Raw genomic sequence first — 72,089 nt, 5'->3', positions numbered from 1 at the left:
GCCACTATGCTTGTATGGACGGTGGGCAGGAGGTGTATAGGAAATCTTTGTACCTTCCACTTAATTTTGCTGTGAACCTAAAACTGCTCTAAAAATAAAGTCTACTTTAAAAAAAGAAAAGAAGTCTGGACTTAAGAATGTGGACTTTTCGCCAAGGAAATAACGGAAATTCTTGCCCCGAAAAGTGCTGGTATATATGAAAGAGGAGCATGATTAGGTTGAGAGAAATGAAACAGGAAAGTAATGTTTGCAATTGACCAGGAAAATTTAGAAATCATTGGCTAAACTCTTTAGGTATCAAAGTTGAGTTCATTAACTTACTAGGTTTTCTCTCATTTATACTGAAATCAGTTTTGCCTCCTGAACCAGATTGCTAAAGACTAATGGCCACTCAGAAAAGAAACAGAGAGGAGTAGGGGAGAGGGAGAGAGAGAGAGAAGTGTGTGCACATAGACAGGCACACACACTGTGGACCTGCTCTTGGTTGACTGCCTAGCCTCCCCCATACCTGTCAGCCAAGGGTGGTTAGAAAACCACTGCTTCTTTTATGGCGACAGAATACTCTCTTCCTACTGGCTGCTTTGTTGGGAGGTTTGCCAGCTTCACTGCAGAGGACAGACTGTTGTTGTTGGTAAAGAAAGGTGGAAAGAAACAAATTGATTCCTTGGCTTTGTTAAAAATAGGCTACTTAAGCTTGGAGGTCAGAGAGGTTTGAGAATGAGGGGCATGTCAGGGTCAGACCCTTGCTCTCAGCTGTGCAGTGTTTACTGAATAAAATTCAACAGGTAACAGACAGAGCAAACACAGATAATCTTCAGAAGCTTAAAAATCTTTAAAAGTAAAATAAGTTAGTCTTTGACCCTAGGATAATATCAGGAGTCAGATCCCAATGTGATCTGTGTATTCAGATCAACTTTCTGAAACTATGAAGGGACAATGAAGGCCAGATATGCGCAGGTACGTATGTACATACACACATATGATATATGTTCCAGGGTTAAGGGTTTACAGTAAATACTAATTAAAATGACAAATACACAGCTATTTTTGGTTTAATTTCTTTTAGATTCCCATTAGTTGACATAGTGAAATGAGGCACCTTTCCAGTAAGTTCCCTCTTACTTGTTGTTGTTCTGTTGTTCAGTCGTGTCTGGCTCTTTGGGACCACATGGGTTGCATGTGGTCACATGGCTTCCCTGACCTTCACCATCTTCCAGAACTTGTTCAAACCCATGTCCATTGAGTCGGTGATGCCATCCAACCATCTCGTCCTCTGTTGTCTGCTTCTCCTTCTGCCTTCAATCCTTCCCAGAATCATAGTCTTTTCCAAGGAGCTTCAGCTTCAGCATCAGTCCTTCAAATGAACATTCAGGATGGATTTCCTTTAGGATTGACCAGTTTGATCTCTTTGCTGTCCAAGGAACTCTTAACAGTCTTCTCCAACACCACAGTTCAAAAACATCAGTTCTTCGGTACACAGCCTTCTTTGTGGTCCAACTCTCACATCCATAATGACTACTGGCAAAATCATAGCTTTGACTATATGGACCTTTGCTGGCAAAGTAAAGTGTCTGCTTTTTAATACACTGTCTAGGTTTGTCATAGTTTTAATCCTTTTTAGTACTTCAGTATAATAATAGTTTATTTATTAAGAATAATTTCACATATTTTGTAGCTCTACTCTACACAGGAAATTTATGTTAGCATGTTTAATCTGCCGTCTTGGACTATTCAGAATTTAAAAAATAATAGCTATCTTAGAAGCCATTATGAGTCTCCCTGGTAGCTCAGTGGTAAAGAATCTGCCAGCAATGCAAGAGCAACAGGAGAGGCACGTTTGATACCTGGGTTGAGACGATCCCCTGCAGAAGGGTTATGGCAACCCACTCCAAAGTTCTTGCCTGGAGAATCCCATGGACAGATGAGCCTGGCGGGCTACAGTCCATAGGGTCACAAAGAGTCAGACAAGACTGAATGACCTAGCATGCAGCACGTACGGGGGCCATTCTTTATGCATCAGCTTATTGTTCTTATGGAATTCACCTTAATATTCAACTCACACTAAAGCAACTTATTAAGACTATTTAATCTGCTTGAGAAGACTGAGACACAGTAGAGGTTTTGGTCTTGATGTCTTGCCACAAAGCATCCATAGTTATTACTACTGCACAATGAGTCGTATTTCCAGAAATGTGCTGGGCTGTGTTCAGTCATGTCTGACTGTTTGCCACCCCATGGACTGTGGCCCACCAGGCTCCTCTGTCCATGGGGATTCTCCAGGCAAGAATACTGGAGTGGGTTGCCTTGCCCTCCTCCAGGGGATCTTCCCAACCCAAGGATCGAACCCAGGTCTCCTGTACTGCAGGCAGATTCTTTACTCTCTGAGCCACCAGGGAGTGTATAAATTGGGATAATCACAAAATTATGCATTTGGAGAGGATTTCAGAGAATAAAAATCAATTTTCCCCTCTAACACCAGTTATCTAGTGTTCTTGCACTCAGAATAGATAACTAAAATAGTCATCCCTAACCTTGAATTAATTTGGAGAACTCTCATTTTTAATTTGGAGAGCTCTCACCTGGCTTTCATGTTTGTCTTTTAATGAATTTGTGCATCTTTGCTGAGAAAAGATATTTGAATCTAATAAGCAATTTGTCAAAATTCATTCCCCTGCACTGACATAGGATTTTTGTTGCTATTTAATTTTGTTTTTTAATCAGCAGTTTTGTCATGGGTTGGTTAGGATCAGAGATTTGACCTCAAGCCCGCACAGTCTTATAATTATGATGCCCATATCTCTGCAGAGGCAAGGAGCTCGTTATTATATTTATTTTTATAATATATATGTAACAATCAGGTTTGTGAAGCGTGCAATGATTCATTGCCTACTGATGGTTAAATGGAATTAGGAAGTTTTGTTTCCCTAGTTGATAAAAGCACAGTAAAGAAAGAAAAACAAGATAAATGTAAAATAAACTTAATAAACACCAGTTATGCAAACAGCACTTAAAATATAATGTCATGTGGAGTTTAAAACTGCAAAATACTTCATTATTTATACTTTTGCAGAAATTTTTTTCCCCAAAAGTACAAAGTAAATTAGTTATTTTTGTGATATTGTAAGTATTACTGAGACTGTTTAGTATTTGGTAAGCATTCGATACATAAATCAGTCCTCAGCTTTAAATAAAGCTAAGCAAAATGAGCTTGTGAACAGATGGCTTAACAAAAGAACAAATAAATTTTACATTTTTCTCAGGGCTTTTGCCCATAACACAGTTTTTACTTAAAATTCACCCTAGTTTCTTATCTCAGTCAATTGTGCATTTAACAAATGCTAAGTCTTTTTCACCTGCAGAAGGAAATGGCAATCCACTCCCATATTCTTGCCTAAGAAATAGAAGAGGCTGGTAGGCTACAGTTCATGGGGTCGCAAGAGTCAGACATGACTTAGCAACTACACAACAGCAGCAGTCTTCCAAACATTTCCTATGTATTTCTGCTTCATGTCATTTCCTTCTTTGAACCTCTTTGAACCTTTGAACCTCTGTTGGTTATCTAGTTGGTTATCTGGTTGGTTATCTGGAGGTTATTTAATAATACCTTTATCAATTCTTTATCCATTACAAAAGCTTTCAATGTTGAACAACAGAGATTCTGGTAGTAGCTTAAAAATATCGGATTTTATTTTTCGCACATGACACAAAATCTGGGAGGATGTGGCTGAGGGAAATATGTCAGCATCTTAGTGATGTCAGCACCAGCATCACTGATTATCTTGTTTGTTCCCATTTGATTCCAATATGGCTGCTACAGCTCCAGGCATCACTTCAGCTCTCAGTGTAGGAAGCAGGGGAAGGGGTAGCTGCTAGCCATAAATGGCTTTCCTTATAGCAAGAAAAGGAAGAATTTCCTAAACACAGTCTACAGACTGCTTATATTTCATTGGCCAGAACTGTGTCACATGGCTACATCTACTTGTAAGACTTTGGGAAAGGGAGTTTTTAGCTTTTCTTGCCTTTGTTGTGAAGGACAAGTGGACTGGGAACCAAGAATAACTGACATGGATGGAAATCTGTGTTTAGTCATTCTTATTATCTCTGTATTGCTGCTCTATCTCCAAGCTATAGACATCACCCCACTGTTACTTACTGATATAAATTATTTTTGTATAAGAACTATGTAAGAATTAAAGATTTTAAAATTTAAAAAAAAATAAAAAATAAAAAAAATTAAAAAATAAAAGAACTATGTACTTTTCAAAAACACTTTAAAGTTTATTGACTTATTTGAGATCAGTTACCAAAATTTAGGAAAAAATTACATTACATTGATGGAAGGTATTTAATCACTATTAATTGAATATCTATTTAAAAAATAGTTCTGGCAATGTTCTAAGGAGTCACAAGAAAGACATAGCTTCCTATGAAAAGTGAAAGTGAAGCTGCTCAGTGGTGTCCAACTCATCGTGAACCCATGGACTGTAGCCTACCAGGCTCCTCAGTCCGCGGAATTTTCCAGGCAAGAGTACTGGAGTGGGTTGCCATTTCCTTCTCCAGGGGATCTTCCCAACCCAGGGATTGGATCCAGGTCTCGAATCCAGGTCTTCTGCACTGTAGGCAGACGCTTTACCATCTGAGCCACCATTCACATAAATATTTATACATGTGATATCGATAGATGATTTTGATGAAGTACAGAATAGTTTTGCCTTTGATCTTGCTAAATTTCATACTTTATTTTTCCCTCCTTTGGAAAGCCAAGAAAGAAGTAATTGTTAGAATGGATATAGCATCCATCTCTTTTTTTCACTAAATTAATGTATGTGTAACAAAATAAAACTTTAAGTCAGCAAAGTGCATGTTAATAAACGAACAATGAGCAACATAACAACACATGTATTTTATTTGTAAATAAAAATTTACAAACAGTCTGTATTTTGGAATAATTTTCACTTTGGGGGGGAATTTACTAATTTTGATGTATGAGGCAAAGAGAAGGAAAAGAAAGAGAAGTTGACTTTTGTTTTTGTCAAACATAAAATTTTAATCTTTTTTACAACTATTTTGACATGAAGATCTCTATTTAGTCATTTTCAAAATTCCAACAAAATTTCCTTTCAACTTTTCCTTTTCCAACCATTGTCCTCATGTTATATGTGTTAAATATTAAAGGTGTTTAGCTTTCAGAATGATCATTGTTTTATGTTAAATACAAGCCTGGGAAGACAATGCTAATAGACTTACTAATAAAGGGCCTTGTTTGACATAACCATATCTTGAATCAATTATTGGTTCCTGCTTTTTAAAAATTTCTCTTAGCATTTTCCCTCTTTCAGCAATGAAGACAACTAAATTTGTACCATGTGTGAAACTGAACCTCAGTGTGCTATCGCCACACATGACCCTTAGTGGGATGCCTGTAAATGGCTGAAGTCCCAGTAGTCAGACTGGCCTGGATTTGCAGAGCAGAAGTACACGGGGACCATGAATATGTCCTGTTGATAGCTCCCGCTGCACACACACCCCCACACCCGGCTTCTCATGTGTGAGAAGAACTAATTGAGTCCAGCGATTCCCAAGGACTCAAGTTTCTTTTATTGAGTGTGGATGTCCCCTGGTGTTCCTGGACCACCTAAGTATTAGAACTGACCTATGTCCCCAGGGACAGTAATGGTCCCCAGAGATTGAGAGTCTGGAAAATGGCCAATGATTTCTTCAGATTTATTTGAATCTGGCTACAATGAACAGATGCTCCCTGGAAGGAAAGTTATGACCAACCTAGATAGCATATTAAAAAGCAGAGATATTACTTTGTCAACAAAGGTCCATCTAGTCAAGGCTATGGTTTTTCCAGTGGTGATGTATGGATGTGAGAGTTGGACTATAAAGAAGGCTGAGCGCCAAACAATTGATGCTTTTGAGCTGTGGTGTTGAAGACTCTTGAGAGTCCCTTGGGCTGCAAGGAGATTCAACTAGTCCATCCTAAAGGAGATCAGTCCTGGGTGTTCATTGGAGGGACTGATGTCGAAGCTGAAACTCCAATACTTTGGCCACCTGATGCGAAGAGCTGACTCATTAGAAAAGACCCTGTGCTGGGAAAGATTGAGGGCAGGAGGAGAAGGGGATGACAGAGGATGAGATGGCTGGATGGCATCATCGACTTGATGGACATGGGTTTGGGTGAACTCTGGGAGTTGGTGATGGACAGGGAGGCCTGGCATGCTGCGGTTCATGGAGTCGCAAAGAGTCGAACACGACTGAGCGACTGAATTGAACTGAACAATGAACAGAGTTAAAGTCTTTTTGCCATTGAACTTAACAGTGAGAGTAAGGGCCTCTACATTATTCTTTTTTATCTAGTACCCCTTCTGATATAAATACTTTATTAATCCTGAAAAAAGTAAGAGACAAGAGAAAGGCTTTAAAATTATTACAGTGAGGCTACATAAAACTGAATAAGAACGATAATTACAAATGAGAGCTGTAGATATATTTTTAGTTCTTAGAATGTGTCAAGGTTTTAGAAAAATATTAGATTAGGAGTAATTTGCCATGGACTTTCCTGGTGGCTCAGATGGTAATGCGTCTGCCTACAATGCGGGAGACCCGGGTTCGATCCCTGGGTCGGGAAGATCCCTTGGAGGAAATGGCAACAAGGAAATTTGCCACAATTGGAAGTGCTTTCATGATGAAAGGCACTTTTGGTAAAAAGAAAGAATGGGTTTTTTAGTTCAGTTCAGTTCAGTTCAGTTGCTCAGTCGTGTCCGACTCTTTGCGACCCCATGAAGCACAGCACTCTAGGCCCTCCCTGTCCATCACCAACTCCCGGAGTTCACTCAGACTCACGTCCATCGAGTCAGCGATGCCATCCAGCCATCTCATCTTCTGTCGTCCCCTTCTCCTCCTGCCCCCAAGCCCTCCCAGCATCAGAGTCTTTTCCAGTGAGTCAGCTCTTCGCATGAGGTGGCCAAAGTACTGGAGTTTCAGCTTTAGCATCATTCCTTCCAAAGAACATCCAGGGCTGATCTCCTTCAGAATGGACTGGTTGGATCTCCTTGCAGTCCAAGGAACTCTCAAGAGTCTTCACCCACACCACACTTCAAAAGCATCAATTCTTCGGTGCTCAGACTTCTTCACAGTCCAATTCTCACATCCATACATGACTACTGGAAAAACCATACTCTTGACTAGACAGACCTTAGTCAGCAAAGTAATGTCTCTGCTTTTGAATATGCTATCTATGTTGGTCATAACTTTTCTTCCAAGGAATAAATGTCTTTTAATTTCATGGCTGCAGTCACCATCTGCAGTGATTTTGGAGCCCAGAAAAAGAGTCTGACACTGTTTCCACTGTTTCCCCATCTATTTCCCATGAAGTGGTGGGACCAGATGCCATGATCTTCGTTTTTTGAATGTTGAGCTTTAATCCAACTTTTCATTCTCTTTCATCAAGAGGCTTCTTAGCTCGTCTTCACTTTCTGCCACAAGGGTGGTGTCATCTGCATATCTGAGGTTATTGATATTTCTCCCGGCAATCTTGATTCCAGCTTGTGTTTCTTCCAGCCCAGCGTTTCTCATGATGTACTCTGCATAGAAGTTAAATAAGCAGGGTGACAATATACAGCCTTGACGTACTCCTTTTCCTATTTGGAACCAGTCTGTTGTTCCATGTCCAGTTCCAACTGTTGTTTCCTGACCTGCATACAGATTTCTCAAGAGGCAGGTCAGGTGCTCTGGTATTCCCATCTCTTCCATAATTTTCCACAGTTTATTGTGATCCACACAGTCAAAGGCTTTGAAATATTCAATAAAGCAGAAATAGATGTTTTTCTGGAACTCTCTTGCTTTTTCCATGATCCAGCGGATGTTGGCAATTTGATTTCTGGTTCCTCTGCCTTTTCTAAAACGAGCTTGGACATCAGGAAGTTCACGGTTCATGTATTGCTGAAGCCTGGCTTGGAGAATTTTGAGCATTACTTTACTAGCATGTGAGATGAGTTTTTAGTTAATAATAAAAGTAATTTAGTACTTTTATATGGAGACTTCAGTGCATGTTAGATACAGAATTAAACTTTCCAACAGGCAGCCTTTTTCCTAGATGACTGAACGGACAGGAACTGATTTATGAAAGTTCACAGAACAAGTTACCAACATAACTTGAATTTCAATCTATGACTTATTCCCAATCCAGGTAGCTACCTATGATTGTACACCCATAAGGTGTATGTTTATTAATCAACGTTGATCCAGTAGTGACTGTGTATCAAGCATTATAGTAGGTGCAGAGTTTCCAAAAATGAATAATATCTAGTTCTGCCTACAAGAAGCTCATAGCCATTCTGTGTTCACCTAATCACCCTGCACTGCCCACATGGTTATCCTGGAAGAGGCAGTAGCTTCTTCAGTTTCACTCTGCCTTCAGCCTGGGAATTTGTCGTGAAATATACCTGAGAAATATGTTTAGAGCTAGACTTGCTTAGGCTATTTGTGTAGCATACACTAGAAATACAATTGTGCATGGATATTTGGGTGGGACCAGGACTTTTTTTTAAATGTGAATATGCAGAAATGCCCTTTCATAAGTTTTCAAATATTAAATTATTGTCAAACCAAATATACTATCATCTTTCTTTTAAAATTTCTTTTCTTATTTTCCCTGAAATATTTTCCTCTGCTCTTGAGCCAGTTGGTTCTGAGCCAGCTGGTTCTTGCCACCAAAACACTCCCTATGGTTGGCTTCCTATCATAAATTTATTTAATGTTTATTTCTGACTTTGAAGATCAAAGGTTCTTAGAAAACTTCTTTTCCCTTTTCTGTGTAATAGGTAATCCAGCGACTGCTTGTTAACTTCTTTGTCTTCCAGACACAGATCCCTAAATGTTAGCATGGAAGAAACCCTAGAAATGGAAACGTCTCAACTTTCATGTTCCCTCAGACCCTAATTTATTCCCAGGGATGCAGTATGTCTCTTCAGTTTCCAACTATAGTGAGCCTATACTTCTCAAAAGAATATACTTCTCAAACCTTGGGTTTGTTGCAGTTACAAGCAACAAACCCAAGGTGGTAATTCTTACTGCTCATCAACTTTTTATATTATATTGATATTCTACTATATTCATAGCTCAATTTAAATGGTTTTTTAAAAAATATTTGGAAAAGATGGGTAGTTGCTAAAGGAAGGGGTGAAGGGAGCCAAAATATATAAACTTCTAATTATAAAATAATCATCATAATATACAGCACATTGGCTATAGATAATAATACTCTATTGCATATTTAAAAGTTCTGAAGGGAGTGGATAGAAGTTCTCACCTCAAGGAAAAGTTCTGTAATTATACATGGTGATGGATGTCAAACAGATTTATTGTGGTGATCACTTCACTATATGTACGAATATCAAGTTGCTTTGAAACTAGTATAATATATGCAATTATATCTCAAACTCCATCAAATCCACAGAAAAGCAGTGTTCAAATAAAGATATTTGGAGTGGTCTTTACCACTATGTTCCCTATTAACAGGGATAATTAAGAGAGATGATTATATGGTTACACATGTCTCTGGAATGTGTTTTGAACTTTATTTTATTGTATGTCATGATGAAAATCTACAAAAATTCAGATAAAATGAAGCTTTACCATGAAGTGGAGACTCCTAAAATACAGAAATTGCCAACTTTTCATGACATCGGCTTTTGCTTATTTCCTCACTCTCTACCAGTCCATTCCAGTATTCTTGCCTGGAGAATTCAATGGACAGAGAAGCCTGGCAGGCTACAGTCCATGGGGTCACAAAGAGTCGGACATAACTGAGCAACTGTCGCTCGCTCACTGCCTTATGTTTGGGATGGCCAGCACCTTCGCTTGGTCTAAAGAAACATCAGCCTAAGCCTAGGCAGAGATGACTTCCTCCACTCCTACCCAGAGGACCTGCTGTTGGTCCCTCTTCCATGTTTGTTAGGAAGGTTAACTAAAATTTTTACTCTAAATAGTGGTAATTAAAATCTTTTCCCCTTAGTTTTTGGTAGGCTGTAAGAAAACTATTGAGGAAGCAGTTAAACAGGAAAGTAGTATTATGGACCTGTGCAACGGAAAACATGGGTACTGCTGTCGATAATAGGAGCAGTTAATATTTATTCATTTTCTTTAATCACAGATTTTTACTATATTTGAGGATTTTTCATGTGTGATAGAAAAATTTGCAATTATATTTCTTTTTCTCAGTATTGGATTTCTTCCACTGAAATTATCTAGCCTGTCAACAAACTTTTGTCTGTACTGTGCCTGTCTGGACATGGTTCACTTATTCCAGTGAGAAGGCAAATACACTGGACAGTTTCATTTGTTTTTATGAAGTAAATGAAATTCTTCCTCTTTTCTTCTCTTCAAAGTGTGTATCCTTTGAGGTCAGAAAGGAGAGCTATCCCCTTTGTTTATGTCTTAGATTCTCAGCATCATTCATTTTGAAGATAAGCGACAGAATCTGGAATCTCTGCTGTGATAACTGGTGCTGCTCAGGTGAAGGACCCCTTGTGACTTCACATTGTTTGTTTGTAAGGAATTCTCATGGATATAAGAAACTAGAGTTGTATGTCCTTTCGAGCTTGCTGAAGATAGCCCCTCAGCCTACCTTAAATTTTCTTTATTTAGGGAATATCCAGGTATTGTTCCCTTTAAGAGAGAAAGACAAACACTTTTATACAGTGTCAGATCCCTTCCTATAATACAATGAATAGTAAATAATGATGCTGAGTACTTGACAGTTTGAAAAAGGATGATTAATCATGCCTTCATTCTAAAAGTGTTTACTGAGTGTCTTCTATGTGCTCAGACTGCCTCAATTTGAAGATTCCAGGTATTTCTATGACTGTTATTTTCAGAGACTACTGATTATAGTCCATAGTGTAGTCTTGTCTACTTAGGATCCAGAACAGGCAGGAGATCAGGATTTATCAGTTGCTATCAAAGTTTTGTCCGTTAGTCTCACAAGTCAGTTGGATGGAGAACGGTGCAGTCTAGAGCCTTATACATAGTGCGTGCACAGCAGATGTTAGTTCTCAGTCTGTATCCACTCCTCCATACTTTGCTACTCCGGTTGTTATTTAGTCACTCAGTCACATCCGACTCTTTGCAGCCCCATGGACTACAGCACATCAGGCTTCCCTGTCCTTCACCATCTCCTGGAGCTTGCTCAAACTCATGTCCATTGAGCCAGTGAAGCCATCCCACCATCTCATCCTCTGTTGTCCCCTTCTCCTCCTTTCTTCGACCTTTCCCAGGATCAGGGTCTTTTCTAATGATCTGGCTCTTTGCCTCAGGTGGCCAAAGTACTGGAGCTTCAGCTTCAGCTGCTTCAGGTATAAGGGATCAATATCCCAAGCCCTGAGTTGTCATAGTGGATGTAAGCCTGATAGGGGTAGAGATCTTGTCTGTTATACTCACTTCTGTATTTCACTACCTGGATTAATGTCTGCTACCAAGTAGGTGGCTGCCTAAATGAGTGTCCCAAAGAAAGGTAATGCCAAAGAATGTTCAAATTACTGAGCAATTGCACTTATCTCACACACTAGCAAAGTACTGCTCAAAATTTTCCAAGTGAGGCTTTAAAAGTATGTGGACCAAGAACTTCCAGATGTTCAAGCTGGATTTAGAAAAGGCAGAGAAATCAGAGATCAAATTGCCAACATCTGTTGGATCATCGGAAAAGCAAGAAAGTTCCAGAAAAACATCTGCTTTATTGACTATGCCAAAGCCTTTGCCTGTGTGGATCACAACAAACTGTGGAAAAATCTTCAAGAGATGGGAATACCAGACCAGCTGACCTGCCTCCTGAGAAATCTGTATGCAGGTCAAGAAGCAATAGTCAGAATTGGACATGGAACAACAGACTTGTTCCAAGTTGGGAAAGGAATACGTCAAGACTGTATGTTATCACCCTGTTTATTTAACTTCTATGCAGAGTATATCATGCAAAATGCCAGGTTGGATGAAGCACAAGCTGGAATTAAGACAGTGGGGAGAAATATCAATAACCTCAGATATGCAGATAACACCACCATTACGGCAGAAAATGAAGGGGAACTAAAGAGCCTCCTGATGAAAGTGAAAGAGGAGAGTGAAAAAGCTGGCTTGAAACTCAACATTCAACAAACTAAAACCATGGCATCCAGTCCCTTCATTTCATGGCAAATAGATGGGGAAAAAATGGAAACACTGACAGACTTTATTTTCTTGGGCTCCAAAATCATTGCAGATGGTGACTGCAGCCATGAAATTAAAAGACACTTGCTCCTTGGAAGAAAGCTATGACAAACCTAGACAGCATATTAAAAAGCAGAGACATGATTTTACCAACAAAGGTCCATCTAGTCAAAGCTATAGTTTTTCTAGTAGTCATGTATGGATGTGAGAGTTGGACCATAAAGAAAGCTGAGTGCCAAAGAATTCATGCTTTTAAACTGTGGTGTAGGAGAAGATTCTTATTGGACTGCAAGGAGATCAAGCTAGTCAATTCTGAAGGAAATCAGTCCTGAATATTCATTGGAAGGACTAGTGCTGAGGCTGAAACTCCAATACTTTGGCCACCTGATGCGAAGAACTGGTTCATTAGAAAAGATCCTGATGCTGGGAAAGATTGAAGGCAGGAGGAGATGGCTGAATGGTATCACCGACTTGATGGAAGTGAGTTTGAGTGAATTCTGGGAGTTGGTGATGGACAGGGAGGCCTGGCGTGCTGCTATTCATGGAGTCGCAAAAAGTCAGACACGACTGAGCAACTGAGCTGAACTGAACTGAAAGGATTTTTTGAGTCAGTGTGGCAAAGCCAAATGAGTCTCCTGTCTACTATTATGATCTTTCTTGGGCTACTTGCCAGGCAGTTCCCTTTTCTTTGGATGGTACTGACAATCAATTTCTCTTTCTCTTCCTTCCTTCTTTTCATCTCTCTCTCTCTCTCTCTCCTGAGTAGGGACAGCTCCTTTCCATGGAGAGTTTAATCTCTCTAGAGAGACTTTCCACCCCTAGGATAGCCTCAGATATTTCTAATTAATTGTGACTATTTATTGTATTAGTTTGCTAAGGCTGCTGTAGCAAAGTACCACAAATTGGGGGGTCAGAACAGCAGAAGTGTATTGTCTCACAGTTCTGGAGGTTAGCAGTCTGAAATTACCATGTCTACAGGGTTGATCCCTTCTGAAGGCTGAGAGGGAGAATCTGTTCTCTGCCCCTGCCCCCGCTTCTGGTGGTTTGCTAGTAAGCTGTGGTAGTCCTGGCTTGTGGAGCTCTGCCCTCACCTTCAAATGGCGTTCTCTTTATTTGTGTGTCTGTGTCCAAATTTACCTGTTTATAAAAGGATACCTGTTATATTAGATTAAGAGCCTATTCTACTCCAGTATGACCTCCTCTTGACTGCATCTGCAATGACACTATTCCAAATAAGGTCACATTTTGAGGTACTGGGGCTAGGATTTTAACATAGGAGTGGGGGGAGACACACAATTCCACCCAGAGCAATTATGATCCCCAGATTCCATTTTTCAAAGCTCACATGCATGGAGACCTGTCCTTTGGGTTTGTACCCTACCTGAAAAATATATACACACAAAGTCACCAGCCAAACACACATAGATGAATCTATTGATCAGCTAAACAACACATTGCCAGTAATTGATTTTAAAGCTCAGTTGACAAGTTGATTGAGAGAGGCTTCCTCTCATAAGCACAGATTCAGAAATGACATTCTCTTACATTCTTACAAGGATCTAACACCCAGAAAGTTGCAGTGTAAAAGGTAAGTTCTAAAAAAAGAATGAGTGAGCAGATAAAAAAAAACCAAGTTTGAACATTTTCAGATTTTATATAATCTACTGACTAGGAAACTCTAAGGGTGCCACCTGTCCTGTATTCTGTGGAATTGTTCCAATTTTACCAGGAAAATCTTACATTCTATAAACAACTTTCATATCTGAATAAATGCTTAATATGGACTAGAGTGGCAAAACAAGTTAATGGTTGATGACAATTTATTATATTATCACCTCTTTTTTCCTGGCACATAGTATAAAGTGTGGAAAGTCTACCAACAAATAACTGAAGATATTTTTAGTAGTTACCTTTTATAGCATATAACATTTAAAAATAAGTGACCTTTAATTGTGACTATTGGCTATTTTTTAAAAGGTAGAGGTGAGTGTTTAGGTTTAATAGCCAGGTTTACCCTGATACGTCTGTTTTTAATAAATTCTAGATACAGATACACTTGGGGCTGCCCTGGTGTCTCAAGAATCTGCCTGTAATGGAGACCCGGGTTTGATCCCTGGGTTGGGAAGACCCCCTGGAGAAGGAAATGGCTACCCACTCCAGTATTCTTGCCTGAAGAATCCCATGGACAGAGGAACCTGGAGGGCTACAGGTCAAAAGAGTCGGACATGATTGAAGTGACTAAGGATGGACATTTGGGAGCACAGTTATAATGAACAATTAACAAATTGAGTTTTTATCCTTTTATCAAATTTATAATCCTCAATACTTATTAAAAATTACTGGAAACAGGTGATTTTTTTTTTTCCTGAGGAGACATCTTACTCTGAGGCATCTTTACTATGACACAGGAAATTTTATCACCTAAAACTGACTCAATGACATCACCACTGACTCAGTGGACATGAGTTTGAGCAAACTCTGGGAGATGGTAAAGGACATGGAAGCCTGGTGTGCTGCAGTCCATGGGGTCTCAAAGAGTCTGACATGACTGAGCACTGAACAATAGCAATCACCTAAAACAGTATATCTGAAAACTAAGCAACGTTTTTCTTACTAGTAATAACAATCTGGAGCCCCTCACAAAGCAGTAAAACCCTATTAGATCATAGATACTGCATAGACTACTAATTTTTAAAACCTTGTACTTTCTGGTTTAATTTGAGAATGATATTTTGAGACCGAGCTTGTCTTTTCATAAACAGTTTCAGTTCAGTTTAGTTCAGTTCAGTCGCTCAGTCCTGTCCGACTCTTTGTGACCCCACGGACTGCAGCCTGCCAGGCTCCTCTGTCCTTGGGATTTTCCAGGCAACAATACTGGAGTGGGCTGCCATTTCCTTCTCCAGGGGATCTTCCCAACCCAGGGATCGAACCAGGTCTCCCAAATTGTAGGCAGATGCTTTTACCGTCTGAGCCACCAAGGAAGTCCAATTGTGCGGTAGTTTGAGCATGTTTTGCCATTGCCTTTCTTTGGGATTGGAATGAAAACTGACCTTTTCCAATTTTCCCTTTGACCTTTTGCCGAGTTTTCCAAATTTGCTGACATATTGAGCACAGCACTTTCAAAGCATCATCTTTTAGGACTTGAAATATAGTTTAACTAAGTTAAATTTCGAAAGGTTGGATTCCACTTTTTTGATGGCTTGTATGATACTCTATTGGAGAAGGAAATGGCAACTCACTCCAGTGTTCTTGCCTGGAGAATCCCAGGGATGGGGGAGCCTGGTGGGCTGGTCTATGGGGTCGCACAGAGTCGGACACGACTGAAGCGACTTAGCAGCAGCAGCATGATACTCTATACTAGATATAATGTCTAAGACATCTATGACACTAGAAAGCTGTTTGAATTTTTCACTTTATGATTCATGATTTTATTCTTGTGGCCACTGATTAGTAGGGCAAACACAAATCAATATTCTTATGCTCACAAGAAAAGATAAGTTTCCAGAATCAGTCCAGATCTTAATTTATTTCTATTTGTTGAAATAGATCTTATTTCCTTTATGAAGACAAAAAGCCATTCAGATGCACATCTTCAGGAATGGTAGCAACATCACAGACACTGACAAAAAATCTGAGGGATTATTAGTTGTTTTCCTTGAAGTATACACAAAATTTTATTTAAATTATTTAACATTAACAAATTAATTACCATTGCCTTAGTTTTGCATTCACTTCTAGCAGTAGTAACTAAAAGCATTAATTTTATGTCTAGCTATAGCCGAGGAAAATGAACAGTACACCGAGTTTTAACAGGTCCTCCAGAGTAGGTTTGAGGATGGCAAAGCCATTCTCCTATTTCCTCTTCCTTGCTCACAGATATTAGCTGGAGATCCAATGATCTCAGGGGAAGTGGTCCTAGTTTCTGGGCCTCGGAGTGAGAATGAAACCCAATTCTGACCAATGAAGTATAAAGGGCAATTCCCTAGAGGTCTCCTATGAAATATTTTCCTCTCTGATAAGAGGCAAGGAAGCTCTCTGCTCTGTACCACTAGCTACATCTATTCTTGCACATGGTCCTTGGAAGACATGATGCCTGGTACTTCAACAATCTTGCCAGTCAGAAAAGTTCAAGGACTCTCAGAGGCTCTAAACCTGACTTCATAGGGCTACTGGGCCCACATAGCTGGAATATCCTTTCTCCAAACTGTAAGGGGGAGAAACTCTCATTTATTTAAGCCACTGTTGGATAGGCATTCTGACTTGCAGTTGAAAGCATTATTAACAGGTATAACCAGGTATAACATATAGCATATTACCAAAGCAAACACATGGGTAGATTTCTTTTTTTAAAACTTTTTATGTTGTATTGGGTTATAGCCAATTTTCAATGTAGTTTCAAGTGATTAGTGAAGGGACTCAGCCATACTTATATATGTATCCATTCTCCCCTGAACTGCCCTCCCATCAGCCAGGCTGCCACATAGCACTGAGCAGAGTACACATAGGTCCATTCTTAATGGCATCTATTTGCCCATGCCTTGATTCAGTCAACAAACATTTTTTAAGCAGCTGCCATGTGGTAATCACTATGCTGCTGCTGCTGCTGCTAAGTTGCTTCAGTCGTGTCCAACTCTGTGCAACCCCACAGACGGCAGCCCACCAGGCTCCCCCGTCCCTGGGATTCTCCAGGCAAGAACACTGGAGTGGGTTGCCATTTCCTTCTCCAATGTAAGAAAGTGAAAAGTGAAAGTGAAGTCGCTCAGTCGTGTCTGACTCTTAGCGACCCCATGGACTGCAGCCCACCAGGCTCCTCCGTCCACAGGATTTTCCAGGCAAGAGTACTGGAGTGGGGTGCCATCGTCTTCTCCGAATCACTGTGCTAGACACTGGAAACACAAACATGTTTTCCCGCAATTCAAGTGAAATGGGGTGAGTTATTCAACTCAGTGGCTAATGAATAACCCCCGCTTTGCATCCCTGCTTTTAGGCCCGGTTGTGCACACCCATTTTACACCCCACTTCCTGTTTGTAAAACTATCTAGGAGGTTTGGCCAGTCAGTACTACCCAACTACTTAATAAGATCAGAAGGAAGATTGATTGATAATTATTCAATGAGTTCTAACCCCTAACTTTAATTTGTAAATGGGAAGATTTAAAGGAGGAATGATTGAAGACAATAAAATTATAGAAGGCAGAACAAGTGAGCATGAACTTTAAGAAGTCTAATCAGGGTTCTTTTCTGACAGTTTGAAAATGAGCTTTCAAGGTAAATAAAATAATGAATGTAAACAAATGGACTATTTTTTCCAGATAGGAAGTGATAATAAATTTATGTTACAAAATCAAAACACAGATTGAGGAAATGTGGAGATCAGTGAAAAGATAACTCTTAACAGGTTTCTAAGGTGTCTGTCTTTAAGTTCTGATGAAGAAATTGACATTTGCGGTTCACCATGTACCAATGACATTTCATTTATGCCTTACATTGACTATGCAAAGAGACACCACTATCTCCATTTTATTCAAAAAGGAAGCTGAAGTCCAGAGAGTTTGTAATCTCATCACATAGTTAATAGGAAGTAGATTGATTGAACTCAGATTTGTCTCGTGAATGTCCCACCCTATGTCTTACTATTAATACTTCCTTAAAGACAAAGAAGCAAGCCACTGTCATCTTCTTACAAATTATCCCTTTATTCCAAAGTTGGAGACTAAATCTTGGATCCAGGTTAGTTCCTTCTGACATTTAGAGTCCTGTTCTTGGGAATAGTTTAAACAACAGTGTCTGACTTCTTAACAGCAGAGCCAGCAAATAAAATTTAAGTTCAGAGAATCTGGATTAAGTATCAGAAGGATCTTCTTTCCTCTTTTAATTTCAAAATAAATGGATTTCAGCAGAGATGTTTCCTTTCCCTTGAAGAAGTAATAGTTACACAGGGATAATTTGAACAAAATTTATACCCAGAGTTGGCCTGAACATATATAGATAAAGAGAAATTTATCAGAGAGATATTTTGACCAGTAATCCTTATAAACACCCCAGACATGGTTACTCATTCTTTTGTTGGTTGAGCCATTAGTTTATATATTTGGCTGGAGTTTTAGGTTTAGTATGGAGAAGGCAATGGCAACCCACTCCAGTACTCTTGCCTGGAAAATCCCATGGACAGAGGAGCCTGGTGGGCTGCAGTCCATGGGGTCGCTAAGAGTCGGACACAACTGAGCGATTTCACTTTCACTTTTCACTTTCCTGCATTGGAGAAGGAAATGGCAGCCCACTCCAGTGTTCTTGCCTGGAGAATCCCAGGGATGGAGGAGCCTGGTGGGCTGCCATCTATGCGGTCGCACAGAGTCGGACACGACTGAAGCGACTTAGCAGCAGCAGCAGCAGCAGCAGCAGTGTAAGCCAAACTGTCTTTTTACAAACATGAAAGTATTTTGAACTGGAAGTATCAAAACAACTATTTTGATCTTTTTCTACAAGAAGATAGCTACTTAATTTGACCAAAAGGCATGGTTAGGGCACTTCTGGGACTTTTGTCCCTTGGGGTCTTTATATACTGTTATGGTTTGCAAAACAATTTGGAACAAATGGCATTGATGAGCCAAGCAGCCTTTGAAATAGGAAACAGAATAAACCAGGAGAATTGTCACATACTTTTACTTTGAAAAAGTGTCAACAGTTGAAAGAGAAAATATGCCAGATTTCCCTTGGCACCATATAGCAGAATCAAATAAAGATAAATACTAATTTAATATAATTCATGAGATTTTAGTGAGGAATTACTTCCTAAATATTTATCCACCAACTCAGTACAAGCTCACAATAGGTGAGTGAATACAGTTAATTTCCTAAAGAGCTGGTCAACTGTAATGAGACTTTTTTTTTTCAGTAGACGGAAGAGATTTCTATGATGCAAATATGAACCTTCCCTCAACCATTTTATCCTTAGCACTCAACTTTAGCTTAGACGGTCCACCCTGTGAACAGCTGACACACAGTTAATCATCACTATAGGTCAGTCCACTTTACCTTAAAGGGCAATCGATTGCTCACATGAGGAAAAACAAATTAGGCATGTCTAAGTAATTGGTACTAAGAAGAAACAAGCAAACTCATTTAATGATACCCTATATCCTCATAAACTGATAATTGTAGCCCAGGTGTTTTTCATTTATAGTTTTAAATTAGTCAAAACATTAATGTTTTCTAGTGTGACTTCTTAAGGATGCATCTTAATGCTAGGAGCACAAAGTAGATTACAAAACGTACATGCCTCGTGACCACAAGAAATGGGATGCTGAGCTTGCCGCAGCACAGTAACTGGCCATTAATGTCTATCAGAGAGAAAGGGTGGGGATGGAAAAGGGGAGACTCATGGGCAGTGTTGATGGAGGGTCAGATGAACCTAAGAAAACAACTCTTGAAGAAGCTGAAGCTGGCTTAAGCTGGACTTCCAAAATAAAAGGAAACCCCAAAGTTCGAGAACACATTCTTTGAGAGTGATAACCTTGAAAATATTTTTGTCCATCAATTCTAGCAGCATATTTTTTTTTATATTTTTGGCAACTATAGGTATGTATGGAAAACCAGTCTTCATATGTAAACACAGTTTTTCAGGAAGCAAACATCTATTGTTAATTTCAGATGGCTGATGGACTAAACAATTAAAAAAAATTAAAGTACAGAAGCATCAAAAGAGTTACCACACAAAGGTCTCTTACTTGGTGATATTACTTTCTATCTTATAAATATTTGGACCCAGTAGATAAGTAAACTAGTCTAAAAATAAGGGATCATATGTTACTTTAATGACTAGCTCAAAATTCCCCAGAGATGTAATAATGCGATCAGTTTGAGTATAATATCAAAACTAGACAGCTATCATCCATTTTCCTCTTGAATAAAATAATACCATATATTGTGGCAGAAACATTTGAGAGTTACTTCAAACGCATTATTGCAACTCAGTTAAAAAAAAACACCTTAATTAATTTAGTTAGTGTTTTATGGATCATTGTCCTTGAAGATAATTTGCACTTCGTCCTGTTCAAAGGCTGAAGTGGCATAAACTGATACAAGAAAGCCTTTCTGTGGTTGAAGGAATTAGACCACAGAAAGTTTAATCTTTTTGTTTCTGGATATATAGGTAATACATGCTCATCATAAAGGTATGTAAGTAATACATGCTCATTATGTGGGAAATTATTGAGAGGAAAATAAAAATCACTGAGGCTAACTACTGTTATTGAATCACAGACAGTTTTGATAAATTTGACCCCAGAGTTCAACTAAAGCCTTCATTTACAAACAAGGAAACAGACCTTGAATAGAGGTAAAGCAAGTTGCCCAAGGACACAAAGCACAAACCCGCCAATTAGCAAAGATGGAACTTTGTCTCCCGATTTCTAATCTGAAGCTTGTTTCTGATGTACCATACTGCCCACTCTCTTTCTCCCTGCTCTTTTGTTCACTTCTATCTTCAGCCCCTTAAATTCTGTTTAACCCAGTCCCCTTTCCAAACCCATAATATCCTACATTACAAGCTTCCATCACTCAAAACCTTTCCTGCTTCTAGAGGGACACGTACTGTGTGTGTGTGTGTGTGTGTGCGTGTGTGTGAGCATAGGCAATGGACTTCTGGGATTAACTTGATGTATGATGGCCATGATCAAAATGTACAATTATTAGGGGATTAAGTAAGAAAACATCAAAGCACATTCTAGACTAAAGAGACCCATGCAGATATTTTGTAATAAGGAGATGATGATCTGAGCCACAGTCAGCTCCAGGTCTTGTCTTTGCTAACTGTATAGAGCTTCTCACCTTTGGCTGCAAAGAATACAATCAATCTGATTTTGGTATTGACCATCTGGTGATGTCCACGTGTAAAGTCATCTCTTGTGTTGTTGGAAGAGGGTGTTTGCCATAACCGGTGCATTCTCTTGACAAAACTCTGTTAAATTTTGTTTCATTTTGTACTCCACGGTCAAACTTGCCTGTTACTCTAGGTATCTCTTGACTTCCTACTTTTTCATTCCAATCCCCTATGATGAAAAGGACATCTTTTTTGATATTAGCTCCAGAAGGTCTTATAGGTCTTCACAGAACCCATCAACTTCAGCTTCTTTGGCATCAGTGACTGGGGCATGGACTTGGATTACTATGAGGCTAAATGGTTTGCCTTGGAAATGAACAAAGATCTTTCTGCCATTTTTGAGACTGCACCCAAATACTGCATTTTGGATTCTTTCGTTGACTATCCTTATTGCAAAATTTAGGTTTAAATTGAAAAAAGTAAGGAAAATCACTTGCCTATTCAGTCGTGACCTAAATCAAATCTCTTATTATTATACAGTAGAAGTGACGAACAGATTTAAGGGATTAAACCTGGTAGACAGAGTCCTGGAAGAATTATGGACAGAGGTTCATAACATTGTATGGGAGGTGGTGACCAAAACCATCCCCAAGAAAAAGAAATGCAAGAAGGCCAAGCGGTTGTCTGAGGAGGCCTTGTAAATAGCTGAGAATATAAGAGAAGTGAAAGGCAAATAAGAAAGGGAAAGATATACCTGGTGCAGAGTTTCAGAGTATAGCAAGGAGAGATAAGAAAGCTTTCTTAAGTGAACAATGCAAAGAAATAGAGGAAAACAATAGAATGGGAAAGACTAGAGATCTCTTCAAGAAAACTGGAGCTATCAAGGGAACATTTCATGCAAAGATGGGCACAATAAAGGACAGAAATGGCAAGGATCTAACAGAAGCAGAAGAGATTGAGAAGAGGTGGCAAGAATACACAGAAGAACTGTACAAAGAGGTCTTAATGATCCAAATAACCATGACAGTGTGGCTACTCACCTAGACCCAGACATCCTGGAGTGTGAAGTCAAGTGGGCCTTAGGGAGCAACACTATGAACAAAGCTAGTGGAGGTGATGGGATTTCAGCTGAGCTATTTCAAATCCTAAAAGATGATGCTGTGTAAGTGCTGCAGTCAATACGCCAGCAAATTTGGAAAACTCAGCAGAGGCCACAGGACTGGAAAATGTCAGTTTTCATTCCAATCGCAAAGAAAGGCAAAGAATATTCAAACTACCATACAATTGTGCTCATTTCACATGCTAGCAAGGTAATGCTCAAAATCCTTCAAGTGAGGCATCAATAGTACATAAACCAAGAACTTCCAGATGTACAAGATGGATTTAGAAAAGGCAGAGGAACCAAAGATCAAATTGCTAACATCTGCTGGATCATAGAAAAAGCAAGGGAATTAAAAAAAAAAAATCTACTTCTGCTTCACTGACTTTGCTAAAGCCTTTGACTGTGTGAGTGAAAGTCACTCAGTCGTATCCAACTCTTTGGGACCCCATGGACTAAGCCATGGAATTCTCCAGGTCAGAACACTGGAGTGGGTAGTTGTTCCCTTGTCCAGGGGATCTTCCCAACCAAGGAATCAAACCCAGGTCTGCCGCATTGCATGCAGATTCTGCATTGCAGGGGGATTTGACTATGTGGATCACAACAAATTGTGGAAAATTCTTAGAGATGGGAATACCAGATCACCTTACCTGTCTCCTGAGAAATCTGTATGCAGGACAAGAAGCAATAGTTAGAACCGAACATGGAACAATGGACTGGTTCCAAATTGGGAAAGGAGGACTTCAAGGCTGTGTATTGTCACCCTGCTTATCTCACTTATATGCAGAGTACATCATGAGAAATGCCAGGCTGGATGACTTACAAGCTGCAATCAAGATTTCTGGGAGAAATATCAGCAACCTCAGATATGCAGATGACACCACTTTAATGGCAGAAAGTGAAGAGGAACTAAAGAGCCTCTGGATGAGGGTGAAAGGCAAGCATTAAAAAGCTGGCTTAAAACTCAACATTGAACAAATGAAAATCATGGCATCCAATTTCATGGCAAATGGATGGGTGAAAAGTGGAAACAGTGACAGATTTTATTTTCTAGGGCACCAAAGTCATTGCACATGGTGACTGCAGCTATGAAATTAAAAGATGCTTGCTCCTTGGAAGAAAAGCTATGACAGACCTAGACGGTGTATTAAAAAGCAGAGACATCACTTTGCTGACAAAGGTCTGTATAGTTAAAGCTATGGTTTTTCCAGTAGTCATTATGGATGTGAGAGCTGGACCATAAAGAAGACTTAGCACCAAAGAATTGATGGTTTCAAATTGTGGTGCTGGAGAAGACTCTTCAGAGTCTCTTGGACAGCAAAGGGATCCAAGCAGTTAGTACTGAAAGAAATCAACCCTGAATATTCATTGGAAGGACTGATGCTGAAGCTGAAGCTCCAGTACTTTGGCCACCTGATGTGAAGATCTGGCTTATTGGAAAAGACTCTGATGCTGGGAAAGATTGAGGGCAGGAGAAGAGCGTGACAGAGGGAAAGATTGTTGGATGGCATCACTGACTCAATGGACATGAGTTTGAGCCAACTCCAGGAGATAGTGAAGGACAGGGAAGCCTTGCATGCTGCAGTCCATGGCTTGCGAAGAGTGGCACACAACTTAGCAACTTAGCAGTAACCCCATGAAAGAGATGGTATTACTCCTGATACATTCTGCCCATCCAGTTTTACATTGGCCTCCATTGTCAATGCTAAGTTCCAGCTCCCTACTGGTGCCCGAGTCCCCATCATCTCTAAGGGAGCCAACAGGAAAAAGCCCTATTTATGCTTACTGGCATCACCTGTGTTGTCCCAAGCTTATTAGGTGGTGACAGACAGACTAACAAAGCAGAAAGAGCAAGGGCTTTGCAACTAGACAAGTCTAGGCTTGAATCCTTTCTGAGTGACCTTAGATGAGTTATTTAACCTTGCTGAGTCTCTAATTTCTTTATGTGTACGATGGGGATAATAATAGTATACTTCATAGGAGTGTCGTAAAGATGAGACAAGATAATATCCGATAAGCCCCTCGTTTAATATCTGCCACGGTGCTCCACATGTGATACCTTTGGTTATTTATGTAGCTCAATGCAGATAACATCGCAGTAAAACACTTCTGGCAGACACCTTTGGAAGACCTTCTTACTGTATTTTTAATTATCCTTAAATGATTAAACAATCACTCTTGTTAATATTTTCTAATCGCATTAAACCGGAGGTTTGTGTCTAGGGCACATGATAAGGGTCTTATTTATCATATGTGTGCAAATTCAAGGACCCACGATGAGGCATGCCATTAATCAAAATTTTATGGCTGTGAGACACCATTATCTTTTGCTATGCTGCATTCATGATTGACATGCTGTCACAGCTGGGCATCTCATGAAACTGCTAAGGAACAAATTAACACTATGGAAGCGGTACTTACTGAAATGAAAACAAACAGAAGGACAGGCACAATGATCACATCAGTAAGAGACTGGGGTGGGGAAGGAGCTGGAAAACAGAGACTCTTACACTGGACATGTGGACTATGTTCCAACGGGACATAGTGAGGAACTCTGAAATTTTTGTGAAGAGCCAAGAGTGCAAACTTCATGCGTAAGTGTATGGCCAGCTTAGTGAGAATCAGCTTCAGGGTGATGCTCAGAAATAGGGATGCAGTGTGGAGTGTCTGAGGCAGATGACTGAGAATATGAGCCTATATGACATGGGAATTCTACTCAAATGAGTTAGGCCCTGTGTGCTGTCTCCTGGGAAGGCCTTGCAAGCAAATGGTGCAATTGAAAAGGGTTACCAAGAAGATCAGTTAAAATGACTGAATACCAGAGAAGTCCATCCCTGTTTTTTTTAACCCGAGGACGGCAAGTCTGGGTGAAGCCAAGCAAGGTCTGGAGAATATGAAGGGACTATTGTGGTGGCGCTAGGTGTTTTCTGTCTCTAAAGACAGCATACAGGAAAATGGGCACTAATGCTAACATGAGAGAAATCGATTTGACAGCAAATGAAACGACCTATGGCAAAACTTGAGAAACTGAAACGTTCATTAAATGAAATCTGTGTGTATTTTCTGGCTGCACATAGAGAACCTACACAGTAAATTCAGTGCCATGTTTTTTTGGGTTTCCAGTGAGTGTGATGGACAGAAAGTCTCTTCTTCTCCTTCAAATTCTCTTTCTTTTTAAGATTTTCTAAGACCACGTTTGGTTTACTTTTATCCCGATGAATACTATTATTGAAGAACGGCAAACTTTCCATAAATGAATACATTTCTTAAAAAAAAAAATTGGGTACACCTGACATAACACCAAGTGCATGCTTGTCAGTAAGTTTTAGTACATGCAAATGTGCACCCATTGCCACTGTCTACTTCCAGAACCTTTTCACCACTGCAGAAAGAAACCTCACACCCATTAAGCAGGTACTACCCATGCTCCTCTCCCTCAAACACCTTCTCTCTCTATGGATTTGTCTTAGGAATGTATTTCTTTCGGAATCTTATGAATTTTGCATTTAATTTTACAACTAGAGGTACTAGACTACTGAGTGTATGTGTAGTGTGTGTGGGTATGAGAGAGAGAGAGAGATGAGAGGTGAGCATTCATGAGAAACTTTGCAAGGTAAAATCTTGAGAAATAGCACAACAAAATGGAAATGTGGGAGGATACTTATTTTTTAATTAGCTGTTCATAACTTAGGCATCTGATGGTAAACTCCTCAAGGGTCCAGTCAATTACAGGTTCAAGAAATGGCCAACAGGTCTTGAGATATACCTGAAACACTGAGAAAGGCAGGGTGGCTTTATCACTCCTATGGTAGGCTAAACAGTTTCACACCCGACAGAAGCTCTGTCCTAGATCCAAGCTCTTCCTGTAATTGCTGATGATAACCCTATTACTTTTCTTTAGAGCAGTGTTGCAGCGACCATTGCTTATTCTGCATTTATTTGTCCTGGTGAGCACATCAGATACAGCAGAGGAAACTTAGGATGCCTGACGGGTAAGTTAAACACAACTTAAAATAATAAAACTTCTTTTGTAGCCATAACTACTTAAATTAAAATACACATTTTATTTCATCTGGAATTTTTAAAAAGTTAGGTAACCTATTTAATTTAAAAACTTGGAGAATGAACTAGAAAATGTTTTATAGGGCATTTTTTGGTAAACTGATTTAAAACTTGCATGACTTTCTTCGTTATGATTATATTGACAGGAAACTTGTGTTGCCTAAATTCTGGAAAAGATACATACAACTTGAAAGAAATCTTAATTTTCAACCAGTCAAGTAATTCCTCAGGAGGAGGAATAGCCTGTTGGGTCTTGTGACTTCAGTGGTGCTTTGTAATCTGGACTGTCAAGGCCAGGAGATATCTGTCATTTTGCATTTTGTGTATTTTGAGGAAATTTATTCCATTTTCATTCTCAATTCCTTTCCATTTCATAAGCCCCAACTAATTATCTTAACCATTTCCACTAATAAGGACTGGTTGTGGTTGTGGTATTATGGATCTTGCCTGTTTTCTTTACAAATTTCTTATCCACATGCTTCACGGTAATCTCCCGCCTCTTCTTTTTGCCCCCCATTCTCTCATTTTGACTTCTGAGAACTCCTTGATGATGATGGAAAACAGTCTCCACATCACATTGTGAAATGTGCATGACTTAGCTACTATTCCAACAAACATTTCTCAGACAGTGTGGGCCGGAAGTAATTTTTTTTTCAAACCAACTGAATCTCCTTTAAGATACCTGGAAGTTGAGGGCAGCACACCACTTGTCTTGTGGCAAGTACAAATTAATGTAAAGCACTTGGGGGTCCTCATTGCTGAGAGACAATGCTGTGAATCTTTGGGGCCTTTCTTGAGGACCTATCAACAAAATTCACTGGAAGAGACTGCCATAATGTGGAAGGTGTTTGATTCCTCAGTTCCCTTCTTCTGCATGTGCCTCATATGAGGGTGCCTTGGTTTACTTCTCAAGGATGTGTGGGTACATTACCCTATTTTCCAACTTTTAGAAGACAAACCAAAACCTCTCTAGGAGTGAAGAGAAAGGACTTGAAAGTGTTGTGAAAGAAACGGGGAAAAAGAGGGCTTGAAAAGGACAAAGGCAGTTAAGAGCAGTAGCTAAACCGTAAGTCACCTATCTCTGACCTCCAGACCACATCCCAACGCAGTCCGGCTGCACCCCGCCCCTCCGACCTCTGGGGCTCCAGACTGAGAGTCTAGATACAGGGCACATACTCACTTGTGTCTCCTTCCACTACTGGGTGGCAGTCTGGCCTTTTCAGGGAGTGGAATCTGGCTGGAGTTTCAATGTGTAGGGTCCAGTCCCCAGGTTTCGGCGAGACTGAGAAGGGTAAGTTTAACCTGGGGGTTTAGAGGCTCCAGGGATTTGGGCAGAGAGGTGGTGGGATGGGGTGGAAAAGTCAAGGGAGGCTCAAGTCTGGTGTTCTTTCGAGTTTTTCACTAGCCCCTCCAGGAGGCCACCGAATGGCTTTATCTGGACAGGGACACAACTGGGATAACCGGTATTCCTGGTAACTGCCTGTCCCGTCCTGGGCCACTTGGAGGAGAGGTGGGGACTGGCCATGTGGGTGCGGGCAGGGCTCAGAGGGCGCTGAGGGAGAAGCAAGCTTGTTGGTAAAGGAAGTGCTTGGGTGCTTCCTCCTGGTTGCCTCTCCAGGAAGGACATGGAGCCCCTAGCTCTGGGCTGGGGCTGGGTCCCTACGTCGTTTTGGGATTTCACCTTTCCAAAGGCCCCGTTTACTCCTCTGAAGAGGGCTGGACTCTGATGCCGGCGCCCCTTCCTGCCCTTTGATTCTGGTTCTTTGAGGGAAGCCCCGCCATGAGATCCTGGGAAGGAAAGACATTCTCTGCCTGCAGGCGGGCCGGAACGGCAAGGCCAGGAAAACGGCCTCTGTGACACGGATTCTATTTATATATCTATATTAAAAATGATTTTCGTTTAAAAAAAAAAAAAGGATGTTTCCCCAACTCTTCCAAGCCGACTGGCGCTTTGCACGACGTCCGTCGACCGTCGGCGGCAGCCCGCTCCCCGACCGACCAGGCCGCCGGTGCGAAGCGGGCCTTGGCTCTCGCCTCCCCCAGCACCGCCCAGCCGGCTGGCTGCCCCGGCTCCCCGACCTCCTCTCGCGGCCTCCCGGAGGGCGGGTAACCCGGCGAGCACAGCTCGTCCGGCGAAGGCGCCGCCAGGCCCGCGGGTCGTTTGCAGCCAGACGGACCCTAGGGCCGCGGGTAGGCGGCGACTCCACGAAGGGCGTGGAAGGCTGCGGGGCGCCTGGCCTCGCGCCGCGGCGGCCGCCGGAGCTCCGCCCCCGTCCCCGTATAAGTGGCGGCCCGGCCCGGCCCGCGGCGGCGGCGGCGGCGGCGCAGGGCTCTCCCAACTCGGCTCGGACGGCCTGTTGAGCCTCCCACCCGCTTCCATAAGGCTTTGCCTTTCCAACTTCAGCTACAGTGTTAGCTAAGTTTGGAAAGAAGACTAAAAGAAGACCCCCGGCCGTTTTCATTTTCTGTTTTTATCATAGTCGTCGTCAGAGGCTTTTTGCACAGAGTTGTATTTTCGGCGGTGCTTTCTTCAGTTTCTTGCACTCCTGTTGACAAACACCTCAGCAGGAGCAGCAGGAACCGCAGAAGAACAAGCGGGGGGCGTCTGGTGTCATGACCAGGACAAGAGAGCAGAGCCGTCAGGGAGGATGCTGTGGTGAGTTGAGCCCACGCTTGGGGTGGAAACAGGTTGGTTCGTTGGAGACCGGCAGCTCCGTGCAGGTTTTGGAGGAATGTGGCTCAGCTGTTAACCAGCGTGCTTAGGAGCTCGTTTGACTCATGTTTTGGTGGAGGTTAAGGAAGAAAGGAATTTCAAGGTTTGGGAAAGGAGTTTGCACACAAACGAGGATGGAATCTACTGGACAGTTGGGATTGCCTTGTGAAAAACAGAATGGCGTTTAAGACTGTTGAAACAAGAGTTTTCTTCACTGTATGTGAAGTTTTGCAGATACTGACCAATAATAGGTCATGCTGAATTTCTCATCTACCCATCAGTTTCTAGGTGACTTGATGAAATCTGCGTGGTTTGCCCCACAAAGCAGTTTTTAATAATTGTATTTAATAAGAGCAAATGAATGAGCATTCCAACCCCAGTTCACTCAAGTGACTAAATACGCTTTTTATCTCCCCACTGTGTATCTTTGCAGGATCCTTAGCAAACTACCTGACCTCTGCAAAATTCCTTCTCTACCTTGGTCATTCTCTGTCTACTTGGGTAAGTGATGATCTACAGTAATTCTTACAGCATAGTTGCACAATTTCTTGCTTCCTTTCATTTGGGTCAGTTATATTAAGCCATCTTCCAGTTTTGTCATGCATCTGAAGAAGTCAATTGAACACACATGCTCTAAGTTATTTTCACCAAAGATGTTTTCCCATAGGTGTTAGTGAATGCTACTTAATTGTTAGGTTATCATACTTTATGTAGACCAACAGCTATCCAAAGACAGGATTAAAAAGGGCAGGATTATCTTCATTACTTGTATTTTGCCTTACAAGGCTTAATAAATGGTAATATCTGCTACTAAGACTGGATGAATGTCTCATTGATATTACTTTCTGTTTTTACATATTTTAAGGTATTTGTCTATTTGTTTTTGTTAAGATAAGTTCCAGCATACCACACTATGAAAATACAGTAGAATAATGGTGTGACTAACAGGCTAAAAATAGCAGTTCTAAGATTAATGTAGATATGGACCCCAAGAACAAATATCTGAGTGATGAAAATTCTGGTCTCTTAAGATGTTATCTGCTAGATATGTGTGAGACATCTCAGTCTATCTTAAAAGCCATCATCCAATGAAAATCAGCAGCTGATTGATAAGTCACCCTCTGACTTCTTACGTGGTCTTGGAAGAGTCCCAGTGTTTCTATGGGCCTGGGTTCCTTCACCAACACCCCCTGACCCCAAAGAATAATCCCCAAAGGATGATGGATGTGTTTTTGATTATTAAATCATTTTGATTATTAAAATCTTTTAAACAGTTGGTCTTATTGTTTAAAGCAATAAATCTGAGTATATTCTATTCATGTGTCATGCGTGATAGTTACAGAACCATAAGTTTCTGTTTTACAGAACTGTAAGTAAGGAGAATGAATTTTGAGAGTAAATTTTGGGAATGTTATTTTCTTTTTAAATTGGAAACTTCTATTGGACCATCCTTAAGACATGAATGCAAACTATAGTATGAGGAAATCTGTACCCATGCCCTTGGGAAATTATGAAGCTAGGTTATCAGCTCTTTAAGAAAGAGCAGTTCAAAGATGGCTTTTTAGAAAGGCCAGCGTCTATCTCCCCAGAGGCTTAGACAGGGATGACTCTGCAAATACATGTAAACAAAGTAGACTTGGCCTGAGTTTCATTTCCGGTAACTGATGATTCTAAGTAGAAATCGAGTGAAACTGCCCTTAATTAATTTAAAGCCAATTAAATTATTCTTCTAATTTAATTCAGTAGTATTTTTATTTTAAAGTGGTACGTGACGGACGTAAGTGTCTGAAATTCTTATCTTGTGATCTGGACCTCTCTCTTAGGGGAAGAAGGTGACTAACTTCCAAATACTGATCAAGTTTTAGATTTATATGACCTTTCGTTTGTAGGTTGACAGGTCAGATTTGCCGAAAGAGGGGAACTGTGATTGTTCCAGGAGGATTTGTTTTTTGTCATACAAAACACAAGAAAAATGACAGACGCTTACTCCAGTCTTAAAGATAATTGAGCAAAAGGAGTTCTTGTGGGAAACTTGGATTAAAACAAAACACAGCAATTACAGCCATGTAAGGTTTAGTGAATTTTCACTTCTTGGTGCAGAAGAGTGCAAAAAATGAATGCTCTCTAACGCTAGATAATTCTGCCTTTTGAGTGTTATCTCCTGTTTGACGCTTTGCCTGGTTTTATTCCAACAAAATATATGTGCTTATTTATTATATATGCATATGTATACAAATCTATCTATTCATTGCCCATGGTTTCCTGTACACTGAGTATATAGGTGTTAAGGTAGAAGGTTATATTGGGTTAGATTTGTGTGAGATTGAATGCTTTTCTTTCTGACTTCATTTCTTTCTGCCAGTGGATCAATATATTTCACTCTATGCTATCAGAGTACAAAATATGGTAAGAAGCGAATCCTGTTTTCAAGGAATCTATGATATAATTTGGTATGGGTTTTAAACAATGTATCTAATTACAAAAAGATAACTAACAGTATAAGGCAGTGAAAAAGGGTGGCCAGTGTTACTATCTTATGCATCGTGCTATGGACTGTCTCCATTTATGTGCCAGATGTCTGCATGGCGCCAGCTCTTACTTCCTTGGGTTTCTACTCATAGGTCTGCTTCATGCAAAATGCCACCTTCCTGCCCACCCTACGTTATTTTTCCATGTAGCATTTATACCACCTGGCCTACTCTGGGTTTACTTTAGGTCTCTGTTCGCTGGGATGCAAGCAGAATGAACATATAGATCTTGATTTCTGTGTACTGCTGAATTTCTAGTGCCTTCAGTATGGTTCAGAGAAGGCAATGGCACCCCACTCCGGCACTCTTGCCTGGAAAATCCCATGGATGGAGGAGCCTGGTGGGCTGCAGTCCCTGGGGTCACTAAGAGTCAGACACGACTGAGCAACCTCACTTTCACTTTTCACTTTCATGCATTGGAGAAGGAAATGGCAGCCCACTCCAGTGTTCTTGCCTGGAGAATCCCACGGATGGGGGAGCCTGGTGGGCTGCCATCTATGAGATTGCACAGAGTCGGACACGACTGAAGCGACTTAGCAGCAGCAGCAGTATGGTTGGGTACATAGTAGCCTCTCGAAAACTATTCAGTGCAGTAATGACATTCATTTGGCCTTCGGCTCAGGGCACTGGAAGTAGATGAACATGTAAACAAACCCTCAAAGTATGATGAGTGCTTGTGGGAGGGCAGGAAATGGAGGTTAGGAAAGAATGGGTGGGTGGGCCTGAGAGCTCACTTGGTCAATATTTACAGAGACTTTACCTGATTCTTGGGCTTTGTGAATGTTGAGCCTGTTACTTCTTAAAGCCTAAGCCTTTGGAAATTGGAGCAAGTGGAGTAGTTTTATTCTTCTTTATCAAGGAGGTGGCAAGAGAGAAAATTTTGTGGCACTTGTTTCAAAGTCCTGCTTTAAAGAAACCTAAACAAATTCTTTTGGAAAAAAAACACAGGAGTAAAACAACAAACAAAGAAAGAAGCACCTACTGAGTAGTGCAGGGAACTATATTCAATATCGTGTGATAAACCATAATGGAAAAGAATGTGAAAAATGTGTGACTGAATCAGTTTGCTGTATACCAGAAGCTAGCACAGCATAGTAAGTCAGCTGGTCTTCAGTAGAGTAACTGCAAGAAAGGGAAGAAAGAAGCAATAGGAATAATATTTCTTATTCTTTATGATAAGGAAGAGGAAATTCTCACGGAGGCAGGCTATCATTTGAGGCATTTGTGTGTTTTTGTCTTTTTCGAGGATGGAGATTAGGATAAAGCACCTCCACTCTCCTCATCCCATTTTATTCTTATCAAATCGAAACTTACTTCTCATGTTAAAGCTTAAGAAAATAGGTTAATTTGTTACTCTTACTGCCATTTTTATCTTAATGTAAAATTGTCTTTTTCTTGTTTTCAAACAAGCTGTATCATATATTTTTAGTCATTTAGTACAATGGTATTTGAAATGTTATTCCTACTTAAGTGGAAGAAATTTTCCATTATCAAAGCAAACTTTAAAACGCTGTATGAGAAATATGAATTATGGTACTAATTAAACCTCAAACTTCTTGAACATTCATGTAACAAATCTAATGTACCAGAACATTATAGTTAATGAATTAGTCTTACTCTATACTCATTTACAGCCAGGATCCACCACGTATCCACATCTTTGCTGATCCCACGGTTATTTACTGTGCTTCTAGTCTGGGCTTTTGCCCTGTGCTGAGGCTTGTCCTCAAGCTCACATCCCAGACCATCAAGTGAGAATCAGTCTTTCCAACACGGTGCTTCCACTGGTTTCCAGACGTTTACTCGTCCTGGTTCACGCCATCCCTCAAGGCCCTACTCTTATGTTAACTTTGAGCTGTGGTTCTAAATAATGTTCATAATCCTCTTCACCAAAGTTTCTGTACCTTGGCACTGTTGACGTCGTGGCCTGATTAATTCTTTGTTGTAGGGACTGTAGATGCCAGTAGTAAACCCACCCTCACAGTTGTGACAACCCAAAATAGATCCAGACGTTGCTAAGTGATCCCTGGAGATCACCCCCATTTGAGAAATACTGGTCTGCATGAAGTTTATTGTAAATGTTGGCTACAATGTGCGCATCCATTTAACTTTGGATGCATCAGATTGTTGTCTTGGCTTTATTAAATGTTTAAAATCATAGGACATAGCAGGATAATACATTGCTCCTTATACACTAAATTTGTCAAGAGGATGTTAAGACGTTGGAAAGAATTAGGAGTGTAGTACTACTTCCACTCCATAACTATGGAGGCTAGGCTGGGAATTTAGTTTCCTGTAGTGATTCCTCATAGCGATAGGTTATGATAGAACATTATTGTCCTGGTTTAGGTTAACCTCACAAGTCAGCAATGGGGCCTAAAAACTCACAATAAAGTCCATTTTAGACTTCTTACACATTAATTTGCTCAACTCATTTAAAAGTTTCTGTTACTCGTTTTGCAGCAGTGAATTCCAGAATTTCCTGTATACTCTGGAGAGAAGAAATAGGTTTTTTTTTTTTTTTCCCCTTTTAAAACTCATCTATGTCAAAATGTTAAAATAATTTATGTATTTATTTTTGACATCTTCATATGGTGCCAGAATTTGAACATATTAACTTCATCTTTTTGATTGTCCTGATGTTTTATGTCTTTGAAATTTATTTCTGAAGTAGAACATAGATTTTAGAATGTTATAGGTAAAATATGAAACTTGAAAGGTAATGTAGTGCATTCTTACCATTTACAAGTTGGGAAACTAGCTCTTACTTGACATTCAAGGCATTCTGATGTTTGTAAACTACGATACTGTAGATTCATTCCGGTTCAGTAGCAAACTCCTTTATGCCTCTCAATCTCAGGCCTGGCTAGAAACCTCATTAAAAAAAGGGAACAGGTTTTATCTCAAAAAAACCTTCTTGAACTTGGAAACTGTGTGCTTTTCTGGAATGATAAGTATGTTTGTTTCATTAATATGCTTTTTCTCTCAGGTTTACTTAGTAATTGGGCAGGATATTTTCCACTGTGCCAGGATGAACAGTTTTAACACCTGACTGCATTCAATCCATAGAGGAACTGTTGACTTTGAAAATCTCCTGATATAGTCGGAAAGTGCTCTTTTGTTAGGAAGCAATTTTTTGAGTATAGTTGACTAGAAAGTCTACCCCCCCCCCCCGCCCAAATCTGTCAGAACCTTTTCTCTTGTCCCCTTATTCTAGGGGGACCGAATGTGGCACTTTGCAGTGTCTGTGTTTCTGGTGGAGCTCTATGGGAACAGCCTTCTCTTGACGGCGGTCTACGGGCTGGTGGTGGCAGGCTCGGTGCTGGTCCTAGGAGCTATCATTGGCGACTGGGTGGATAAGAATGCCAGACTGAAAGGTGAGTGGTGTCATAGGAGCCTCTGTGTTCACGGGACCAGTGCCTGCGCTAGAGAGAAGCCACTGTGACTCACCCACTGCACCTCTGCAGCCCCTACCTGGGTGGTAGGGTGCTCAGTGGCAGCACCCCTGCTTGGAGGGTCCTGGGACTCCCGCAGATAGATGGGATATCAGGATATTGAGTTTATAGATTTGGGGAGGTATCTTTTTTGGCTCTTCATAAATTACAAATGTTAATGATTAACATCATAGCACTTTTCTGTGAACCATGTTAAACGTTAAAAGTTTACTTAACTCTGGCATCTTTTTAACCAGGACTTGCACTGGAGTTCATTTAATATAATGTTCCTGGGACAGCTTTAACATCTGTCCCCTGGGGTACTGTGTTTCATATAGGTGGGTGTGTAGGGGAAGTGGAAACAATGGATTTAAAAAAGAGTATCTGATCACAGAGAGCTGAATTATTAATTTTTTAAGAAAAAAGAAGAAATGATAGTATACTGACATTAATCTAGAGCATTAATAGTGAAATCATTAAGTATTGTATAAGAAAGAGAACAGTTCAGTTATTCTGAATATAAGGGCAATTTGGATAATAATTCAGGGCAGAATTTCCTAGAATTAGTCAGCTGATAATGCTAAGACCTGGCCATGTCTGTCGTTGTCATTGGGGAAAGATTGAGGTATCTGTTTCTTTCAACTCAGGATGACTGCCCCTGGTTAGACAGCAACTGGATTATCAAATTCTAGGACTTGATGCTATTAGTAAAATGGCCAAGGTGGGCATTATTTTATTTTGAGAATCAATACACCAGAGAACATACAACATGTAGAAAAAGGTTTTGTATCCTAGAAAAAAATTCCCAGTTATTTACATCATTATACATAAGGGCATGGAAATGTTATATATAGAGACCTTTAATCTTATGATTGTTGAACACTGAAATTGTAAGTTAGGAAAGAATTTGAGTTGGATGAAGAGGAGTTTGGTGGGATAGCAATCTTGTACTTATCCGCTGTAATCAACTCATGTGTCTGCTTCCGTGGAAATCTTTGATGTCTCTAGGCTGAGTTAGCGAGAGACACTGTTTTTTCCTGCACTCCGATTACAGCTTTGTTAATACCTCTGCTATTTCACTTATGCTCTTATAATTATCTGTTCACGTGTGTACCCTTCCTGTGGTCTGTGGGGTTCTGAAAGCCAAAAATCTCATTCAGTTGGTATTTAAGCCTTGTACAATAAAAGAATGACTTATGTGTTGGGAGTTTATTTCAAACTAATTTCAGAAAGCAGTTTGTTTTGTCTCGAGGCTTTGATATAACCTTCCAAGCCAGAATGAGCTTTACTGTCCTTAAAGGCAAGAGCTATAATTATACCTTTCATATTCAACCCTCTGTGTTTTTCAGAGTGCTTTCATGAGTATTTTATTTGAGCATTATAATGACCCCATAAAGTAAGGAAGGCAGATAGATGTGTATTACATCCTCACTTTATAGACACAGATGCAGGAGTTTAAGTATGCTGCCCTAGATCCTCTGCATAGTGAGCGGCAAAGGAAAGACCCCAAGGTGTCCTTTCCTGGTATCCTGGCCCATGCTTGTGTCAGCTCTTGGTCTACACGGATGCCTCACTCTCAGAAGGTTGGCATTTTTCTCTGAGGAAAGGTGTAGTTTAGAATTTCATAGCAAAGCAAATGGCTTTAGAATTCTAAAAGGAACACACTGCTGCCTTTTTCTTGGCAATTTTTTATGTGTCTTTCCTACTCATCTGTATGATCTTATCAAATTCAGCCCGCCATCTAGGAGGTTATGAATTCCGTGACCTCTTCCTTAGCCTCTTGCATGTTCTTATTCTTGCCTAAGCTACAAAGGGCTGAGACGTGGATCTTGTTTATCTAATGTAGTTCTGTTTATGACCATATACTTTTCAAGAAAATAAATGAAAATGCAGTCATTATGAATGGCGGTATCAGGGAAAATGAGAAGTACTTCTTTATTCTGTCTGCAAGTTTTACTGCTCTGATGTGATATGCTGGGTCCTGCTGGAAATAGTTCAGGTAGGAATGTTTTCATTTCTTGTAATTTGCATATGCATTAATACAGTAAAACAGTGGTGTGTGGATGAAAACAGCTCCGTTGAGATGCTTGGTGTGTGAACACTTTGTTTCTCCCTCTGTATAGTGGCCCAGACTTCACTGGTGATCCAGAACGTTTCGGTCATCCTGTGTGGAGTCATCCTGATGATGGTTTTCCTACATAAGAACGAGCTTCTGACTATGTACCATGGATGGGTTCTTGTAAGTTCTCAACAAGATTTTTGATGGCAGAAAGTTAATGTGTCTGTTAGTGATAAAAGAGGAAAACTGTCTGAGGCTAGGGAATGTCTTTTTGCAAATAAGCCCTGTTAAATTTAATCTCATAGTTTCGTTGAGTTAGACAAGGCTGTGATCCATGTTACTTTAATATCCCCTACCACTTTTGTTTTGTTTTGGTTTTTGTTTTTGTTTTGCCCATAACAGGCGTTCATTGTGTGTTGTTTGAATTTAAATTTTGTTCTATTGGTTTTTTTCCTTTTGTGTTTTAATGGAAGTTCAAAGAGTTTATTACATAATCCAGCTGCTAGCCTTCAGGTCATTAGTATTAACCTATAATTTGTTCACACCATATAAGAGATGTTATCCATATATATAAATCAGTCATGATTGTGGTCCTCCAATAATAATTGGTATTTGTATTTGAGGACATGGAGTAGATAACTTCTCACACTTTAATTTCATAAGAGCTTGACAAAAAGAGCACAGAGATGGGTGTAGTGGAAAACAATAAATTTGGTGTCACTAGTAAATCTTCTTAGGTATATTTGAATTGATATTGTAGAGTTCCAAAGCTAGATGGACAAGAAATCTTCTACTCTATTCCCTTCATTTTGTTGATGAAAAAGTGAGGCAAGGTGATGTTAGCTGATTGCCTGTGGTCATGCAGCTGGAAAATGTCAGAACTCTGATTTAAACGCAAGACTTTTCACTTCCCCTTCAATGTTTCTTCCAAAGGACATATTTATGGGAGGAATTAAAAACTACCCCGAGGTTAACACTCTGTGATAACCAGGTCATATGAATGTGCATATATTTTCTATCATGTATACCACGGATGGGGCTTCCCAGGTAGCTCAGTGGTAAAGAATCCGCTTGCCAAAGCAGGAAACGCAGATGTGCTTTGATCCCTGGGTTGGGACGATCCCCTGAAGTAGGAAATGGCAACCCATGCCAGTATTCTTGCCTGGAGAAGTCCATGGACAGAGAAGCCTGGCAGACTTCAGTCCATGGGTCACAGAGAGTCGGACATGACCAAGCACTCAATATGTTTTTGTACCACAGAAGATACAGATTAGAAAGATATTATGCCCTTTAACTTGACCACTGCTGTCTTATTATTTCATGTCTACAAGTAAGATGATTTTTTATAATTTGTGAAATTAAATTAAAATAAAAATTTTATTATGCTACCAAAGACCAGTCGGTACAGTGTAGTGAAACTGACATTTTAATGTTTTTCCTGTAATTCCTTAGACTTCATGCTATATCTTGATCATCACGATTGCAAATATTGCAAACTTGGCCAGTACTGCTACTGCAATCACAATCCAAAGGGATTGGATTGTTGTTGTTGCAGGAGAAGACAGAGGCAGATTAGCAGGTAATTTGCTTTTCTCTTTCTACCAAATGGTTTATGTTAGTATTCACTTTAAATCAGTGGTAATAACTGAGGCTTAAGCCTTTTTTTCTGAGTAATTTTAAGGAATAATAAATTGAAAGTGTAGTCTTTTTCTTACATTATCAATCTCAGCACAAAGATGTATCTCACTGTTAAGAAGCTAATTTATAGGCTAGTGACCTTCTCTTTTATTCTATGAAAACCTAGCAAATAGAAGAATATTTCTTTTGATGTCTTTCTAATACTTACAACAGTGAATATCTGACATGAATTTATCATCATAGTATGGTTATTATTACCAGTAAATATTGTGGATGTTACTTTTATCTAAACAAAGAGAAACAAATATGTGGCTCAGTTGGTAAAGAACCCTCCTGCCAATGCAGGAGGTGCGAGAGTTGTGGGTTCGATTCCTGGTCAGGAGTATCCCCTGCAGAAGGAGATGGCAATCCGCTCCAGTATTCTTGCCCGGGAAACTCCGTGGACAGAGGAGCCTGGAACACAACAGCCTATGGGCTGGCAAAGAGTCGAACATGACTGAATATGCAGCACACACACAATTCTAGGACAGACTCTAGAAGTTGATTCCTTCAACTTTTAAGTTATAGTGGTAACTTTTATTACATTATGTATGATGCACTGTAATTGCTGTTATGAACACTAAAGAAGTAGAGGATAGAAGCTTGCATTTTAGTTGTCCATTAGAAACGTGCAAGAGGGCAAACAAAGGCTGAAGAATGCCTACAAAGCAATATATCCATTACATCAGTACCTGGGCTTAGAGTAACCTACCTTACTCAATATTCCCTACTTACCCCCTGCTCCATACAGCAGCCAGATGGGTTGAAATTGCACCAAGCAAAGGAGGACTGTACGCTTTTTACCGAACAGGTCAGCTTAGTCAGCTGTGCTAGTCACTGAGATTAATGGGTATCACAAACTCGTTGCCAACCACCCTGACTGACAAGACCATTCCCGATCACTTTAGTGGCTTATCCCAGGACACAGAGGCAAGATTAAGTATTGGGGTTAGCAAGCAACTTTGTTTGACTAGACATGTGGTTAAAAAAAAAAAAGATAGGAAGTTGAGAGAAAGGGAACAAAATCTGTGAAAGGTCTACATGAAGAAAGAGAAGGGTTTGCTTAAGTCATCACTTTGTGATAGCAGTAATAATGCTGCTTCAGATAGAGATACCACAGTGATTTTAGAGGTCAGTGAATATGGAAGATGAATTTAGCACAGGAAAGCCTGTATTGCAGGAAATTCTCTCTGGAGCTAAAGTAGTGATTCTCATTGATTTTTCTTCCTGTGATCATTTACTAATAGGAAATAATTCCATATCTCTTTTTGTCACATAGAATTAAGAGATAAGATTTTGTCCCTTTTTGGGTATTTTTCCCTGTTATTTTCTTCCTCTTTTAGTGTGTTAAGGATGTAACGTGTGTCCATATTCTGAAATTCAAACGGTACAAAAGGATATATTTTAAAAATAGATCACATATATCTGTTGAAATGTATTTGGGGGAAACGTTAAGCTTTTAAGATGATTTTCTTTCTCTTTTCTGAATTTCTTATCTCATGCTGACTCTGTGAAGTCTGTAGAATCTATAATTGGAAAAAAAAAATCCCTGAGTAAAGCGAAAGTGCTCAGAATCTTTAATTTGTGTTAAATTTCTAAATAAATAAATAACAAAACAAAGATCCCGTGTAACTTTCTGGGACCTTTCTGACTATAAAGTGATATTCCAGGAAAGCAACAAAAATATGACTGGCCACTTCTCAGCTATCTTTCTTTATTTGAGGAATTATTGCATAATGGAAGAATCCGGGCTAACCAGACTATTTTCTGGCACCCCACTCGAGTACTCTTGCCTGGAAAATCCCATGGACGGAGGAGCCTGGTAGGCTGCAGTCCATGGGGCTGTGAAGAGTTGGACACGACTGAGCGACTTCCCTTTCCCTTTGCTTTTTCGGGAGTTTCTCGAGTTTGAGAAAGGAAGGAAGCTGCCTGTTGACCTCCTGTCCATTGTGGATTAGTTTAGGAAGTGGTGCTGTTTCAAATTCAGCCACAAGTACAGGATAGAGCCTAAAGAAGCTCTCCATGTTGTTTTTCCTCAAGTTTTGACCTCCATATTTGTTTAAAAACTAATTAAAAATGGTCCTTCAAAATAGGAACAGGTAATTCTTCCATGCTGGGGGTCAGCAAGGCTCTCACCATGGATTTTTGGTACTACTCCTGCTATAAGTCAGAGGTACAGAACAGATAAAAAAAGAGGAGGGTAAAGGAAAAATAGAGGAGAAAGGGGAAAAGACTCCAGCTGCCACCTGTGGTACCTCTGGTTTTGTGTCTCTATACACACATACACATCTTTTCCAGGCAGGAGCAATTTATGTTCATGCAGGCTGATCTTTGAGGTTGCTGGCAAAGACTGTTAGAAACCAAGCAGGAGGCTGGGCAGGACCAACTGAACTCATGTGCATCACGCGCATGTGTGCGTGTATGTGTGTAAAATGTATGTGATGGGGTAAGAGTGTGCTCATTAAGAGAGAGGGTTGTCAGCTGGAAGCTAATTGTTCCCAATCCCTCATCCCAATGTTTCTTGTTTTCAGAGTAGTTTATAAAATTGGAAGTTATATCACTGAGGGTAAAGAACAAGAGAGATATTCCCTGGAAGGTTGAAAAGTTTTATAATTTCAGTGGCATCAGGTCAAAATATAGTTGTTACCATCCAGTTTAGACAGCTCCAGAAAAGGTACTCTTCTTCCGCATAAATACTGTTAATCTGTCGACTGATTTGTCTAAGTACTTGATTTAGTGTCTTACTAAAGCCTTCTCTTGAGCCATGACCCTTCGCCTGTCAAATCTGTTTGAAACTCACTTCCTTTCCCTGATTTTTTATTCCATCTGTGGTTTTATTTCCTTCTTCATTTCCTTTGTTAATCACTTTTTGTTCATAGCGTCTGAGATTTTTCTTGTCCCTCATTCTAGAGAAACATCTGTTGGTTGGCTTGATCAAGTAAGGTAGATACATTTCTTGTTTGAACTCCATTGACTGAAAATTGATTTCATATTTGAAGTAGACAAACCTGCTAGGTGCTATTTGCTCAGCAAATCTGTTCTTTATTATTCAATGAGATATATACGCTTTATAACAGCAAGTAGCTACTGATGTCCTGCTCTGTCACAGCTGCAGCTGAAAACAGTTAATTGGAATTAAATGAGCACACATTTGTGTGTTTGCATAAGAATCAATACAAGCTTGTGAAAAAGAGTATGTTTGCACATTGAGAGGACCAGCTCTTCTCTAACCTGTTACCAGTAAAATGGTTAGGTCTTTTTCAAAAATTATTTAATTAATTCTGCTTCCGAAAAATGAACTCTCTTTTCTGATACTACACTACATCTAAACATTATTCGCTTCCTCAGATAGAAATTTCTAAATTTTGATAATAAAGAAAAGAAATTGGTGGCCTTAGGAAGTTTCATGAGCACTTGAAAAGGGAGGTAGTAAAAAAGTAACAAATCATTTTAATTAAATTTCATTGTTGTTCTGAGGCCTTCAGATCCAAGCGTATGTTTTCATTAGTATTTGATTTTTGGATTCAAGTTATTGGGTTATTAGGAGCAATCCTATGTTTCCATGTTAGGAAATTATTAGCAGGGGCAGATGGAAGTTAATGAGGCCTCTGCAAAATTGGTTATGCATAAGATCAATGGAAACTGCCTTTGCTTCTCAAGTGAAAGGTGAAATATGTCAAAGTTCTCCTGTTATCATGCAGGTGTTCTGCGTGCATAGGGCTGATTGGAAGGCAGCTGAGGACCAGGAAGAGCGAGAGAAAGAGTAACGACAGTTTTCTGTTAATGTGCTTATTAGTCACATAATGCTTTTCCAAGGTGCCCCACGTGATTGATAAGAACTTTCTCAGTTTTCACTCTGTGAGATAGAAAATGAGAAAGTAGGTTATTTTCTTGATTTCCTCTCCTTTATGCATCTTGTCCTCCACTCTTAATTCAGCTGTATGTTCCCAGGGTCATACCCAAAGACCCTGTTAGCACTGCAAAACCCTCCCCTTCCCTAATCTCAATCTTTGGCATCCAAGACGTGACCTATACCTCCTGCCTTATCAGCTCCCTCCTCCTGGTTCCCCAGCCACGGCAGCGCTCCAGCCTGGTTGGCACCTACAAGTCATCGATTCCACTGCCTTTCCACTGCTCATGACCCCCTTTTTTCTCCTCTCCTCACCCAGTTTAAATTCCAAACGCAGTCGTTCCAACCATAGGAACGCCTCCTAGTATACACCCTCAGCTCACTTGGCCTCCTCTCCTTTTGTTCTTTTCCTTTCATAAGATCCTGCTTAAATCCAACTCTCCATGGTGGAAAAAAAAAAAAAAAAAAACGCACAATTTTGCTCACTGCTCTCGCTTAAAGTTCATGACCACTGGGTTCAAGCTGGCCCTTTCATGCTGCTGTGTGACTGTGTGATCATAGTTTCCTCTGGCCCCTTCCTCCTCCCACTTTCCTAAAGGACTGTGTCTCACTTTTTCCTCATACATTCAGTACTGCCTCTCCCATCCTCACCTTCGCTGATGACCTTGCCTTGTATTCTGCTGAGAAAGTGGAAAAATGAGAACTTTCACGTGCTCCCATCTTCACGTCCCTCTTGCCACCATGTACGTGACCTACACTCTTGAATTGCTTGTGGTCCTATCCAAGAACAGCTCTGCCGCTTGTGCAGCAGACGAAGATTCTGTCCTTTCTCATCTACTGAATCGTTTACATTAGCATATAAACATGCTGTAACTTTGCTCATCTTAAAAATGCCCTTCTTTACCCCCTCTATTCACTCCCATTTCTTTATTCTCCTTCTGAACAAAACTTAACAAAAAGAAATATCTGTGCTCAGTCTTCCCAATTCCTTTGCTTGGTTGGGGCCTTGCTTTCCATAATACCAGGGCTGGAGGGGACGGGGGCAACATTCACACTGTGAGCTGGGCGGTGCCACTCACTTGGAATATAATAGAAATGGTGTCCCCTGGAGTTGGCACCAACCTCTTTAACCAGCTTCAATCAGGCACTTGCCCTTATTGCTCACTAGAACTAGTCTTTTTAAGGTCCTCAACACCTTCCACGTGACCTGTCTAGAGATGCTTCTCATTGCTCATCTTTCTTGACTTAACGGCATTGCTTGCCAATTGATCACTTCCTCCTCTTTGAAACATTGCTCCCTGTTGGCTTAGGACACCACACTCTCCTGGTTTTTCTCCTCTTTTGCTGGTTCCTCTTCATCTTCCTGACCTCTGAACAGTGGCATGCCTGGGACTCAGTCCGCAGACCTTATCAGTCTATACTCACTCTCTTGGTCTCCTCCAGTGTCTTTGGTTTAAAAATCAAGCAGCTGGTGGTGACTCACAGATCTGATACCTACTTCTTTCCTGGACTCCAGACCTGTATGTTTTAATTGTCTACTTGACAGAGCCTCTTGAATGTCAGTAGACTTAGAGAAATGAACATCTCTAGAACCAAATGCTTATTCTTTTGTCCAAACCTGATTGATCTGAAGTCTTCCCTTTCTCGGTAAGTGGAAACTCTATCAATCCAGTTGTTGCTCAGTATAAAAACTTTAGAGTCATCTGTAATTCCTCTCTTTCTCTCGCATACCATATCTAATCTGTTCCAAGTCTTCCTGATTCCCCTCTAGATTATGTCCAGTATCTGCTTCTCTGTTTCCACCGTTACTGTCTTGCTCCCCCCACATCGTCTCCCACCTGTCTCCTTGGCCCCACTGTTATCTACACCCCCCACCCCACCCACGCACACACACAGTTACTGCACCCCCACCCCCCACACACACTTACTGCACACACACACTGCATCCACACCCACCTATGCACACACACACTTACTTCACCCTCACCCCACACACACACTTACTGCACCCACACCCACCCATGCACACACACACTTACTTCACCCTCACCCCACCCATGCACACACTGCACCCCCAACCACCCACACACACACACACTTACTGCACCCCCACCCCACCCATGCACACACTTAATGCACCCACACCCACCCATGCACACACTTACTGCACCCCCACCGACCCACGCACACACACACCTACTGCACCCCCACCCACCTACGCACATACTTACTGCACCCACACCACCCACGCACACACATACTTACTGCACCCCCACCCTACCCACACACACAATTACTTCACCCCCACCCTACCCACACACACAATTACTTCACCCCCACCCTACCCACACACACAATTACTTCACCCCCACCCTACCCACACACACAGTTACTTCACCCCCACCCACCCATGCACACACACACTTACTGCACCTTCACCCCACCCACCCACACACACACTTACTGCACCCCCACCCACCCACTCACACACACACTTACTGCACCCCCACCCACCCACACACACACACACTTACTGCACCCTCATCCACCCACACACACACTTACTGCACCCCCACCCCACCCATGCACACACTTACTGCACCCCCACCCACCCACGCACACACTTACTGCACCCCCACCCCACCCACGCACACACATACTTACTGCACCCCCACCCCACCCATGCACACACACCCACCCATGCACACACTTACTGCACCCCCACCCACCCACGCACACACATACTTACTGTACCCCCACCCCACCCATGCACACACACCCACCCATGCACACACTTACTGCACCCCCACCGACCCACACACACACTTACTGCACCCTCACCCACCCACACACACACACACTTACTGCACCCCCACCCACCCACGCACACACTTACTGCACCCTCACCCACCCCCACACACACACACTTACTGCACCCCCACCCACCCACGCACACACTTACTGCACCCCCACCCACCCACGCACACACACACTTACTATACGCAGTTTTCTCACCACAGAAGCCAAAATGAACCTTTAAAAATACAAGTCATGTGGTACCACCTCTCTGTTCATTAGCTTCAAAAGGCTTCCTGAGTCATTCAGCATAAAAATTGATTTCCAAGTAGTAGGCTAGGATCCTGCATGATTGGGCCAGTCTGTCTCTCTCTGACTTCATCTCTTATCCTCTCCCTTCCTCATTCTGCTGCAGGCTTACTGTCCTCCTCGCTGTTCCTCTGGGCATGCTCCTCCGGTTCCAGGATTTTTGCGCTTGCCTTGGCCTGGGATTTTTTCCCTAATACTCACAGGACTCACTCTTTTGCCTCCTACTGCTTCATGCCTTTGCTATGATGCTCTCTTTTTTTCCGTGAGTTCTTCGCTGACCTTGCCATATATAGAACTGAAGTTTCCCCCTTTCCCTGAGCACTCTCTATACCCTTTTTCTGCGGTACTTTTCACTCTAGTCTTTAATGAACATTTGACTTGCTATGTATTTATATGTTTGTTGATTGTCTTTGTTTTCCCATGTGAGTATAAACTTCATGAAGACGGGAAGGGTATTCATTTTTCGTCATAGCCTAATTCATGATAAGCATTTAATAAATGCTTGTTGAAATAAATGAATGTAGAGTTACTATTGAATTCATTTTAAGAAAGCAGATGTTAGACTAATTTATATAATCCTAGAGAATTATGATTTTTGAGGCAAGTTTAATGTGACTTGCTCCAAACAGCAATTGATTTTCTACCAAAATAGTTTGCTTACAGAGTGCTTTTAAAAATTTACATCTTAGGAATCAATACTCTTGGTTTATGAGTTGTGTTATATAAGTGGGCAGTCTCTCTTTGATAGATTTGCACACTTACCTGCCTTTTTCACCTATCTCTGTAGATATGAATGCCACAATACGAAGGATTGACCAGTTAACCAACATCTTGGCCCCGATGGCTGTCGGCCAGATTATGACATTTGGCTCTGCAGTCATTGGCTGTGGTTTCATTTCGGCATGGAATTTGGTATCCATGTGTGTGGAATACTTTCTGCTCTGGAAAGTTTACCAGAAAACCCCTGCTTTAGCTGTGAAGGCTCCTCCTAAAGAGGAAACTGAGTTGAAACGGCTGAATTTATACAAAGGTAAACTCAACAAAATGTTCAATCCCTTTATTTTGATCTTATTTTGATTTTATTTGCAGATCTTATATGTTGGTTGAGACCAAAATAATTTTGAATTTGTGTCAGGTTTAGTTATTAATGATGGCCTGCATGAGGTTAACTATATCAACATGGTAATAAGTTAAAACCCAGTCTTTTGAGGATCTGTGGAACAAATCTGGGTTGAACCTCAAGGGGTTGGAGTGGGACCTCTGGCCCTTTTTCTTAATGTGAATAGCAGGCACAGAGGAGCAATTAATTGAGGGCTGGGCAAAGTTGAGCATGGTAATGAGAAGAACACTGGGGGAAAGAGAAGAGAATTCCTAGAAGTCTGTAAAGAAGGGAGCTGCCTGCCATTTGTGGGACAGTGGGAGAGAGGGAGGATATGAGGGTGGGCATTTTTCAAGAAGAGAAGAGGAAGTTAGGCTTCTGAGCAAATGGAATCTTAAATGGGCCCCAGAAATAAGGTTGTGTATTTTTCTCAGACAATTATTATATTTTATCTGTTAAGTTTTCCTGCTGTTTACTTTGGTGGGATTAAATTTCTGAGAGAGAGGGGGAATGGGGAGGGGAGAAGCATCAATAGTATTTTGTTTATAACATAAATACTTGGAGTTTATTCCTTGGCTGAAATCCTTAGATGAGTAAAAGAAAATACATATTATATGTAGTAGCCGAGGGTGTCCATGGGTGATGCCCTCCATAGGTGAGGGAATGAGGAAAAGAAAATTACTGAGTAAGGTAGTTAGCTTTTTCTTTCATGTCCCCTCCCTCAAATAATAATGTCTTTTATTAACAGAATCTGAGCCAAAACCCCTGGAGGGAACTCATCTAATGGGTGAGAAAGACCCTGACATCCATGAACTTGAACATGAGCAAGAGCCAAGCTGTGCCTCCCAGATGGCTGAGCCCTTCCGCACTTTCCGAGACGGATGGGTCTCCTATTACAACCAGTCTGTGTTTCTGGCGGGCATGGGTCTTGCTTTCCTCTATATGACTGTCCTGGGCTTTGACTGCATCACTACAGGGTACGCCTATACTCAGGGGCTGAGCGGGTCCATCCTCAGTATTTTGATGGGAGCATCAGCCATAACTGGAATAATGGGAACTGTGGCCTTTACATGGCTGCGTCGAAGGTGTGGCCTGGTTCGGACTGGTCTGATCTCAGGACTCGCACAGCTTTCCTGTTTGATCTTGTGTGTGATCTCCGTCTTCATGCCTGGAAGCCCCTTGGACTTGTCTGTTTCACCTTTTGAAGATATCCGTACTAGGTTCATTCAAACAGAACCACTTTCAGTTACACCTACAAAAATATCTGAAATCATCTCTACAACTGATACGCACATGTCAAACGGGTCTGTTCCTGCTAGTATTGTCCCAGAGATGAGTTCTAAATCCGTGCCTATAATCTCTGTCAGCCTGCTGTTTGCAGGCGTCATTGCTGCTAGAATCGGTAAGAAGTCTCCTTTTGTATATTGATGAATTAAAGTGTCTTTTTGCAATGGAGGTTCAGATAACTTAGCAGAAATTGGGCTAAAATATCTCCTGAATGTTAATTTAAGCAAAATCCACTCTTTATTCTTATGTATAATCCAGTCATTTATTATGAAAATTTAACTTTATAGTTTGAAATAACCTGTATTTTGTAGAGTGTGTGTGTATATATACTTTCCTAAAACATGGTTAGGGCTTGAAGCTTTTTACTGAGTGGATATCTTTCTCTTTTAATGTAATCTAGTTAATCTTAAAAAAGATATTATCAATAATAATTATAATTTTAGTAATTTAGAGCCATTTTATTATTATAACTCTACCAAAAGGACTGTAACTTAGCAAATAGTTCAATGCAATAAAGTTAAAAAAAGTGGGGTTTAAATTAAAAAAAATAAGACAATAGTTAGAGAAAAATCCTTCAGAGGTCTTCTCTAGCTGATGTTTCTTTGTTGTATACTTTGCCAAACAAATGATTTTTATAGCCCTGAAAGGAAGCATAATGTAAAAACCTCTTATAAGGGAAAGTTTAAGTAATCATTAATAGACTACTGATGAATTATCTCTGTCTGAATTCGTTCTTGAAATGAAACCATATTTATCTTGTGATACAAAGCAGTTCATTAATTTATTAAGGATATTAATATTAAAGCAAGACAGCTTTATTGTAGGGGCTTTCGGACTGAAGCAGTAAATGTATTAATGGCTTAAAGTTTCCTTACACTTTAAACCTAACAATATATTAGGTCCGTTCATTTTAAACTTTAAAAATACTAGTAATTATAATAGGATTTATTATGTCTCTGATTTCAGAGTTTTGCTTTCAGAGTATGAATAATCAGAGAAAAGAATTATTTCTTATGGCTGTAAAAACAATTTCTTGAAACCAGTAATAACACAGTATTTATTAATGAAAAATAATTCTCTAAAATTCAGCTATGATAAATATACATATGGTGACTTTAAGGTAATCGTGTTAAGTATGTATTTTGTATATGTCAACAGATATTTAGTGTATAGTTCTGAAATGTATGGCTCTAAGTTAAAATTAAGTTTCTAAAAATACCTTTTCTTTTAGGTCTTTGGTCCTTTGATTTAACTGTGACACAGTTGCTGCAAGAAAATGTTGCTGAATCTGAAAGAGGCATTATAAACGGTGTTCAGAACTCCATGAACTACCTTCTCGATCTTCTGCATTTCATCATGGTCATCCTGGCTCCGAATCCTGAAGCTTTTGGCTTGCTCGTGTTGATTTCAGTCTCCTTTGTGGCAATGGGCCACATCATGTATTTCCGATTTGCCCAGAAAACCCTGGGCTCCCAGCTTTTTGCCTGTGGTCACGATGATCAAGAAGTTACAGATGCAGATCAAGCTAACACTTCTGACGTGTGAGACAGTTCGGCTGTTGCCGCCCCTGTTACTAGATTATGTAGAGCACATGTGCATATTCTGTTCTTCAGAATTCCAGTAAATTGCTGGGTGTCTCTCTCTGGTTTTACCATAGCTATGCCTTGAGGGCCAAAAGCTAGTTAGGAAACAAGCCAGGAGAAATGAGCTGGTTAATCTCCCTTATATTTAAGGATAGAAAAAAAAAATAGAGAAAGAGAAATTCAGTTGAAATACAGAGACTAGAATAGTAACACTGATTTTCCCTATTTCTCATAAGAGTGTAAAATTTTCCAGAGAAGAGTGATTAGTCAGGTGAATTAAGTTATTTCTTGGCAGATATTTATTATCTGCACTAGAATTCAGATATGTCAGGTTGCCCTAACACTCTTGTTCAAGTCGAATTAATTTACTTTTTAAAAAATCTTATTCTCAATTATATTATAAAACACAAATTCTCTTCCAAGTTTGAAAATTAAAGTTTGATAACCAGTATTATCCTTGTTGGTCCTGTTGCTGTTAAGGGATTGACATATATGTGGAGAAATTAAATACTTAACTAGAATTCTTTAATAGGGTTTATGGTTTACCTTTAGAGAGCACCTTTGTATTTTTCTTGTCAGCTAGGGCAAAATATTGTATTAAGCATATGTAGCACTTCATAAAATGGCTATTGTGTCAGCTACAGGTAAAAGCAAAGCTATAGGGTAGATTTATAATACGGTGAAGGCATGAGGACTGCAAACGTGCCAGTAGTTTGGCCACAGAAGCTAGAAGTTAAAAGTCACACGAAGGTCAAGATCTGTACTTAACTCATGCCACTATCCTTCATGATCTCCGTCTTGGAACATGAGGGAGTTGGCCAGTTAAATGTAGAAAGCAGGCCCAAACTTGGAAAGGTTTCGTTTTTATAAATCATTTGATTTACTTTTAACATGCTTGGTAGAACATTTTTACTTTTACTGTTTTGTACCCAGGAGTTATTTTTACCTAGTCGTAGAGCAAAACTGTTCATAAATGTATCCCTTTCAAATGTCTGTGAGGAAAATGGAGGGAAAAAAAATCCTTTTTTATATATATTTTTTCAAAACTGTTTTGCAAGTCATTTTGCAGCATGCCAATACCAGCGGCATACTTTGCCTTAACCATTCATGCACTTTCTTGGAGACTGCAATACATTGCGCTGAGCACTTTCTGTTTTCTTGAGGTTTAATCTGTTTCTTCTTTCTACAGTACGATGTAATGATTTGCTATGTTGTAAAATCTTTGTAAAATATTTCTATATAAAAACATTTTAAAAAATCTTGACTTGTTTTTCCTGAGTTGAGTTCCCTTGTTGTTTAATATTGCTTTTGTTAACAGAACATCTGTTTTAGATAGTATCTGTTTCTCTCTAAAGATCTATAATGTTATAATAATTCACAATTTTAAGTGTTATCTCCCTGCTTATGTGTCTAGTTTATGGTGGCTTGGATAACAGTATAGTAAACATGAGCCCCAGAGCTCATTCTTTGACCTTGAAGAAGTCACTTTAAGCTCTTTTGAATTCTATTTTCTCTTCTGTAAATTGCAAGTGTTATTATAAAACCAGCTGTACCTACATCACAGTTTCCCTGAATGAGTCAAGTAAGGTACTTCTTGTAGAAGCACTTTGTGCACTATACGACAAGGTAGTATTAATAGTATTACTATAAGTCAGGTCTAACTAATAACAGAGAGTTAGATTCCTGTTGAGAGGCCAGAGAGAGTAGAGCCACATTCTGTATTCAGCAAATGTTAACTAAACAACCAATCTGTGTCCCAGACTGATTGGTCTTGGAGATACAGATTTGACTCAAAACATGGTTGATCAGAGACTCCTTTTCTTTTCCCCCCAAGTTGGGAGCTTGAGGACTTTTGGCATCACCCATAATTACTGATCAGCTGCTGACTTCTGATTAGACAGTAGATGCTTCTGTTAGGTCTGGCTGCTGTCTTGAACAGATTATCCACTTCTTCCTGCAGGGGTCGAGCTAGGGTTGGAGGTCTGCCCTGAGCGTTTGTAGCTGTAATTGAAGGCCTGTGACCTTGTGAAATGAGTAAAACCATCTTAGCAAAGGAAGGTCCCATCTCTTAATGTAGGCATTTTGCCAGACTGGGGGCCTGGTGAGAGAGGCTCTGTGTGAGAGGAAGGAAAGTGGAGTTAGTTAACAGAAATGTTTATAGCTGCTGCCCTTATCTTTGCAGAGCGTTGCTCAGAGCAGGAGGAGAAGGGAAATGGAGGAAACTCACTGCTGGACAAGGTAGCCTTTGCTGGGTACTGCCCCAGGCATACTAGGGCTGGGTAGATGATGTGTGTCATTTTGGGTATGTTTCTAACTAGGGAGACAAACTCAGATACCTACACGGTCAATAGGTAATACAAATGAGTGAAATGAAAACAGTCTTACATTTAACATGTAATTGCATTTCACAAGAGTATCACTTAATTTGTTCCCACTTAAATTATTACCTTTTTTTTTTCTTCTTAATTCTGGCTCCATCAGTAAAGAATCTGCTGGCAATGCAGGAGACACAGATTTGATCCCTGGGTCAGGAAGATCCCCCAAAGAATGAAATGGCAATTCATTCCAGTATTGTTGCCTGGGAAGTCCCACGGACAGAGGAGCCTGGTGGGCTACAGTCCATGGGGGTCACAAGAGTCGAACACAATTTAGTGACTAAACCACATACCACCACAATTCCCATGCAGGCTTCTTGTGGTTATTAAAATTGATTCTTTCCACATAGACCTCCTTTGCATAGGAAAAACTATTCATTTCCTGAAGAAATATGCCTATTCTTACTTTTTTTCTTGGGGCATCTGGCTTCCTTGATATTCTTTCATTTCCTGTCCCCCGACCCATTTAAAGAAAGAAAAAGGTATAAGCAAGAAATAACTTTCCTGTTCACCCTAAGAAAAAACAATATAAGAGGGGAGCTAACCCCCTGAACGTGCTTTTGGGGAGGTCACAGGGTATGCGAGCTGGCGAGCACATAACCAGGATAAAGGAACAGCCAAGCAACATGGCATGTGAGCCTCTCTAGTCATACCTTTTATCTTCCAAGAGAAGCTGGGATTCTGAAATTTTGTGTGACATCTCCAAATCCTTCAGTTCTGGCAATTAATTTGAAAATACATACACCTGTAGGCTACTGAAGAGCCACCCATGGGGTGCCATTTTTAAAGTTTTTCTTTAAGAGGATAGTTGTTTGCAAGAGAATGGTATTTGAAAAATGTATAGATAAAAGGAGGTATATATACAAAATTGGTGGAGCACAAAGAACAAGAATGACCTTGGCAAACAATGGTGAAAAACATTAAGAGATTAGGCATCCTTTGTTAGAGATCATTTAAGATCAAATAATCTATGCATTTGTTACCTGCCATATTGATGTCAGAATTCTGCCCCTTGTCCCTTATTCCATGTGTTGCTTATACAGTTGTGTTAAAGGACAATGAGGATTTAATTTAAAAATACTTTTTAAGTTTGTCTTAAGTATAAACATAACATGCTCCTGTTTTAAAATAGAAAAAGCACAGACTTTATTCAATTCCTCTCCTCCTACCTTGCTCCTCAAATCCCCAGTACCCACTGTGAACAGTTTAGTGTATACTTCCAGAGAATTTTTTAATGAAAGTTTCAAAAATAATTTGTTATATCATTTGGTTTATTCACCAAGATTGTATCATTCTGTCTGTTGCTTGATCAGTCAATCAATGTATATTCCCCCTCCCCCTCAAATTCGGAGGGCTCTATTAAAGTCATGTTTGCATTAAGGGTGTTAATATAGTAATTAGAAACTTTAAAAAGTGACATAGGTATACAAATTACCAAGTCTAATTTTATTGTCATTGAGAAGTAGATTTAGTCTGATATTTCTTTCAGCAAGACAAAAGGCCACTGAGTTTTACCTTTTTCTCCTCAAATGACACTTACTTGAAATTCTTATTACTTCAGTTAAGCATTGCTTTTCCATGTATAATGTCTCCTTTTTTTCTCTTGATCCACCGTTCAGAGTAATCTTTGCTATCAGAACAGTTTTGTTTTACAAGATAGCAATTCAAGAATAGAGTTGAAATGTTAGAACCTTGTGACAACACATATACTTTTATTACAAACAAGTCTGAACTGGTTACATTTAGTCACACTTTGAAAGCTAAACAAATTTTATCCCTTATATGGGGACTTGTTTACATTTTCCAAGTCCAAAAGAGAGCAAGTATTTTATCTAAAGAATGGACAAATGAGAGGTGCAAAGTTCAAGTACTTTTTTCCAGTTCTTCACCCTAAGTTCTCTGTAAGTTATTACATATCTATCTTCCTGTTTGAACATTTTCCTTATTGCATTTCACTAGGATAAAAGTGCATTGCAAAATTCTTGAAATACTCTCAAAAATTGTCTTAGAAAGTGGTTGTCCTTAACTTATGTATGCAGTTGTAGTGATGATAATGCAAAAATAATTAAACAGATTGAAGATGCAAGAAGATGAATATATTTTATAGTAACTAAAACACTTCAGGAGAAATAGATGTTTTGAAGACTAATTTTCAAAGACCTTACGATAAATGATCCCTAATGAACAGGACATGGTCACATAGTAAATCATACATAAAGGAATATTTGAGCTTAATGTATATATATTCTAAAAAGAAGGTTGTCCTATGATAGATTTATTTTTATTTAGTACTATGTATTGACCAAATATATACATAGTATATATTTTCTGTTAATTCTAAGTTGTTTAAGTAAAAGACACTATGGTGGAAAGGAAATAATATTTAACACCTGTATTTGTCAGCATTTTATTCGTTTAATCCTCACCATAACTCAGTGAAGAAGGTATTATTATCTGTGTTTTATAGATGAGGAAACTGAGTCATAGGGTGTCATGCACTTATATAGTTAAGTGTAGAATAGAATCTAAAAACATTTCTGTCTGTCTCCAAAGGCTGTCTTCCTTGTTTCATAACACAACTCCAGCACGTTTTTTTGTTTTTCTAATGGGAAAGGTCAGAAAATCCTAAGGGGGTCTATTTATTTATGGCAAACATTTTAACTTACATAGTGCAGTGAGTGTAACTATGTTAGCTGACTCATTGAACATGAGAATTTCTAATTGTTTTTCCAGACAGCTCAAGCTTTTCCAGTCATAACTGTCCCCTGTTTTAAATGTCTTTGTTGGTCCTTGTGCGGTGCTTACAATACTTTGGGACTTTCTTAATACCTATAGGAGGTGGAATGCAGAAATAGTTAGGAGTGGCAGAGAGACCTGGGTTCAGATTTTGGCCTTGCTAGTAACTAGTAATTACTAGCTTTTGTGCTCTGGGAATGTTGTCAAACTTCCCTGAACTTCTGCTCTTCATTCACATAATGAGAATATTAATACCTAACATATAGAGGATATGTTAAGAACTCTTAATAAAGTACCAAATACATGCCCCAAAGTGTTTCTTAAATTCATATGAGGAATAATTAAGGATATTTTCTGTTTCAACATATTTATTGTTACATGAATTATCCTTATGCAAAGTGTCATGTTGGAAGAACTATTCAGTTAAATATACCTGTTAATTTTTTTCTTCAAGTGTGACATTTTTTTTTCATAGTAGGAGTCTACAAAGAGATTTGTTTAAAATAGAGAAACTAAATTGTTTACTTTATGTTCTTCGGAAAACAGCTGAAATTTCTACTGTGGTCATTATAAAGAACCTCTGTGGTAAAAAAGGAGGAAAATTTTCATCACTGTTTTTTACTTTTACTAAAGTATAGATGATTTACAATATAGTATTAGTTTCAGGTGTGCAACACAGTGAGTCAAGATTTTTATAGATTAGACTCCATTTGAAGTTGTTATTAAGGTATTGGCTATATTCTCTGTTGTATACTACATCCTCATATATTATTTACTTTATTCATAGTGGTTTGTACCTCTTTAATCCTCTAATGTCATCTTGCCTCTCCCCTCATTTCTGTTCCTACTGGTAACCACTAGTTGGTTTTCTATATCTGTGAGTCTGTTTCTGTTTTGTTATATTTGTGTATTCCTTTTATTTTTTAGATTCCACATAAAAGTGAAAGCATACAGTATTTGCCCTTCTCTGTCTGATTTATTTCACTAAGCATAATACACTCCAGGTCCATCCATGTTGTGACAAATGGCAAAATTCATTCTTTTTATGACAACATTCCATGGCGTATACCACCTCTTTATCCATTCATCTATTGACGGAACTTAAGTTGCTTCCTTATTGTGGTTGGCTATTGTAAATAATGCTGCTGTGAATATCAGGGTAACTTTTCAAATTAGTGCTTTCTTTTTCTTTGAATATATACCCAGGGGCATAAACAGCTCATACAATTCTATGTCAGAAAAACAAACAACCTGATTAAAAAATGGGCAGAAGACCTAAAAAGTCATTTTTCCAAAAAAGACATAAAGATGGTCAAACAAACACATGCAAAAATGCACTACATTGCTAATTATCAGGGAAATGCAAATCAAAACTACAATAAGGTATCACCTCACACTTGTCAGGAAGGTTATTGTCAAAAAGACAACAAATAACAAAGGTTGGTAAGGATGTGGAGAAAAAGTAACCGTTGTACCTTGTTGGTAGGAATGTAGATTGGTGCAGCCATTAAGGAGAACAGTATGGAGGTTCTGCACAAAACAAAAAACAGATCTACCATATGATCTGGCAATTTCACTCCTAGGTATATGCTGCTGCTGCTAAGTCGCTTCAGTCATGTCCGACTCTGTGTGACCCCATAGACGGTAGCCCACCAGGCTCCCCAGTCCCTGGGATTCTCCAGGCAAGAACACTGGAGTGGGTTGCCATTGCCTTCTCCAATGCATCAAAGTGAAAAGTGAAAGTGAAGTTGCTCAGTCGTGTCCGACCCTCAGCGACCCCATGGACTGCAGCCTACCAGGCTCCTCCATCCACGGGATTTTCCAGGCAAGAGTACTGGAGTGGGATGCCATTGCCTTCTCCATCCTAGGTATATATCTAACATCATTTCCGAGACTTCTAGGTAGTGATCCGTAAAAGAAAAGGTTAGAGGAAAAGATGGAGAGAAGAAGGAGTGAAGGGTATTGGGGAGAGTAGGGAGGGAATTCACAGCCCACGTTGTTAGTCAATGATAGATAGCAAACAGAGTGTACGTCTATTTATCCAATCTACTCCTCAAATATGGAGAAGTAACTACCGGAAAAATGCAGAGACAGAGCCAAAGCAAAAACAACACCCAGCTCTGGATGTGACTGGTGATGGAAGCAAGGTCCAATGCTATGAAGAGCAATATTGCATAGGAAGCTGGAAGGTTAGGTCCATAAAAAAGGTAAATAGGAAGTGGCCAAACAGGAGATGGCAAGAGTGAACATTGACATTCTAGGAATCAGGGAACTAAGATGGACTGGAATGGGTGAATTTAACTCAGATGACCATTATATCTACTACTGTGGGCAGGAATCCCTTAGAAGAAAAGGAGTAGCCATCATGGTCAACAAAAGAGTACGAAATGCACTACTTGGATGCAATCTCAAAAATGACAGAATGATCTCTGTTTGTTTTCAAGGCAAACCATTCAATATCATGGTAATCCAAGTCTATGCCCTAACCAGTAATGCTGAAGAACCTGAAGGTGAACAGTTCTATGAAGACCTACAAGACCTTCTAGAACTAACACCCAAAAAAGATGTCCCTTTCACTATAGGGGACTGGAATGCAAAAGTAGGAAGTCAAGAAACACCTGGCAAATTTGGCCTTGGAGTACAGAATGAAGCAAGGCAAGGGCTAATAGAGTTTTTCCAAGAGAATGCACTGGTCATAGCAAACACCCTGTCCCAACAACACAAACAAAGACTCTACACATGGATAACACCAGATGGTCAACTCTGAAATCAGGTTGATTATATTCTTTGCAGCCAAGATGGAGAAGCTCTACACAGTCAGCAAAAACAAGACCAGGAGCTGACTGTGGCTCAGATCATGAACTCCTTATTGCCAAATTCAGACTTCAACTGAAGAAAGTAGGGAAAACCACTAAACCATTCAGGTATGACCTAAATCAAATCACTTACGATTATACTGTGGAAGTGTGAAATAGATTTAAGGGACTAGATCTGATAGACAGAGTGCCTAATGAAGTATGGATGGAGGTTCATGACATTGTACAGGAGACAGGGATCAAGACCATCCCCAAGAAAAAGAAATGCAAAATGGCTGCCTGAGGAGGCCTTACAAATAGCTGTGAAAAGAAGACAAGTGAAAAGCAAAGGAGAAAAGGAAAGATATACCCGTTTGAATTCAGAGTTCCAAAGATAGCAAGGAGAAAAGAAAGCCTTCCTCAATGATCAATGCAAAGAAACAGAGGAAAACAATAGAATGGGAAAGACTAGAGCTCTCTTCAAGAAAATTAGAGATACCAAAGGAACATTTCAAGCAAAGATGAGCTCAATAAAGGACAGAAATGGTATGGACCTAACAGAAGCAGAAGATATTAAGAAGAGGTGGCAAGAATACATAGGAGAACTATACAAAAAGATCTTCATGACCCAGATAATGACGATGGTGTGATAACTCACCTAGAGACAGACATCCTGGAATGCAAAGTCAAGTGGGCCTTAGGAAGCATCACTACAAACAAAGCTAGTGGAGGTGATGGAATTCCAGCTGAGCTATTTCAAATCCTAAAAGATGATGCTGTGAAAATGCTGCACTCAATATGCCAGCAAATTTGGAACACTCAGCAGTGGCCACAGGACTGGAAAAGTTCAGTTTTCATTTCAACCCCCAAAAAGGCAATGACAAAGAATGCTCAAACTACTGCACAATTGCACTCATCTCACATGCTAGTAAAGTAATGCTCAATTTCCCAAGCCAGGCTTCAACAACATGTGAACCGTGAACTTCCAGATGTTCAAGCTGGTTTTAGAAAAGGAAGAGGAACCAGAGATCAAATGGCCAACATCCGTTGGATCATTGAAAAAGCAAGAGAGTTCCAGAAAAACATTCTGCTTTATTGACTATGCCAAAGCTTTTGACTATGTGTATCACCACAAACTGTGGAAAACTCTTAAAGAGATGGGAATACCAGACCACCTGACCTGCCTCTTGAGAAATCTGTTTGCAGGTCAGGAAGCAACAGTCAGGACTGAACATGGAACAACAGACTGGTTCCAAATAGGAAAAGGAGTGCATCAAGGCTGTATATTGTCACCCTGCTTATTTAACTTATATGCAGAGTACATCATGAGAAATGCTGGGCTGGATGAAGCACAAGCTGGAATCAGGATTGCTGGGAGAAATATCAATAACCTCAGATATGCAGATGACACCACGCTTATGGCAGAAAGTGAAGAGGAACTAAGGAGCCTCTTGATGAAAGTGAAAGAGGAGAGTAAAAATGTTGACTTAAAGCTCATCATTCAGAAAACAAAGATCATGGCACCCAGTTCCATCACTTCATGGCAAATAGATTAGGAAGCAGTGGAAACAGTGACAAACTTTATTTTGGGGGGCTCTATAATCACTGCAAATTGTAACTGCAGCCACGAAACTAAAAGATGCTTACTCCTTGGAAGAGAAGTCATTACCAAACTAGACAGCATATTAAAAAGCAGAGACATTACTTTGCTAACAAAGGTCCATCTAGTCAAGGTTATGGTTTTCCCAGTAGTCATATATGGATGTGAGAGTTGAACCACAAAGAAAGCTGAATGCTGAAGAACTGATGCTTTTGAACTGTGGTGTTGGAGAAGACTCTTGAGAGTCCCTTGGACTGCAAGGAGATCCAACCAGTCCATTCTAAAGGAAATCAGTGTTAATATTCATTGGAAGGACTGATGCTGAAGCTGAAACTCCAATACTTGGCCACCTGATATGAAGAACTGACTCATTGGAAGAGACCCTGATGCTGTGAAGGATTGAAGGCAGGAGGAAAAGGGAATGACAGAGGATGAGATGGTTGGATGGCATCACCGACTCAATGGACATGAGTTTGAGTGAACTCCAGGAGTTGGTGATGGACAGGGAGGCCTGGTGTGCCTCAGGCCTTGGTGTCACAAAGAGTTGGACACGACTGAGTGACTGAACTGAGTTGAACTGAACTGAACTCCTCAAATGCCAATGATATGAAAGGAAAAGAGTACCAAAGCATGTCAGCTCCTTCTTTTAAAAGCAGGTTAGCCTGGAACCACTAGTGGATCAAAAATAGATTTCTGATTATGTCAAATGTCATATAAGCCATTTTGACATATATTGACATAGAAGTCCCAGAAGCTGCAGCACAGTTGCAAGCCATCTTTCCTGGAAAGCCTTGGGTCCCCAGTGAGGGGAATTGGCAGATGGATTGTATTTAGTATATAAAATGGCTGCTCCTTCCCATCTATGCAGACCTTGTTTGCAGTGCTAGTTAGCCTTGGAAACTCTCCTGGTGAGGGTGTGAACAGTAGAAAAGAGCCTCCTGCTCTTATATTGAGAGTGAAACCCTGATTGCCTTTGTGTTCTCGCTCACATAACTTAAAGGAGCCTACCCATCAGCATGACTTGCCCACTTACTCTGAAATCTTCCCAGTCAGTAGCACCTTTTGAGAAAAAAACCACCTACTCAACAGTGGCGGAAATCCACCCAAACTACTTGAGTTCATTAACCTAGCCTTTCCTTTGTAAGTATGAACAGATGATACCAGGGGTAAAGAAACAGCACCAAATAAGAGAACTAAGATGAATGAAGAAGGTGACGGATCAAAAAAGAATCAAAGAAAGTGAAAATTCAGGTAAGAAAATGACTTTTTTTCAACTCTAGTTAATATCCTCAGAAAGATTTTTTAAAAGGATGGCATCTATCAAGAAAGTATCAGGTTGTATGCAAAAAGAGAACAGGAGAAAATGATTGAAAGTTAAAAATATTGCCCTCCCCCCTAAGTTCAGTGAAAAGGTGAATTTAAAAATAGAGCAGGGGGGGCCCACTGTGGCCCCAGGTACTCTTTGTCCTGGAGCACGGCAGGGCAGGCACTTGAGTCCTCCTCAGACCCCCGCGAGCCTGGCCTGCGGTAGCCACGAGTGCAGGCTCCTCCCTGACTTTGCCTGCCCCCTCGGGGCGGGCTTGCTCCAGCAGCTGTCGGGGTTCAGGGAGTTGGGTGTGCAGTGCAGTTCTTAGACAAGCCAAAGCTGAGAGAATTCAGCACCACCAAACCAGCTCTCCAACAAATGCTAAAGGATATTCTCTAGACAGGAAACACAGAAAAGGTGTATAAACTCGAACCCAAAACAATAAAGTAAATGGCAATGGGATCATACTTATCAATAAATACCTTAAATGTAAATGGGTTGAATGCCCTAACCAAAAGACAAAGACTGGCTGAGTGGATACAAAAACAAGACCCCTATATATGTTGTCTACAAGAGACCCACCTTGAAACAAGGGACACATACAGACTGAACGTGACGGGCTGGAAAACGATATTCCACGCTAATAGAGACCAAAAGAAAGCAGGAGTAGCAATACTCATATCCAATAAAATAGACTTTAAAACAAAGGCTGTGGAAAGAGACAAAGAAGGACACTACATAATGATCAAACGATCAATCCAAGAAGAAGGTGTAACAATTATAAATATATATGCACCCAATATAGGAGCACCGCAATATGGAAGACAAATGCTAACAAGTATGAAAGGGGAAATTAACAATAACACCATAATAGTGGGAGACTTTATACCCCACTCGCACCTGTGGATAGATTAACTAAACAGAAAACTAACAAGGAAACACAAACTTTAAATGATACAATAGACCAGTTAGACCTAACTGATATCTATAGGACATTTCACCCCAAAACAGTGAATTTTACCTTTTTCTCAAGTGCACACGGAAACTTTTCCAGGATAGATCACATCCTGGGCCATAAATCTAGCCTTGATAAATTCAAAAATATTGAAATCATTCCAAGCATCTTTTCTGACCACAATGCAGTAAGATTAGATCTCAATTACAGGAGAAAAACTATTAAAAATTCCAACATATGGAGGCTGAACAACACGCTGCTGAATAACCAACAAATCACAGAAGAAATAAAAAAAGAAATCAAAATATGCATAGAAATGAATGAAAATGAAAACACAACAACCCAAAACCCATGGGATACTGTAAAAACAGTGCTAAGGGGAAGGTTCATAGCAATACAGGCATACCCCAAGAAACAAGAAAAAAGTAAAATAAATAACCTAAAGCAACTAGAAAGGAAGAAAAGAAGAACCCCAGGCTTAAGAGAAGGAAAGAAATCTTAAAGGTTAAGGCAGAAATAAATGCAAAAGAAACAAAAGAGACCATAGCAAAAATTAACAAAGTCAAAAGCTGGTTCTTTGAGAAGATAAATAAAATTGACAAACCATTAGCCAGAATCATCAAGAAACAAAGGGAGAAAAATCAAATCAATAAAATTAGAAATGAAAATGGAGAGATCACAACAGACAACACAGAAATACAAAGGATCATAGAAACTACCATCAGCAACTATATGCCAATAAAATGGACAACGTGGAAGAAATGGACAAATTCTTAGAAAAGTACAACTTTTCAAAACTGACCCAGGAAGAAATAGAAAATCTTAATAGACTGATCACAAGCACGGGAATAAAAACTGTAATCAGAAATCTCCCAAAAAACAAAAGCCCAGGACCAGATAGCTTCACAGCTGAATTCTACCAAAAATTTAGAGAATTGCTAACACCTATCCTACTCAAACTCTTCCAGAAAATTGCAGAGGAAGGTAAACTTCCAAACTCATTCTATGAGGCCACCATCACCCTAATACCAAAACCTGACAAAGATGCCACAAAAAAAAAAGAGAAAACTACAGGCCAATATCACTGATGAACACAGATGCAAAAATCCTAAACAAAATTCTAACAAACAGAATCCACCAACACATTAAAAAGATCATACACCATGACCAAGTGGGCTTTATCCCAGGGATGCAAGGGTTCTTCAATATCCACAAATCAATCAATGTAATACACCACATTAACAAATTGAAAAATAAAAACCATATGATTATCTCAATAGTTTCAGAGAAAGCCTTTGACAAAATTCGACATCCATTTATGATAAAAAAAGAAACCCTCTAGAAAGCAGGAATAGAAGGAACATACCTCAACATAATAAAAGCTATATATGACAAACCCACAGCAAACATTACCCTCAATGGTGAAAAACTGAAAGCATTTCCCCTAAAGTCAGGAACAAGACAAGGGTGCCCACTTTCACCGCTACTATTCAACATAGTTCTGGAAGTTTTGGCCACAGCAATCAGAGTAGAAAAAGAAATAAAAGGAATCCAAATTGGAAAAGAAGAAGTAAAACTCTCATTGTTTGCAGATGACATGATCCTCTACATAGAAAACCCTAAAGACTCCACCAGAAAATTACTAGAGCTAATCAATGAATATAGTAAAGTTTCAGGCTATAAAATCAACACACAGAAATCCCTTGTATTCCTATACACTAATAATGAGAAAATAGAAAGAGAAATTAAGGAAACAATTCCATTCACCATTGCAATGAAAATAATAAAATACTTAGGAATAGATCTACCTAAAGAAACTAAAGACCTATATATATAAAACTATAAAACACTGGTGAAAGAAATCAAAGAGGACACTAATAGATGGAGAAATATACCATGTTCATGGATCAGAAGAATCAATATAGTGAACATGAGTATACTACCCAAAGCAATCTATAGATTCAATGCAATCCCTATCAAGCTACCAACGGTATTTTTCACAGAGCTAGAACAAATAATTTCACAATTTGCATGGGGAAAAAAAAAAAAAAAAACCTCGAATAGCCAAAGCAATCTTGAGAAAGAAGAATGGAACTGGAGGAATCAACTTGCCTGACTTCAGGCTCTACTACAAAGCCAGTCATCAAGACAGTATGGTACTGGCACAAAGACAGAAGTATACATCAATGGTACAAAATAGAAAGCCCAGAGATAAATCCACACACATATGGACACCTTATCTTTGACAAAGGAGGCAAGAAAATACAATGGAGTAAAGACAATCTCTTTAACAAGTGATGCTGGGAAAACTGGTCAACCACTTGTAAAAGAATGAAACTAGATCACTTTCTAACACCAAAAACGAAAATAAACTCAAAATGGATTAAAGATCTCAATGTAAGATCAGAAACTATAAAACTCCTAGAGGAGAACATAGGCAAAACACTCTCCGACATGAATCACAGCAGGATCCTCTATGATCCACCTCCCAGAATTCTGGAAATAAAAGCAAAAATAAACAAATGGGATCTAATTAAAATTAAAAGCTTCTGCACAACAAAGGAAAATATAAGCAAGGTGAAAAGACAACCTTCTGAATGGGAGAGAATAATAGCAAATGAAGCAACTGAAAAACAACTAATCTCAAAAATATACAAGCAACTTATGCAGCTCAATTCCAGAAAAATAAACGACCCAATCAAAAAATGGGCCAAAGAACTAAATAGACATTTCTCCAAAGAAGACATATGGATGGCTAACAAACACATGAAAAGATGCTCAACATCACTCATTATTAGAGACATGCAAATCAAAACCACAAGGAGGTACCATTTCACACCAGTCAGAATGTCTGCAATCCAAAAATCTGCAAGCAATAAATGCTGGAGAGGGTGTGGAGAAAAGGGAATCCTCTTACACTGTTGGTGGGAATGCAAACTAGTACAGCCACTATGGAGAACAGTGTGGAGATTCCTTAAAAAATTGCAAATAGAACCACCTTATGACCCAGCAATCCCACTGCTGGGCATACACACTGAGGAAACCAGAATTGAAAGAGACGCATGTACCCCAATGTTCATCGCAGCACTGTTTATAATAGCCAGGACATGGAAACAACCTAGATGTCCATCAGCAGATGAATGGATAAGAAAGCTGTGGTACATATACACAATGGAGTATTACTCAGCCGTTAAAAAGAATTCATTTGAATCAGTTCTGATGAGATGGATGAAACTGGAGCCGATAATACAGAGTGAAGTAAGCCAGAAAGAAAAACACCAATACAGTATGCTAACACATATATATGGAATTTAGAAAGATGGCAATGATGACCCTGTATGCAAGACAGGAAAAAAGACACAGATGTGTATAACGGACTTTTGGACTCAGAGGGAGAGGGAGGGGGGTTCATGTTTGGGAACGCATGTAAGAATTAAAGATTTTAAAATTTAAAAAATAAAAAACTAAAAAAAAAAAAAAAAAGAACTGCCTTATGACCCAGCAATCCCACCACTGGGCATACACACCGAGGAAACCAGAATTGAAAGAGACACGTGTACCCCAATATTCATCACAGCACTGTTTATAATAGCCAGGACATGGAAGCAACCTAGATGTCCATCAGCAGATGAATGGATAAGAAAGCTGTGGTACATATACACAATGGAGTATTACTCAGCCATTAAAAAGAATACATTTGAGTCATTTCTAATGAGGTGGATGAAACTGGAGCCTACTATACAGAGTGAAGTAAGCCAGAAAGAAAAACACCAATACAGTATGCTAACACATATATATGGAATTTAGAAAGATGGTAATGATAACCCTGTATGCAAGACAGCAAAAGAGACATAGGTGTATAGAACAGTCTTTTGGACTCTGTGGGAGAGGGAGAGGGTGGGATGATTTGGGAGAATGGCATTGAAACATGTATAATATCATATAAGAAATGAATCGCCAGTCCAGGTTCAATGCATGATACTGGATGCTTGGGGCTGGTGCACTGGGACAACCCAGAGGCATGGTACAGGGAGGGAGGAGGAAGGGTGGTTCAGGATGGGGAACACGTGTATACCCGTGGCGGATTCATGTTGATGCATGGCAAAACCAATACAATATTGTAAAGTAATTAACCTCCAATTAAAATAAATAAATTTATATTAAAAAATAATAAAAGTAGAGCAGTGTGACAAAAACATAGCATGAGAAAAAAAACAGGTGACGTTAAACATTAATCCAGGATGCCAAACATTTTTGTACTGAGAAATCAAATAGTTCAGTTCAGTTCAGTTGCTCAGTTGTGTCTTACTCTTTGTGCTGATAGCTCAGTTTGTAAAGAAATCAAGTAAGAGGAGCAGAAAAATTGAGATGAATGGGAGGGGAAGGAAAAGAAATTGAATTGCTTTAATAATATGAGGAAGGGTACATATGTTTTTTTGTCTAATGGGGAAAAAAAGCAGCTAGAAAACTCAGAATAAAACCTAAAACTTGTATAAGAAAGACATTTCCATATATGAAACAAAGTAAACTATGCTTGATTCCAGTTTAATTAATTTTACTTTAATTCTTTGTTCATTTTCTTTAAATGGCAAATTTTTCCTTACATAGGATTACATTTTTTTTCTCCTGAGGTTCAAACGTCATACTTGAATCTGCAATGAATAATCATGACATGATAATAGTGTTGTACTGACTGTTTGTTTTTAATTTTTAGAATTAACCTCTAAACAAAGCTCAGAGTCTTCCATACAAGTTATAAACAAGGTCAGAGTGGCGGTAGATAAAATTGTTCTAAATACTGAGAATTTAAAAGTTCTGGTGTGGTTGACAAAGCTGGGAGCTGGGGGTAGAGAAAGGTGAAGGTAATGTAGGGGTCTTATTCCTCCATTACAGTGAAAGGGAATTAAGACACTGCCTAAAATAATGAAACAATAATGTAAGCATTTTATTTGAAATTATATTCATTGTATTATTTGCAATTCTATGAAATTATGAAATAATTTCTATTATATGAATTATGTAACCAATAAAAAGAGCTAAGAAACCAACAAAACCTGGGAGAAGGGGTAGGTGAGAAGCAAGGAGTAACGTGAGGTGAATCACTTCTCAAGGATCATTGAGAGATACTGTCTTAGGTTTCTAAATCGAGAAATAGAGATAAATTAGTAGTTTGAGAATTAGATGTAGCTGGCTTACTATCCACCTCTCTAGCACATCCTGGTAGCTATCTGTCTTTTATCTACACATTTATTAATAAGCTCAGTTCTCAAATACAACTCCCAGTGAGCTCAATGATCGAATTTTTTAGAGGATAGTTTGTTGATTTGAACTTACATGTTTAGGAAGGTATGAACAGACATTTTCTAAAGTTTATTTTTGTGATATGCTAATGGCCATTGATGACTGAATATGTAAGAGACTTCCTTCTTCTTTTATATAAATTTATTAATTTTTGGCTGTGCTGGGTTTTCGTTGCTGTGTGGGCTTTTTCTCTAGTTGCAGAGAGCAGGGACTCTTCTCTAGATGCAATGTGCAGAAGTCTAGTTGTGCTGGCTTTTCTCCTTGCAGAGCATGGCGTTTAGGGCCCATGGGCTTCCATAGAAGCGGTTCCGAGGCTCTTAGGCTCAATAGTTGTTGCACAAAGGCCCAGTTGTTCCGAGGCATGTGAGATCTTCCCCAGATAAGGACTGAACCCATGTCCCCTGTATTGGCAAGCAGATTCTTTACCACTGAGGCACCAGGGAAGCCCCAGACTGCCTTCTTTTAAAAGTGAAAAGTATATTTGTGTAAAGTGGAAGGAAAAGACTGTGTGACCTTAGATCCATATCTAAATTAATTGCAGTATTTATGCTATAAATATATGCCGTGCAAGTGTGCTCAGTCATGTCTCTTTGTGACCCCGTGGACTATAGCCTACTAGGCTTCTCTGTCCATGGAATCTTCCAGGCAGGAATACTGGAGTGGGTTGCCATTTCCTATTCCAGGAAATATATGCCCTAATGTGCTATAAATTATAGTCATATATAATTGTGTTGACTATAGCTTGTATGTTCCTTGTGTCTGATACTTCTTTTTCATGCTTATTTCTAAACATCCTTTCTTTAACTTTCTCCCTCTCTTTCTTTTCCCTGGAAGTATTTCATTCATATTCCCCAATGTTTTACATTTCTTAAAACTTTGAGTGACTTCACTGGCTGTCCAATGGTAAAGACTTTGCCTTCTAATATAGGGATTGTGGGTTCAATCCCTGGTTGAGGAACTATCCATCCCACATACTTTGAGGCCAAAAAACCAAAACATAAAATAGAACCAATATTGTAACAAATTCAACACGGACTTTAAAAGTGGTCCATGTCAAAAATAAATAAATTAAACTTTTGGACCATTGATTTTTTTTTATTTTTTTTTTTACTTTATTTTACTTTATAATACTGTATTGGTTTTGCCATACATTGACATGAATCCACCATGGGTGTACATGCTATCCCAAACATGAATCCCCCACCCACCTCCCTCCCCACAACATCCCTCTGGGTCATCCCTGTGCACCAGCCCCAAGCATGCTGTATCCTGCATCGGACATAGACCGGTGATTCGATTCTTACATGATAGTATACATGTTTCAATGCCATTCTCCCAAATCATCCCGCCCTCTCCCTCTCCCTCTGAGTTCAAAAGTCTGCTATACACATCTGTGTCTTTTTTGCTGTCTTGCATACAGGGTCATCATTGCCATCTTTCTAAATTCCATATATATGTGTTAGTATACTGTATTGGTGTTCTTCTTTCTGGCTTACTTCACTCTGTATAATCAGCTCCAGTTTCATCCATCTCATCAGAACTGATTCAAATGAATTCTTTGTAACGGCTGAGTAATACTCCATTGTGTATATGTACCACAGCTTTCTTATCCATTCATCTGCTGATGGACATCTAGGTTGTTTCCATGTCCTGGCTATTATAAACAGTGCTGCGATGAACATTGGGGTACATGCGTCTCTTTCAATTCTGGTTTCCTCAGTGTGTATGCCCAGCAGTGGGATTGCTGGGTCATAAGGTGGTTCTATTTGCAATTTTTTAAGGAATCTCCACACTGTTCTCCATAGTGGCTGTACTAGTTTGCATTCCCACCAACAGTGTAAGAGGGTTCCCTTTTCTCCACACCCTCTCCAGCATTTATTGCTTGCAGATTTTTGGATTGCAGACATTCTGACTGGTGTGAAGTGGTACCTCATTGTGGTTTTGATTTGCATGTCTCTAATAATGAGTGATGTTGAGCATCTTTTCATGTGTTTGTTAGCCATCCATATGTCTTCTTTGGAGAAATGTCTATTTAGTTCTTTGGCCCATTTTTTGATTGGGTCGTTTATTTTTCTGGAATTGAGCTGCATAAGTTGCTTGTATATTTTTGAGATTAGTTGTTTTTCAGTTGCTTCATTTGCTATTATTTTCTCCCATTCAGAAGGCTGTCTTTTCACCTTGCTTATATTTTCCTTTGTTGTGCAGAAGCTTTTAATTTTAATTAGATCCCATTTGTTTATTTTTGCTTTTATTTCCAGAATTCTGGGAGGTGGATCATGAATCCTGCTGTGATTCATGTCGGAGAGTGTTTTGCTTATGTTCTCATCTAGGAGTTTTATAGTTTCTGATCTTACATTTAGATCTTTAATCCATTTTGAGTTTATTTTCGTTTTTGGTGTTAGAAAGTGATCTAGTTTCATTCTTTTACAAGTGGTTGACCAGTTTTCCCAGTACCACTTGTTAAAGAGATTGTCTTTACTTCATTGTATATTCTTGCCTCCTTTGTCAAAGATAAGGTGTCCATATGTGTGTGGATTTATCTCTGGGCTTTCTATTTTGTACCATTGATGTATACTTCTGTCTTTGTGCCAGTACCATACTGTCTTGATGACTGGCTTTGTAGTAGAACCTGAAGTCAGGCAAGTTGATTCCTCCAGTTCCATTCTTCTTTCTCAAGATTGCTTTGGCTATTCGAGGTTTTTTGTATTTCCATACAAATCTTGGAATTATTTGTTCTAGTTCTGTGAAAAATACTGCTGGTAGCTTGATAGGGATTGCATTGAATTTGTAAATTGCTTTGGGTAGTATACCCATGTTCACTATATTGATTCTTCCCATCCATGAATATGGTATATTTCTCCATTTATTAGTGTCCTCTTTGATTTCTTTCATCCGTGTTTTATAGTTTTCTATATATAGGTCTTTAGTTTCTTTAGGTAGATCTATTCCTAAGTATTTTATTATTTTCATTGCAATGGTGAATGACATTGTTTCCTTAATTTCTTTTTCTACTTTCTCATTATTAGTGTATAGGAATACAAGGGATTTCTGTGTGTTGATTTTATATCCTACAACTTTACTGTATTCATTGATTAGCTCTAGTAATTTTCTGGTGGAGTCTTTAGGGTTTTCTATGTAGAGGATCATGTCATCTGCAAACAATGAGAGGTTTACTTCTTCTTTTCCAATTTGGATTCCTTTTATTTCTTTTTCTGCTCTGATTGATGTGGCCAAAACTTCCAGAACTATGTTGAATAGTAGCGGTGAAAGTGGACACCCTTGTCTTGTTCCTGACTTTAGGGGAAATGCTTTCAGTTTTTCACCATTGAGGATAATGTTTGCTGTGGGTTTGTCATATATAGCTTTTGTTATGTTGAGGTATGTTCCTTTTATTCCTGCTTTCTGGAGAGTTTTTATCATAAATGGATGTTGAATTTTGTCAAAGGCCTTCTCTGCATCTATTGAGATAATCATATGGCTTTTATTTTTCAATTTGTTAATGTGGTGAATTACATTGATTGATTTGTGGATATTGAAGAACCCTTGCATCCCTGGGATAAAGCCCACTTGGTCATGGTGTATGATCTTTTTAATGTATTGTTGGATTCTGATTGCTAGAATTTTATTGAGGATTTTTGCATCTATGTTCATCAGTGATATTGGCCTGTAGTTTTCCTTTTTTGTAGTATCTTTGTCAGGTTTTGGTATTAGGGTGATGGTGGCCTCATAGAATGAGTTTGGAAGTTTACCTTCCTCTGCAATTTTCTGGAAGAGTTTGAGGAGGATAGGTGTTAGCTCTTCTCGAAATTTTTGGTAGAATTCAGCCGTGAAGCCGTCTGGACCTGGGCTTTTGTTTGCTGGAAGATTTCTGATTACAGTTTCAATTTCCATGCTTGTGATGGGTCTGTTAAGATTTTCTATTTCTTCCTGGTTCAGTTTTGGAATATTGTACTTTTCTAAGAATTTGTCCATTTCTTCCACATTGTCCATTTTATTGGCATATAATTGCTGATAGTAGTCTCTTATGATCCTTTGTATTTCTGTGTTGTCTGTTGTGATCTCTCCATTTTCATTTCTAATTTTATTGATTTGATTTTTCTCTCTTTGCTTCTTGATGAGTCTGGCTAATGGTTTGTCAATTTTATTTATCCTTTCAAAGAACCAGCTTTTGGCTTTGTTGATTTTTGCTATGGTCTCTTTTGTTTCTTTTGCATTTATTTCTGCCCTAATTTTTAAGATTTCTTTCCTTCTACTAACTCTGGGGTTCTCCAATTCTTCCTTTTCTAGTTGCTTTAGGTGTAGAGTTAGGTTATTTATTTGACTTTTTTCTTGTTTCTTGAGGTATGCCTGTATTGCTATGAACTTTCCTCTTAGCACTGCTTTTATAGTGTTGGACCATTGATTTTTAAATAAATAAATATTTAGCAATGCATATGCCTTAATAAGCTTTTCTCTACTATGTTAAGATTAAAGTGATAACACGTGCTTAATGTGTTGAAATTCCAAACTTAATTTCTGAAAAATTAAGTAAACAAACACTAAGGAAGACATGACTCCCCCATCAGTGTCAATATTTATAAAACAGGAGTCATAGTTTTCATGTTACCATTAACAGCTGGTGCTTCCATTGGCTGGAAGAGCGTGTGAAAATCACACCCACCTTAAACTCAGGGAGACAAACCCAGTGGTGAAGTAACCACCTGAACACCTATGAATAATATGAAATGATTACCTCTGGTTGGTGTGTTGACAGCTAAAGCTTTTTACTTACTCCCATTCTGTCTGCTGCTTTTTAAAGCAGCAATAAATAGCACCATCAACACCAAAACTAACACGGTCCTCTAGAATATGTTCAGGAACACACTAACACTTTGAATATAGACTTTTAGTCTCTCCGTTTTTAACTAATTTCATTTAGAGGACTCCTTTGCAGTATCTGATATGTTATTTACTCCCCATTTCACATATTTAAAATGTCATATTACTATCACATAATAATTATAATATAGTAGTAATTAGAGACCATATGTTGTTGTTTGGTCACTGAGTCATGTCCGACTCTTTTGCTGCAGCTGCTAGGTAGCTTCAGTCGTGTCCGACCCTGTGCGACCCCATAGATGGCAGCCCACCAGGCTCTGCTGTCCCTGGGATTCTCCAGGCAAGAACACTGGAGTGGGTTGCCATTTCCTTCTCCAATGCATGAAAGTGAAAAGTGAAAGTGAAGTCACCCAGTCGTGTCTGACTCTTAGCGACCCCATAGACTGCAGCCCACCAGACTCCTCCACCCATGGGATTTTCCAGGCAAGAGTACTGGAATCGGGTGCCATTGCCTTCTCTGGTCCGGCTCTTTTGCGACCCACTAAACTGTAGCCCACAAGACTCCTCTGTCTATGGGATTTCCCAGGCAAGAATACTGGAGTGGGTTGCCATCTCCTTCTCCAGGGAATCTTTCTGGCCCAGGGACCAAACCTGGGTCTCCTATGTTCGCAGGCAGATTCTTT

At 39.6% G+C, this 72,089-nt stretch overlaps 1 protein-coding gene across 1 annotated transcript; it reads left to right on the top strand.

Moving 5' to 3' along the window:
• Positions 28,495 to 50,790, top strand: SLC40A1 (solute carrier family 40 member 1). The gene is made up of 8 exons (XM_018065526.1): positions 28,495 to 28,841; positions 29,332 to 29,399; positions 34,644 to 34,803; positions 36,984 to 37,099; positions 38,372 to 38,498; positions 46,339 to 46,581; positions 47,399 to 48,052; positions 49,169 to 50,790. The coding sequence occupies exons 1-8, from the start codon at positions 28,799 to 28,801 to the stop codon at positions 49,480 to 49,482; spliced, it is 1,725 nt and encodes a 574-aa protein (XP_017921015.1). The 5' UTR covers positions 28,495 to 28,798; the 3' UTR covers positions 49,483 to 50,790.

The sequence above is a fragment of the Capra hircus genome, chromosome 2 (genome assembly GCF_001704415.2).
Source record: "Capra hircus breed San Clemente chromosome 2, ASM170441v1, whole genome shotgun sequence".
NCBI classification, from domain to species: Eukaryota; Metazoa; Chordata; class Mammalia; order Artiodactyla; family Bovidae; genus Capra; species Capra hircus.
This window is presented reverse-complemented; position numbering and strand designations above follow the sequence as displayed.

What these genes read in the sequence shown, in the direction of transcription:
- SLC40A1 (XM_018065526.1), top strand. Translation starts at nt 28,799, where the DNA reads ATGACCAGGACAAGAGAGCAGAGCCGTCAGGGAGGATGCTGTG. An exon ending in TAAGAATGCCAGACTGAAAG is followed by an intron (nt 34,804 to 36,983) that starts GTGAGTGGTGTC and finishes CCCTCTGTATAG; the next exon opens with TGGCCCAGACTTCACTGGTG. An exon ending in TGTACCATGGATGGGTTCTT is followed by an intron (nt 37,100 to 38,371) that starts GTAAGTTCTCAA and finishes GTAATTCCTTAG; the next exon opens with ACTTCATGCTATATCTTGAT.